The sequence below is a fragment of the Gymnodraco acuticeps genome, unplaced genomic scaffold (genome assembly GCF_902827175.1).
Source record: "Gymnodraco acuticeps unplaced genomic scaffold, fGymAcu1.1, whole genome shotgun sequence".
NCBI classification, from domain to species: domain Eukaryota; kingdom Metazoa; phylum Chordata; class Actinopteri; order Perciformes; family Bathydraconidae; genus Gymnodraco; species Gymnodraco acuticeps.
The window spans coordinates 3,207,713-3,279,801 of NW_022991219.1; the positions used below are offsets into that span (position 1 = coordinate 3,207,713).

General features: G+C 40.8%; 3 protein-coding genes and 2 long non-coding RNA genes across 5 annotated transcripts in view; 2 read left to right on the forward strand and 3 right to left on the reverse strand.

Annotated features, from left to right (window-relative positions):
- Positions 1 to 9,435: 9,435 nt before the first annotated feature.
- On the reverse strand, positions 9,436 to 13,370 carry krt98 (keratin 98). Its single transcript, XM_034239245.1, has 8 exons — positions 12,949 to 13,370; positions 12,266 to 12,348; positions 12,017 to 12,173; positions 10,884 to 11,045; positions 10,628 to 10,753; positions 9,848 to 10,068; positions 9,704 to 9,714; positions 9,436 to 9,580 (listed from the first exon to the last, which is right to left on the reverse strand). The coding sequence occupies exons 1-8, from the start codon at positions 13,291 to 13,293 to the stop codon at positions 9,483 to 9,485; spliced, it is 1,203 nt and encodes a 400-aa protein (XP_034095136.1). The 5' UTR covers positions 13,294 to 13,370; the 3' UTR covers positions 9,436 to 9,482.
- Positions 13,371 to 16,582: 3,212 nt separating this feature from the next.
- LOC117561574 lies at positions 16,583 to 39,208 on the forward strand. Its single transcript, XR_004571402.1, has 2 exons — positions 16,583 to 16,641; positions 37,508 to 39,208. It is a non-coding gene; the product is annotated as an uncharacterized LOC117561574 (long non-coding RNA).
- Positions 39,209 to 42,304: 3,096 nt separating this feature from the next.
- On the reverse strand, positions 42,305 to 45,395 carry LOC117561660. Its single transcript, XR_004571416.1, has 2 exons — positions 43,504 to 45,395; positions 42,305 to 43,420 (listed from the first exon to the last, which is right to left on the reverse strand). It is a non-coding gene; the product is annotated as an uncharacterized LOC117561660 (long non-coding RNA).
- An 833-nt stretch (positions 45,396 to 46,228) lies between these two features.
- LOC117561659 (keratin, type I cytoskeletal 13-like) lies at positions 46,229 to 49,399 on the forward strand. Its single transcript, XM_034239197.1, has 8 exons — positions 46,229 to 46,772; positions 47,141 to 47,223; positions 47,310 to 47,466; positions 47,589 to 47,750; positions 47,918 to 48,043; positions 48,676 to 48,896; positions 49,017 to 49,030; positions 49,125 to 49,399. Exons 1-8 carry the CDS (start codon positions 46,314 to 46,316, stop codon positions 49,172 to 49,174), a joined length of 1,272 nt encoding a protein of 423 aa, XP_034095088.1. The 5' UTR covers positions 46,229 to 46,313; the 3' UTR covers positions 49,175 to 49,399.
- Positions 49,400 to 63,752: 14,353 nt separating this feature from the next.
- The window catches only part of LOC117561742 (stromal membrane-associated protein 1-like), a 9,304-nt gene continuing 967 nt past the window's right edge, over positions 63,753 to 72,089 (reverse strand). The window contains exons 3-10 of the mRNA XM_034239324.1: positions 70,496 to 70,581; positions 70,308 to 70,383; positions 70,126 to 70,188; positions 69,956 to 70,031; positions 68,144 to 68,274; positions 66,577 to 66,787; positions 65,621 to 65,934; positions 63,753 to 64,429 (exon numbers count right to left, since the gene is read on the reverse strand). Coding sequence (XP_034095215.1) covers positions 64,295 to 64,429; positions 65,621 to 65,934; positions 66,577 to 66,787; positions 68,144 to 68,274; positions 69,956 to 70,031; positions 70,126 to 70,188; positions 70,308 to 70,383; positions 70,496 to 70,581 — 1,092 coding nt within the window. The 3' untranslated portion in view covers positions 63,753 to 64,294. The remainder of the gene's footprint in view (positions 64,430 to 65,620; positions 65,935 to 66,576; positions 66,788 to 68,143; positions 68,275 to 69,955; positions 70,032 to 70,125; positions 70,189 to 70,307; positions 70,384 to 70,495; positions 70,582 to 72,089) is intronic.

The following is a 72,089-nucleotide window of genomic DNA, read 5'->3' on the forward strand; positions in this document are numbered from 1 at the left end:
CTTTTCTTCAAAGTGGTTAACAAAGTCGCATGACAGAAGGGAGGAGGTGGAAGGGTCCAAGAGGGTGGAGAAGATGGAAAATGTTTTTTTGGGATTGGAATAGGAAGATTGGATCTTATCTTGAAACAAAGTGCTTTTTGCCTGAGAGATCGAAGCAGAGAAAGAGGGGAGGAGAGCCTGATAGGTTAGGAGGTCGTCATGGTGTTTGGATTTCCACCGTTTCCGCTCTGCTGCCCGAAGGACGGTTCTATTAGCACGCAGTGCGTCATTTAGCCAGGGAGCAGGAGGGGACTGACGAGCCTGCAGAGATGTGAGAGGACAGAGAGAGTCCAGAGAGGATGAGAGAGTAGAGATGAGAGTTTCTGCAGCAGAGTTTGGAGGCAGGAGTTGGAACGAGTCAGAGGAAGGGAGGGCTGAGAGAACCTATGAGGCAAGGGTAGAGGGGGAGAGAGAACGAAGGTTACGGCGGACAGGTGCAGGATGAGAAGAGATTAGTTTGTTATGTTTGGAAAGGGGTAGAGAGAATGAAATGAAGAAGTGATCGGATGTGTGGAGCGGGTTTACAGAGAGGTTAGAAGTAGAGCAGTTCCTTGAGAATATGAGATCAAGGACATTGCCAGCTTTATGAGTTGGTGGGGATGGAGACAGTGAGAAAGCAAAGGCGGTTAAAAGAGATGTTAGTTCAGCTATCTTCCCTGTCTGGAGGTTGAAGTATCCGAGAAGTACAGCGGGAGGGCCAGTTTCAGGGATGTGTGAATTCCTCCAAGAAGTCCCCCAAGGCGCCTGGTGGACGGTAGAGAACAACAATGGTTAATTGTATAGGATGGGTTACTGTGACGGCATGGAATTCAAAGGTGGAAGGAGTGAAGTTAGGTAGCTTGAAGAGGGAAAAGCTCCATTTAGGAGAGAGCAGGAGACCAGTGCCACCTCCTCTGCCAGTGGGTCAGGGTGTATGGGAGAAGGAATATGCTGTGGAGAGAGCTGCTGGGGATGTCAACGTCTTGGAAAATGCCTCTTGCTTGTGGATTGAGCTTAGCCACACGTGTGGCTATGTCTTGTACCGTGTGACAGGGAGAATCACTAATGACATCTCCAAGCATCTTAAGCTGGAGGTCCAGTAACGGTCCACATCAGAGATTAGCTGTGGAAGATGAAGAGACTCTAGCTCCAGGGTTTGTTGTTGGCCCCTACTGCCTCAATGAGCACGTTCTCTCTGAGAGCTGCTATCTTCATGCCATCTTGATCGAATCTTCTTTTTAGCTCAGCCGTGAGCAAATCCACAGCCTCGAAAAACTCTTGTCGCCATGTACTCATTGCATGCGCTTCTGGCTCTGTTGTGTGACGGTAACGGGCTGGGGTTTTGCTTGCCCTGTGTTGACGAGCATCTGGCATTTTCAGTTCCGCTGCAGACACTTTGGATTCTATGCCCTGGACCACGGTGTCATTACGAAGGGCTACGCTCCCTCAGCAGATTTGTGCATTCCAGAGCACCCCGTGCACTAGCGTTGTTGCTCTGCAAATTCTTAGCCACTGCTTCACATGGCTCAAACAGTGCCTCACAGCACAGTAGGCCAAATAATGTTCTCCCTTTTAAAGACTGTTTATAAAGGCCTCCGATCTTTGCTCTTGCATCTCCCCTCACACTTTTGTCATCTTTGAGTATTTTCAGAGTCTTCTGGAGTTCTGTGTAAGAGCTGCAGACACGCTTGATGGCTATTGTCCGCACACACCATTTTGTCGGACATATGGCCAATATGTTAACCACATCATCACAGCCAAACATGGACACATACAGCTCCTTGCGTTTGGATGACTCGCGGATGACTGTGGCTATGCCCTGAACAAAGTTCAATGTCTCAGCAACAAGACTGACCTCACGACCGACCTCTTGAAGAACCAAGTCCATCGAATGGTTGGCACAGTGCACAAAAAGAGAGTAAGGGCACACTTCTTTGAGTCGAGCCTGAACTCCCGAAAATCGTCCCGACATATTACTTGCCCCATCAAAGCAGTATCCTTTTAGACGTTCAATTGGGATGTTCAGCCTAAGAAACACATCGGTGATGCACTTGAACAGTGTTTCTCCAGTGCTGTCGGGAGCATTGTAAAATCCAAGAAAATCTGTGTGGATCTCCATGAAAATGGTTCCATGGCACTTACATCCGTTGTACCATCCGCGGTTATTCCATAGTAGGGGCTTTTTACAGCGCGAGACACAATGTCAGCCTGGATAGCATATGCGCACTGTTTAATGATTTCATTCTGTATCGTATCCGAGAGCCAATTATCTCTCCTAAGCACCCATTCTCTCTCTTTAGGGAGGTTGTATGTCCGCTTGAGCATAAGTTCATACAGAACACCATCGACTGTTGTCACCCCGAAAAGCTATTCCTTTTTTTACCAAGAAAGATAACTCACCTGAACATCAATTCAAGCACATTCCTTGCGGTGTTCTGTGTTTTCCGGGCAGCGTCAGACAGAAGGGCATTAATTGGTGTGCTACTTAAAGCAGCAATACGTTGGCTTGAATCACTATGAAGTTTTGATTTCTCATGTTCATTGAATTTTTCTGTTGCCTTCCGCCAGTTAGAGAATCCCCCCTTTACAAAGCTGCTAACATCCATCCTCACGCTGTCTTCATTAATTAGCCATTTCTGAACTTCTTTGACACATGTGAAACACATGATATGGTCACTTTCCTCAACATAATGGAGCCACTTCCATCTGTCAAACCAACTTGCATTAAATGACTGACAGAAGGTTTCTTTGCCAAACTTTCTACCGGGAAAATTGAAGTCAGTTGGCTGGTGTGGCTTCTCCATTGATTAGACGCTAGCTTCTTCTCCTTCCACATTTTCTCGATCGCTGGTGGTAATGGGAAAAGTTCTCCTAGTTCCTGACTCCGGTGGCTCACAAGTAGACGGAGGAATTGTAGAGGTGGTGGGCTGAGGAGTAGCTGGTGGTCCACTCTTTTTATTGGGTTGGGAGAAAAAAATCCAAAATCCTTTTTTGCGCCATTCTAGAAAGTCACTGTCACTCTCTCTGCAGTGTGTGTGTGTGTGTCGCGTCAATTACGTCACTATCCCACGACCTATGACCTAGATGACTTGGATTTTATTTATTTGGAAAATAAATTCAAGCCACCTGACTGATACAAATATATACTATGACTATTATATGCTACTGTATACAGCTAAATTTATTTGAAGTAAAATCATAACTGTTTTATGTAGTTTAATCATTTTTATTTAGGTGGTCACTCAGTTTTTCAAATGTACACCACTCGCCAACAGGGGGTGCTGTAGCACCCCCAGCACCCCTACTTCCCACGGCTATGTGGAGGACAGGCTGATTAATTTAATTCTTAGTTAAAGAATAATAACTCGTCTTTTATTTGCACTTTGGTTCGCATAAATAATTCCACAGAGGTCTTTTTTAAATGGTGGTACTTGGGGAAAATGCTATTTGTGTCAAGGGATTATTTTGGTTGAACTACCACAGTCGGCCACTGACACAAATAGGTAGAAGAAAACAAATGTTTTAAGCTACCTTAAAAGTGTATTTTTGCATCTTTACTGTACACAAAAATCATAACTTGAAAAGGAACTGATAACATCAACTATGCACTGCTAGTATAATGAAAAACACAAAATAGGGCAGCAATGTAAAGACCAGTCAGTTTTGCCTGAAGGTTTTAAACTGAATGTAAAGCAGAGAATGTGCTTTCAGAGTAAATGCATTGAATAGTTTTTTTTTTCTCTTACCAAGGTACTGTAGGTGTAATACACTTTTATGTATGCAGAACTTTAAAACTGAATAAGAATATGAAATAATTTGTCTAAATAGATTTTTCTTTAAGAATGTTACTGAGGCCGTTTGTGATTTTGAAGCTATTTTGGTGAAAATACTGCAGTTTTGATACGTTTATTAATACTTGAAAATTTGCAACCAAACAGAAACAGATACACAAACAATATAACCCTATAGAAGCCACAAAGGTACATCATTATTGAAAGATAATTACTATTGGCCTTTTAGCTCTGATTCAGTCCCTTGCAACCTTGAACAAATGTTTTGGGTTTGCTGTTCTCAAATAAGCTAGTGGCTAAATATTTTGCAAAATAAAAACAGCTTGTTTAAGGCGGTGAAGGTAAATGTGGCTCAAAACAAGCTTAAGCTAAACAACGAGCTAAATAAGGCAAACATGTGTATCCCTTTAAAGATGCAGAATTTTTCAATAACTCTCTGTGCACTGTAAAAAAACAAACAGAAATGTACTGTATTATTTTACAGACCTTTCTTGTTTTTCTATATTAAGCATAAATACCATAAAAATACAGTAAATTACTTTTATTTAAAAAATAAAGGTTTTATTCTGTAAATTGGTTTGATGAGAAATTATATCGTTTTTTTACAGGATAATTCCATTGTTTAATTGTCTTTAATGTTAAATTACATTGAATTCTATGTAAAAGCACATAAAATACACATCATTTTACTGCATGTAAAATGAAGGCAACTTTCTTTTTTTTGTTGCAGTAAAACCTTAAATTTAATGTAACAAAATATAAAAAAAACTAAAAATACCTGTATTCTGTACTGTTGTAGAATAAAAAGAAATCTTATTATAAAACATCTCTAAAATGTTAAATAAATGTATAAATCTTCACAAAAAATGTAATATATTGCAGAAATACCAAAAAATGATTTTGTATAAAGTAGTTTTCATAGTATACTAGTATAGTGAACTGTAAAAATAAATCTTATTATAAAACATCTCTAAAATGTTAAATAAATGTATAAATCTTCACAAAAAATGTAATATATTGCAGAAATACCCAAAAATGATTTTGTATAAAGTAGTTTTCATAGTTAACTGTAAAAAAAAAAGTTTCAAAAAAAAAAAAAAGCTATGGCACTTGAAATGGAATCCAGCCATACAACGGCAGACAAAACAAGCAGGATTGGAATGAGTCCACAACACTCCTGATTGGTTAATCGCAAAAACCTGCCAATGAGCACTGTCCGCGCCTGTCAATCCAATTTGAAACTACCAGTCAGTTTGAGCGGCTCTCCTGCGGAGCTACAGCTGTCTGTATGTCTGCTCACGAGTTTATGGACTAATATCGGGATAGTTTTACATCTACACGTTAAATATGAGCATCGGGACGTCAACAGAGAACAGAAGACTTGAGATCTGGTGAGTCCTGCAACTGTAATGGAGTTAAACATGTATTTAGATAATCCTTAGTTTGTGAATGTTTAATTGTGTATTTAAGGTTACGTTTCTTCTTCTAGTTCAGTGAGTTTTGAGTGATGAGACATATATTTTAAGGGAATCTGTGGAATCTCAGCTTTCATATGATACGTTTGTGCAGATAGCATGAAGTAAAAAAGATCGCTTTTGCCAGTTATGTGCTAAAGTAGCGTTAGCCCCGTTAGCTGTTTTCGCTAAGTGCCGATTTGCTTGGTGTTAGACTTGTGTTTCGTTTAGTTAAAAATTGTTAATATCGTCAGTTAGCTGTGTTTCTTCCCGTTAAGTGGTAAGCATCATTAATAGGTTGTTACATTTTTAAGAATTCCTGAGATGCTGTTTCTTGCAAGATGTCCCACCGGCGGGACAATCGGGCTTTACGGGTTAACAAGGTGGCTGCTAACGTTAGTTTACTTTACAGTTTATTGCAGTGCTGTCCCGCCACCCTCTCGTCTCCAACGCGGGACGATTACACATAAACGTGCAGCAGGGTGTCACAGTGTTGTCGCCAATCTTATTGTAAAGTTTCACAGCTTTTTTACAGCGGAATCCAGTTTGTTAATGTTCAGTAGCCAACAGCTGTCATAGCATAAACTGCTACCCACTAACGTTTGGCTAACTTGCTAGTTAGCTCTGCTCTATATATTACAAGCTAACATGACTAGCTAATGTAACAGTGTGTGAACTAAAATAGTTGTTGTATTACTACATCATACATGCTTGGTCCACATCTCTGCTAAAATTATTATTTTTAACAAAATTATTATTAAATTATCTTTATTTTTTTGCATTTGTATCACACTTGGCATACACGATTTTAGTTCATCAATTAGAACGGGAGAATTAAAATGATTTGTGGTAGTCAAAAACAATGTATTTAAAGAAACACAACATAGGAAAAATAATACGGGTAATTTTTTACCCATGTTGTGCCTTAGAAGTGTAGATACAACCATGATTTTTATTTTAAAAAGTAAGAAAGGAAAAATGAAAATTGGTGTTGATCAAAAACAGCTTAATTGAGGAATACCTGGAAGTAATTTATTGCAAAGATATTTACAATTTAAACTAATTCGGGTGACTTTTGATGCATGTTGGTTGTATGTTGTGTAACAAAGGGTTACCATGACAGCTGTGATGTTCACTCTTTTTGACAGGGCACCAGTGGACAGTGAAGACTATGGAAGAGAAGATGTGATGGCTTTGTGTGGAAAGCTGCTGAAGCCAGCCGATGACTCCTCTCATCAGTCTCTCCAGGCAGCACCCAGCTATTCTTCCATCTTGCAGATGAAAAGACTTTGATATGTGAGTAATAACTAACTTGTGTCTAACATAATCTTGAATGTCAGTGTTTCCCCTAGGTTTACTGCTGATATATTTTTTAAATCCTCTGGAGCAGAGAGAGGAGCTGTGGATTATTGTTATTGATTAATGCATCAGTGTTTCTTAGGGTCAAAACACTAAACTCAACTTAAAATGAAAGCGTTTAGTTTATTTAATAAAAGAGCTCATGTTCAATGTGAAAAGTGACCGTAGATATAGATGAGTTGCAATTTGGTGCTATATATATATTTAAAAAAAAAAAATATATATATAATTTTTTAAACACCTTGAATTTCAGGGGGAGGTGCGGGGCTCCGTTGGCGGGGCGCAGCTCCCCTCCAAGACAATGGTCGGGGAAGCACTGAATGTGGTTTAGTAAAAAATACCCCACATTGTACAGGACAATCAGACCTTGTTCAACAAAGATCATCAGACAATTGTTTTGTCTTTTGAGTTACAGCCGCAGCAGAGTCTGAGTTTGAAGAAAACCCTACAATTTAGTGTTGTTTAATCAATCAATATTTACTGGTCTTGAATTTCCTCACTGGATTACAAAATGCTCGAATCTTATTGTACAGGGACATTATGCAGATTTCATCACCTGAAGATGAAAATATAGATTCAGCGATATGTACCATTTTAAGGAAATAAACTGTTAGTGGTATTGACCGAAGCTCTGCAGCTGTAGCTAGGCGCTGCAAATGAAAACTCAAGTGCTCAATTTGTTGGTTTTTCTTTTTTATTAAGAATTGACCAAGCATATCTTCCTCTTCGAAATCCCAGTTGTACTTCGCTAACACGCAGTGCCTGGGAGGGTGCGTTTAATGGTTCCCACCCTTAACACATTTATGGACTAGGTCATGTTAGACAAGCAATCCAGTGTTAGTTTTAGGGTAAGCTCCACTGTTTTTTTATTTTATGTATTCACTTTGAGAGAAAAGCATTTCAGAAACAAGTCGCACAAGTTTGGCTCGAGGTAAAATTAACAAAAGGTAACTGTTGTTACCCCTTCTAAACTTATGAAATAATGAGAAAAATATGAACGACTCTTCATAGAGCCACGTCCACACACACAATGCCCTTGGGATGCTCTCAATAACTGTTTTACAATTTTGTGTGTGTGCGTTTTGTGTAACCCTGCTTCAAAGGTCCATCATACAAGATGTAGGGGATCTATTGGCAGCTGCTGATAATAACATCCATCATTATGGTTTACTAATAGTTATCACTTCACTTCCTCCTCCAGCACCTGGACACAGCAGGAACCTACGCCAGGATCCTGTTTGGGGACTTCAGCTCCGCCTTCAACACCATCATCCCGGCTCTGCTGCAGGACAAGTTCTCCCAGCTGCACGTGCCCGACTCCACCTGCAGGTGGATCACGGACTTCCTGTCTGACAGGAAGCAGCACGTGAGGCTGGGGAAACACGTCTCTGACCCCTGGACCATCAGCATCGGTTCCCCTCAAGGCTGCGTTCTTTCCCCTCTGCTCTTCTCCCTGTACACCAACAGCTGCACCTCCAGTCACCAGTCTGTCAAGCTCCTGAAGTTCAGACGACACCACACTCATTAGACTCATCTCTGGTGGGGACGAGTCTGCCTACAGGTGGGAGATGGACCATCTGGTGACCTGGTGTGGGGAAAACCACCTGGAGCTCAACGCTCTCAAGACAGTGGAGATGGTTGTGGACTTCAGGAAGAACGCAGCCCCACCCGCCCCCAGTAACTGCTGTGGAGTTTTTCCGCTTCCTGGGCACCATCATCGCCCAGGACCTCAAACGGGAGCAGAACATCTGCTCCCTCATCAAAAAAGTTTTCAGAGTGATTGTTTCCTACAGAACATTTTGTGATGTCATTTTATTGAACGTGTTTGATTGGAAAATGTTAGAAAAAAGCTGTAAAATAACAGTATTCTCCCTATAGAACTTTAGGTTCTGTATTTATTTTAGTGTTTGATCATACAAATCTAATAAAAAAAAATGTAAAAAACTGTTTTTCCTCATCAGAACTTTATTTAAGGTATTTGAATGTAACATTTTAAGACAATGGATTTTGGACTTTAAGGACAGTTCCTGTATATTAATTGCTTTTGCACTTTATTTCAGTTAAAATATTTTTACTTTAATTTTATGTTTTTTGTTTGGCACCTGCTGCCAGTCATTTGACCGTTTTTTTTACGGGTTTTTTGCCCGTAGAAGTATTAGTGCTGTCCTTTTATTAAAGGTCTGTAAAAAGACTGTAAAAAGAGCAGATAAACCTGTAAAATAACAGTGTTTCACTGCTGAACTTTTAAGTTCTGTCACTTTATTGAAGATGTTTGACCGTAATAATTTAGGATAAAACTGTAAAATAACAGTGTTTCACTGCTGAACTTTAAGTTCTGTCACTTTATTGAAGGTGTTTGATCGTAATAATTTAGGATAAAACTGTAAAATAACAGTATTTACATGCTTAACTCTAAATTATGTCCGTAATAAATAAGGGAAGATACCTGTAAAATAACAGTGTTTCTCTGTAAAGGAAATTAATTATATTTACTGTGAATTTACGGTATTTTCAAATTATTGTAATTGGGGTATTTCACTGTAATTTGACGGTACGTTTTTGGAATCACAGCTGCCAGACTTTTTACCGTTTTTTTTTTACAGTGTGGGTTTGTAATGAGCGATCCATTTCTGACAACATATATTTTATCCACTGTTAATTAAAAGCATTGATTAATGCAGGTTTGAGAGCACATGAAGGAAGTAAGTCCAAACTATTAGCAACTGTATCTGTCCCTGCTGTACAAAAACATTCAGTATAATAGCCATGGGAAGTTTTCTGTTCATTTTAAAATGTAAAAACATGAAAGAGTATTTAATTCAACTGCATGATCTTTATTTATGCCAATGCTTCTGATTTATCACTCAATCTCATCCACGTCCACATCAATGGTCTTGGTGCTTTCGATCACCTTTCCATCCACAACTGTCTGCACCACTGTGATGACCTTTGTGACCACTGAGGAACAAAGAAGATACGAAAATCATTAGCAAATCACATCACATTTCATAAATACAGTTCCAACTTGAATGGCACTGTAATGAACAAATATGAATTATATGCATGTGAAAAATTGCTTACCTTGTCTTGAACTGATTATGGAGAGAAAAAGAGAGAAGAAAAAAATGAGTCTAGAACCACTGTCTATTGTCATGAAATGTTTGATATTTTTTCTCGACATTTCCCCTGTCCAGTTAGTGTTTCTCCCTCTTTATCGGGCCTCACCTTTCATCCTCCCCATCCAGCAGCCTCCTGTACTCTGCGATTTCCAGCTCCAGCCGGGTCTTGAGGTCCAGCAGCATGTCGTACTCCTGCTTGTTGTTGGCGATGCTGGCGTAGAGTTGGGACAGCTGAGCCTCCAGACCTGTGACCCTGTTCTGGAGGCCTGAAAGCTGTGCGGAGTAGCGTTCCTGGGTCTCTGCTAGCGTGCCTTCCAGAGAGGTTTTCTGTTTTGGTCGGAGGAAGACATTTTGAGGTTAGTAATCCGGAATCATGCTTATCATGTAAGTGTAACATTTGTGGACTCATGGTAGTTACTGTCTTTATGCTAACTACTTAGCTATCAAGCTAACCTGCTTTTGGCTGCATGGATGTACAATTAGGCTTAAATACAGTGTCACTTTGCCTTGCTTCCATTTTTGCTAGTGGCCACATGCTGTATTACAGCAAAAAATCCCCCCTTTCCCAAAACGTATTTTCCCCATGAACCATCATTGTAAAATAGACATCTATAAAGCTGTTGAAAGGACACCTTGGCCTTGAAAGTCAGTTAAGACTTTTTCTATTATGCATGTTTTATCTATTCATTCTAATAGGTGTGAATCAGCAACATCTTTGGGTCAGGCTGTTATAAAACATTGAATACTGGCTGTAACTATATATTTAACAGACAGTATGAGAGTGCTATCAGTCTCATCCTATAACTCTAGAACATGTTTAGTGTTAACATGCATCATGTTGTATCCAGTGGATCACAATCTCAAATGTTAATATATGTTAACATACCATGCTCAAATGGGACTGCAGTTCAATCTGAAGCCTCTGCAGGCAGCTCTTCAGGTCCTTAATCTCTGTGCGGGTTGTCGTCATAGTCTCTGTGTGTGTGATCACGTCCTGCTCCACCACTGCGATCTGGGCATATCAAAGACACATTTATTGTTTTACCCATCAATTAAAGTAGATCATTGACATACTTTCGAGCTAAATAAGCTAACTCTTCAAAGGCTGCCTTCAAAGTGGCTTTATTCTGAACAGTTCTCACCTTGCTCTGGTACCATGCCTCAAGTTCCTTGCGGTTCTTGCCAATCATGGTCTCGTAGTGTTCCCTGATTTCTGACATGACCAGGTTCAAGTCTTGAGAAGGAGAGGCGTCCACGGCCACGTTGACCTGGCCGCCCATCTGACTCCTCAGCAGCATCAGCTCCTGTAGGCGACAAAAAACAAAGCCCGAGTGAGCTGGTGTAAAAACTGGAATGAATTGATTCAAAGAGCATCCAATTGTTTTCTTTTGCATTCACACGCTATTGGTTATGTGTGTGTGTGTGTGTGTGTGTGTGTGTGTGTGTGTGTGTGTGTGTGTGTGTGTGTGTGTGTGTGTGTGTGTGTGTGTGTGTGTGTGTGTGTGTGTGTGTGTGTGTGTGTGTGTGTGACCCGAACAATAGCTAATTGGGGTGTCAAACTAAATGTCATCGCGGGCTACATTAGCATTATGGTTGCACTCAAAAGGCCGGTGTAACTTTAAGACTATATATATATATATATATATACATATATAAATATATAATATATATGAAATAATGTATTATATTACATGATTGCCTCTGCATTGTATTATTATCGGATAGGGTAATAACTTCATGTTTAACTACGTCTGAAAGCAGAAGTGTACGGCAAATATTTGCAAGTCTCTTCAGTGCGAATGTCATACAATGAGATGCATTGTGGGATATGTAGTTTATGGGCAACATGCTTCTGTAAAGCGGCATGTAACCACAGGCCACATAAAATGAGGTCGCGGGCCTGATTTGGCCTGCGGGCCTTGAATTTGACACCCCTGAGCTAAAGGAAGTGTTCAGAGGGGGAGAGGGGCAGTTCTGGGAAAAAGGAGAAGGCGACGCACCTGTTTATAAAAACATGAACCTAACATTGAATCTAAGGTAGAGCTCATGTGTGCAAACTCTGAGGAAATTAGGCTACAATAGATGGCCATAACAAATGGTGACAAGTTTGTTTTATAGTGAATGGCTGTGAAAAGTTGAATGATGATGATTTTCAGCTTCAGGTTTTGTGCACACACAAAAAGGGTGTTGGCCTGTGTGCAGGAATGTATGAGAAACTGCCATTAACCAACCTTGGATTGGAGGAAATGTAAAGCTAGTTCCTGTACACTCTCACCTCTTCGTGATTCCTCTTGAGCATGATGAGCTCCTCCTTCAGGGCCTCGTACTGACTCTCCAGGTCCATTCTGGCCAGGTTCATCTCATCCAGAACCCTCTTCAGCCCAACGATGTCCGCTTCCACAGCCAGCCTCATGGACAGCTCGTTCTCATACCTTTGGGGGGGGGGGGGGGGGGGGGTTTCAATAGGTGGTCTAGATACATGAGTGCATTTGAACTTTCACTTATCCAAGGTGGGGGCACTCACTTCATTTTGAAATCATCAGCAGCCAGTTTTGCGTTGTCAATGTCCAAGACTGTCTTGGAGTTCAGCCTGGAAGCAAAACGGATCTGAGGAGGAGAAAAACAGGGAATCCCGTCAGAAGAAGTACAATCAGTCACATGTTTTAAAATGTTTTACAACAGTGCGTCATGGGATCCATACATTCACCAATAAAGGATTGACTAATTCCAACATAGGTACCCATAATACCTGATTGATTCATTTATCCATTGGTTGATACTAAACTTCAGTTTTTTGGAAAAGGTTTCCTTAAAAAATGTAAGAGATGGAAAATGTGACAAACAACCTAAATATTAACTTGTACATGAAGTAAATCCGATAAACAACTACGTATGTTTAAAGTATGTGTGCAGCCTGTACACAATTATATTGGTTCATAATATCAACTTTCTGCTCATCTTTCACACTGCATCTCTTTGTAATTGTCACTGTAACACTGAAACCTGTCTGCAGGATGTGACGAATGTGTAGGAATGAACTAGGTATGAAAATAACCAACGTGCTGCTTTCTGATTGTGTAATGTGTAACTCCCTGATAAGATAGCATACTTGGAATGTCATTGATGGGTTTCCTGGTTCCGTAACTCTCTCACACTGAAACATAAGAAGATAACAGAAAACACCCACACATGTTTACTTCCTCTCACCTTGTCCTTCAGGTCTTCGATGATGGCGAAGTAGCTGGTGTAGTCGTGGGAGATGTGAACTTTGTTCTGGCAGAACTCTCTGATCTGCTTGTCCAGTTGCTCGTTCTCCTTCTCCAGTTTGCGCACCTTTTCCAGGTAGCTGGACAGACGGTCGTTCAGGTTCTGCATGGTGGCCTTCTCGTTGGCGCCGACGTGGAGGTCCAGGCCATCAGTCAGGTTGAAGCCCCCGGAGGTAGGGGCATAGCTCTGGCAGGCAGAGGAGACGCGGGTGCCGCGGCCTCCTGCTCCACCGTAGACACTCAAGGTCCTTGAAGATTGGATGTAGGATCTGTTGCTGTAAGACATGGTGGGAGGTCTGGATCTGGCTCTGGGTCTGGATCTGGAAGGATGACTAGAGATCGTCAGCAGTTGAAAGCATCACCTTGGTCTCCTTGGTTATATAGGGGCCTAACGCAGCAAAGTGGGATGGGCCAGTAAGGCGAGTTGAAAGGGAAGAATGTGGCTGACAGGCTACCCCCTACTCTTCTGTGCAATCTATTCATCAACAAGGGTGTGGCGACTGGTGGGTCGGGGTTCTTCCGCCTTTTTCAAGTCAAACCCGTGATTCCACATTTCTTTGTAAGATCAATGAAGCGGCATTTCTTGGATACTTTTATTTCCGTCTTGAAACTTCATGCAGTTTTTAATTGCAGCCTTCGTTTTCTCTTTACTTGAATGCAGGTTTTTAGACATACACACCTTGAACGTTATAAAATGTGTTCCAACTGCTATGTTTAGCTATCTTGTAAAATATTCACTCAGCAGTGACAGAAGTGGCATATACCAGCGACAATTTCCCCTCAGTGAAACTTGGGGCCACAGGTTGAGGGAACGGCAGTACTTAGACCAAATGTCCAAAATGGTGTTAATTAAGCTAGGATATTTTCTTTTTGTGTGAAACCTGTATCACAAATATTTATCCAGGCTTGAAAAGTACCTAAGTGTGGCAATTAAGTACAACTTTAATAATATTAAATATAATATGCATTATATATTGAAATGGGCCATTTTGCACAATTTGTATTTTACTTTTGGTATTTTATGTATATTTTGATACTCATACTTTTCAACACAGAAAGGATAATTATCCAGCAAAGGTTAAAAGTAACATATTACATTAAATCAAGAAAATATTTAAGAACTATTTTGATGTACTTTACTTAAGTTGATCATTTGATGGTATTTTATACCTCAAATCTACTACATATCAGAAGCAAATCTTTTTGTTGCTTTAGTACATTTGTAAGCTGCACATTTACCAGCGACAACATTAAAATGATTTATATATATTAATGCAATTTCAATATATATTATCCTGAAGGGGACTATTCTGCATAAGGAGTATTCTTTTTATTTTAAGACATTTTGATGCAACTGCTATTGTACTTTGACTTTAGTATCACTTTTAATGACTACTTGCTTGAATATTTAGAATGTGCTTCTTAAACTAATCCAACTATCTGATTCTAGCATTGCATCATAAAGAGTAGACCACTGAGATGAACTACAACATGTAATAGTTTACTTCAGAGAGTTCACCCTCTGCATATCACGCCTGACCGGTAACTGATTAATACACCTGTTTAAATCTAATGGAACATTAAGCTGCTGGAAACAATCTGTAATTACAACATCCAACTTCCTGTGAAAAAGTCCCTGCTGGTTCCGTTGGGTTAAAACTGTTATCTCACTTGGCAGAAACACATTCTCATGCCAATAGAAAATCGTCACCTTGCTGTTGTTTTTTTAAAGTTATCTCTCAGTCACCTTTCAGCAGACACACAGATAAGCAGGGCGAGGCCTGAACACTGATGACTGACGGTCCTCCTGTAATGTACGTCAGCCTGCTCCTTTAATCTACCGACGACATGAAACATTTGTTTTACAAGAAACGTTTGAATCCATTGATAGATAGCTGTTAGTGAAATGATTTATGTGGAATGGTGCCTGGTAGAAGTACTCAAGTACAAGTTACTTGATTATTTCCATTTTATGTTGTTTTAAACTTCTAATCCACCACATTTCAGAGGCACATATTGTAGTTTGACTCCAATAAATATGTAAGTATAAAATAAGCCACACATTTATCAGCAATAACTTTCAATCAGCGGTGATACACATTATTGTCCTGCCTTTAAAATGTTACATAACCAAAAGTAATAATGTATAAGCATCAAAATATACTCAAAGTAAAAAAGTACGAGTAATCACTATGCACAATGGCCCACTTCAGAATAATAAATATTATATTATTGGATGTTAAAGGTGGAGTTTATTAATTTGTTTATATACTGCCAGGGTGGATCAACAAAGTTTTATCCTAACCGTTAAAATACATGATACATTTTTTGATGATTATATTTTGTATTATATATCTAATGTTTAAAAAGTACTCTTTTTATCTTTGAGATGTAACAGACTAAAAAATTGTTAAAACAAAACAAAAATGTTGGTTGTGCTGATTTGACCACCACTGCATTTAAAGGAGCACTATGACGCTTTTTGGGGTTTTCCCTTCCCTGTAGTGTTATAGGTTTTTGTGGATGTAAATGATCTGCAAAGACTAAAATCCCAAAGTTCCCTCCAGAGGGAGTTTCTCTCCCACACACACCCCTACGAGAAACACCTTGATTGTAGTCGTGTGTTTACTTGCGACATAGTGACATCATTATGTAATCCCTGTACTTCTATTGGCTATTGCTACAACACATTGTACATAGGCTAAGGGGCAGGACATCTTTAGGCGGTTGACCAATCACAACAGAGCCAGCCAGCTAACCAATCAGAGCAGACTGGGCTCTGGTTTCAGACAGAGGGTGAAAAGAGGTGCTGCAGCACAGGCTGTATGAGAAAAACAAAGAGCTGTTTGAACATTAAAGCATGGAGACAGTAGAGACACAAAATACAATGATGAAACCTGAAAATAAGCATAATAGGGCCCCTGTAAGCAGGGGCGGCGCCAGGGGGGAGCTAGGGGGTGCTGAAGCACCCCCCCAGGATTGCCAAAGCACCCCCTAAGCACCCCCAAGAAATATGTGTTTTTTTTTTTTAAAGAAAATTATTATTATTATTTTTATTAAATGAAATTAGAAATATTATTGATTACATCAATGCATATGTGAAACAAACACATTTTTGACCAAAAACATAAAGCCAACACAGGTGATATGATTAGGCCAATGGTCAGCACCCATTCGATTTTTGACCTACCCATAGGCTAAATTACTTTGTGACACTTGATTGACTTCCTGTTAGCTAGAGCGCCAAATGATTTGCTAACAGCAAAGTGAAAAATTGATCGTTTTTTAGTCCTTAAACGACCACGTGTGGACACTCAATCAAAACCAACTGATAGCGAGAGGGATTCTGCACATAATAGGCCTCGTGAGTACAAGTAGCTTACTTCTGGGTCTCTGTGTTTCATTCAAGCCCTGCTCTGTGTGTGTGTGTGTGTGTGTGTGTGTGTGTGTGGCACGAGCCATTTTGTGTGCGTGCGTGCGCGAGCGAGAGAGCTCGCCTCGCGCACCAGTGGGTATCTACCGGAGATCGTTGTGGTTAGCATCTGGTGCTAGCTAGCCAAGCTAATGGATATAAGGAGCTTTTTCAACAACAAGGTGGAGGGAGAACTCTCTCCTGTCAGACGGAGAGTCTCAGGTAACCTCAACTCAGGTGAAGTAAAGGACTCTCTCAGTGTTTAGATAGTTAACTTTAGTCTAGTTATCTCAGTGGGTCTCAAACGGTTTGTTTTAAAAGGGGAGTGATTTGTAAAATATCTATAAAGAAATAGAAAATCTGTTGACAGTTCTGTTTCGTATGGGTGTTGAGATGTATCCATAGATCTCTTAATGTTGCTCTCAAAGTGCACCAGATTGATGCTTTTAACTTAAATATGTAACAACAAATCTTCCCGGGGGAGCTAGCCCCCGGACCCCCCTAGAGGAGGTGAGGACCCTCCTAGAGGAGGTGAGGTCCGCTCCCCACTTGTAAAAATAGCACTTTACCCCTGCCTATATGCCGTGAGCTGATTATCGAGCCTTCATTGTAACAGTCGCGGGTGCACTGTGTGTGTGTGCGTGGGGAGTGTTGCAGTAGAAAATTCAACTGTAGCGCTGGTGCATTAATGGGAAACCCTAAATGTTTGAGCACCCTCTATGAAACGTCAAGCTACCCCACAGCACCCCCTAGAGAAAATCTCTGGCGCCGCCACTGCCTGTAAGTAACATACTATTGCATTTAGTAGAAGAATAAAAGTATATTTTGATGTTCTTTTGTAGCTTCTGCTCGTTCCATAATGAAGACTGTCTGGAGAAACTCCAGATTTGTAATGAATCGACGTTGGCTCCGTTCCAATGCATACTGAGGAATCATTTTACGAGGAAGCTTTTCCTGTAAAATAATCCATCACTTGGGTTGACAAAAGTTCCTTGAGCACCTCAAGCTAAATCTGATTTTATATGAGCAATTTGTTTTTCATGATTATTCTTTTGACTCGTAATTACTTTGAGTTTATTTTTCCCACGATCATAACGTTCCCCTTTCTCCATTTTAATATATTTTCATCCTCTCCAATTTGGAAAGATCTTTTGGTCTCCAAACAACGGAGACAAGTTTATCGCTCCGCCTACATCTCTGTCACACATCGACACCTTTTGTTGTTAATACAAATCTTTCTTTAAGATAATCAAAGTTCATAGTACGTTCAATCGATGAGAGGCATTCAAGTATAGAAACACTCCTTTATGTGCTCATGCTTGTGCAAACAGGGTTTAAATGTGCCAACATTCACTTAACATAAAAGTGACATCGGCAATCACTATAAATATTCAGGACACTAAGTGAAACAGTAGCAGTATAAAAACACGAGGGCGTGTCTGACATAAAATGCACCATAAGTCATCATAATGTGCTTTTCTGTTTTTTTCTTTTATGTTGAACCACAGTTGAAACAATTAGGAGTTTTTACATTGATAAACTGGAAAATACTGAAATGGCAGTTTCAAAACAAATTGACCTTGATGTGACATATTGGAAATAATGCAAGCAATTACTTATCTTTTTTTTAAATTCTGACCTGAAGTGCGGGGCTATTATGTGTTTGTATGATGTGACCAGGCTTACTGTTTGTGTTGTTACTGTTGTAGTTTTAATGTATTGTATGTTCTGTTTTCTATTGCACTGTAATGTGACACTGTCAATCACATCACAAGCTATGTCTTTGCTGTCAATTTATTTTTAAAAAAGCACAAAAAAATGACTAAACACATACTAGTATATACAAAACAAAGTCAGTAGTGTTAGAAGTATTCAGATCCTTTTCTAAATTGAAATACCACACTGCGAAAATACTTACTTATAATTAAATAACCTGACCTTCACCTCAAAAGTGGAAATACTGGCCATCCTGTGTTAAGAGAGGCAGTTAAAGAACAATATATAAAGACATAAAGTCCAACAAAAGTTACAACACTCAGACCTATACTGGAGAAACTGGTCTCCCCCCCTCAGCACCCCACACCCACTTCCTTTCATATTCAGTGGGCCGTGAGATCACAGTCACCACGAACAAGAACCTGCACGACCGCTTTGCCCATACCCTTTTCTTCTCAACCCACCAATCCAGATTCACACACACACACACACACACACACACACACACACACACACACACACACACACACACACACACACACACACACACACACACACACACACACACACACACCCACACACACACTGCTACTGTTTGCTGGCATGTGTTTGCATGCATGTGTGACTATGTGTGCATTGAAGAGCAACATACTTTGTGTCTGTGTGAAAGTGTGCGCCAGCCTTTTCTACGGACAATTAAACATTGTAATTACAGTGGCATTACTGAATCTTAAATAATTGCTTAGCCATAACAGTGTTGTGGTTTGAATCTAATATTTCTCCTTACCCCACATTTCCGGTACAGCAGCAAGTTAGTAGGTACATGTCTCTAGCAATATTTCAGTTAAAAAATATATCTAGAAAAGTACAAACCACTGTTGTCAGTCAATGTATAGGCAATGAATTTGGTACACCTAACATATCTTTTTATAAGGACTTTGTTCTTGCAATTTTTTTTGTGAAATATATTTTGAATTGCTGAAACACAAAAGGGCTATTTAATTCCAGAGTTTCATCAATACTTTATAATTAATAACTGTACCAATAAAGTGAATAGGTGCCAAAACAGGACAGAATGTGTTGACTCCTGATGGAGACAATTCAATTAGAAAAGTTGATCTAAAGGAGAATACATCATTTAATTCAAATGAATGAGTCTCACTGCATTATATTCCATATTTTTTTGTATTAGTTAATAATTTAGTTTTTGGGAGAAGGGGTTGTGTGAATATATATTTTTTTTTGCTGGGATGAAGGAACCCTCCGCTGACAATGCGTCACCCCCAATGTTGAATTACACACCCAGCAGTTTTAAGAGTCTCACAACTCCATTGGGTGTGGCATGCTGACTCCTGCTCTGTGCATTCTGATTTCTTTTTTCAGCCACTACCACTAGATCAGGGATGGGCAAATGGCGGCCCTCTTTTTGCGGCCCTCAGATTAATTTATAAACAACGTAATTCATTTTTTCCCTTTTTTTTAATTACTTGTAGTACTGATACCGTCCACTAGACTCCTAGTTACGTCGCGAGCTGCATACATGATTTCAAATACCGGCGCTGAGGAACAGCAGAGTGCGGTTGACAAGTGTCTGTGTTGACATTCCCCTTATTGTGGAATAAGGGGAATGCAGAGACTGGCTACAAGTGTCTTAGGTTCAAGTTAGACAACTAATGTCTGGGTTAGTGTCTTAGTGTTCATGACTTCATGTGTATGTCATCTTAATGGTTAATCTCAATGCACACACATTTTCTGTGCTTTCCAATAGTTTAAAATACTTTTATTTCACTGTTAAATAACCTGTCCAATACAAACATGCCACTTGTACAAATTAAATAACATTTCTGTGAACTGATATTTGTTTAGTGAGCTTATGTAGCACAGTGGATAGAGCGGGATCAGATGGTCACAGGTTCAAACCCCACTGCAGTCAGCATGTCGTTGTGTCCCTGGGCAAGACACTTCACCCCAAATTGCTCCTGTAGGGATTGCCCACAGTATTGAGTATGTAAGTCGCTTTGTATAAAAGCGTCTAACATGTAACATGTAATGTAATATTAGAGGATGTTCCCTGAAAGATTGTAAAATGTTAATGAAGATGTCAGACTTAGTATATTTGTTAATAATTACATACAATACATGGAATTTGTGTGTGTGTTCCAAGTGAATCTGCGGCCCCCTGGTGGCCAGTACATCAATTATGTGGCCTCCACAGCCCCCACCACCATCAAAGTTGCCCATCCCTGCACTAGATGGTGCCCTTTAGCTGTGATTCTTACCTACGCAGTTTAGAAATCTGCACAGGAAGGGTGTGGCTGTGTGACAATCTGTTCCAGTCAACTGAGAGATATGTGAACCCCTGAAGACCTCATTACATTTTACATTAGATTTATCTGAGTCTGACTTAAGAACTTTATGTGAGCATCATTTTTGATCTCCTTCTCAATATTTGTATTCTCAGAAGTTACAAGGTGGAGACAATACCCACGAACAAACAACACAAATAACCAAACAGCAGCAGCAACAACCCAGTGCAGTACTCATGTGTAATTCTGTTATTTTTACGCCCAGAGTAATAACACTGGACCATTCCTCTTTCATGTAAGGTGCAATTGGAGACCAGTTCCTAACAAACTCATCCAGAGCTCCTCGCATCAGATGACAACCTCTCAAATGGCAACATTTTGTTTTCAAACCATAATATTAGGCAGATCTTCATCTGAACATTTATGGAGTATTGTGACATAGCAAACAAAGCAACTCCTATTGTGAGTCTGGTCTACGCTCATAATTGGAATCTAACCCAAAAACAAAGTTATTTGGATTAAAAGCTATGTCTATCCCAAACACTTTTTTGGTCTCACATTGCACTGACGCCCAAATACATAACATTTTAGGGCAAGACCACATAGTGCCACAGCTAATGTTACATTTCCGGCATAATTAAAAGCACATCATCATATTATATTTACATCGAATAGCTGGGGTCACATGCAGTCTTTTGAATAACCTTGTATTGGGTCTCATAAGATGTGTTATCATTTTTTATCTAATTACTACGGTGGCCCTGAAGTGCAAGTCAAAACAGCGTTTCAGAAAACGAGACAGCATTTCAGAAAACACTTCTGTGGTGTTTTCTCAAATGCTGTGGTGTTTCCTGAAATGCTGTTTTGACTTGCACTTCAGGGCCACCGTAAATTACTTATGATATAACGTATTTTCTTAATGTGACACTTTAGCGAAAGCAACCATTGGCACTTAAAGTAAACAGACTAAGCTTCCTTATAATACATCTTTATTAATTGACTATTGGAATGATCCAAGGTGGGTCTATTGACCCAACAGGCTTTTGTTTAGCGGAGCCACAGTGGAAGAATAAAAGAGTCTATATGCACAGATAATAATTCAATGTGTAAGTGAATGTTTAACTTTGTGTGCAGAAACAGGTCCCGTATTGTATTGAGAGGAGAAACGCACCTCTCAGAACAGTGCAGCGTGGATATCAATGATTCAGTCCAGGACCTTAGTAAGAAATGTTGCATGCTGGGATGTGATTGCGCAGTACATTCTGAACCGCTGAGCAGGATTTGATGCCTGAGAAAGAGAGGGGTGTGGTACATGGAGACCAGGCTCTAAGGGGTGTGTTGCTCCATTACAGGCTCACATCTGTGATTCATACTTTCTCAATCTGCACCGAGCTGCTGCTGCTGTTTGTGCACTGTGAAAAGTGTATTTGTATGCAGGTCAGCACATTTCAAAATAATCAGATAAGACTCTCTCTCTGAGTTATTAAGCAAGAAAGAACTGATTAGCTTTGCTTAATAGTGTTCCAACTAAGAGCCATATAACTTTGTAACTGATTCACAGAAAAGGTGTATTCGGCCAGTAAAATACAGAAGATGATACTGCTAAGGGACATTTTACAGAATGTGGTGCAATGCATGCTTTTCTGTGGTTAACAAATGCAGTCATTAAAAAAAGTTACCATGGAATGTAATTCATGCTAAATGTAAAGTTAGGAAACCTTAGGAAGTTATAGGAAAACAGGTAAAGGAAATGTTTGTGCAAAATAGAAATTAGTGCAACGATTTCTAAGAATAAATAGTAAAACAACAAACAACAACAACAAATAGCAATTTGTGCAAAAGACATAGGCTACTACAACCACCTTTTTTAACAACATTTTTAAGTATTGCAAAATTAGAGATGGCCTTATTCTTGATGTTCAGGGGCCTCATTTATAACGCTGTGCGTAGGATTGACGTGGGAAGGTTGCTTACGTAGTAGAAATCCGAAAAATAGGTAGGCTACATACATTTTCCGCCATTTTCCGATTCACCGAACATTGCGTACCGGCGAGGAAAGTGCGTACGGCACTCCCTACGCTGGTTTCCCTTTATAAATCACAATCAACTCGCAATGCGGTGCAGCTTTTGCGAGCTTCACGTAACGCCCATATTTGCCTATAAATAGTCAAAGAAACGCCCATTCATTCATTCATTAGGGCCTGAGCACGAAGTACAAAGACCTATTGAAATCGTCAGATTTTTAGGGCCCGAGCACGAGAGTGCTAGGACCCAACGGCGTCCTAGCACGAAGTGCAAGGATACCTATTGTTATTCGTGGTATTATTAGGGCCCGAGCACGAGAGTGCTAGGACCCAACGGCGTCCTAGCACGAAGTGCAAGGATACCTATTGTTATTCGTGGTATTATTATTATTATTCCATATTTCAATGCTTATTTTCAGGCCTTTAGGATGCTGAGAAAGTTGTATAATTTTGCACAGATTCCAGAATCGGTGAAAAATTTGATATTCTGGAGTCAATGTGTTCAAATTGTCCAACATGCTCTCTAGCGCCACCTATGGCCATTTCCGTTTTTGGAAAGATGTACAAAGTTGCACCGTAACTCCAAATGACCTGAAATTTTTCACACTTACTCGGGTGGACCTGCTCTACATATAAGGTCCAAGTACCCGTAAGCTCCGCCTACTTTATTTTTTTTTAAATTAGCATAATTTGAAAAACAGTTAAATATTCACTTAAATTTCAAATTTTGGTTTTTCAACACCAAACTCAGTATACAGTATCGCCGGAGGGTCAGACACATTATCGTAGGAAATGAGCATGTTCAGTTGATAAATGTGGTCGTCATTACTCTAAATGTCTTCGCAAAAAGGCGGGGCTTAGATAGAAATGCTCATAACTCATCAACAATGTACCAAAAAAACACACATTTTGGTGGTAAGGTTCAGTCTGTATTGGGGAAGAAGCACAAAAAGTAATTTCCATTTTGGACTATAGGGGGCGCCAAAAACATGACAAATGTCTAACTCATGAACTGATGGACGAAATATTTTTCTTTTTTTGTAGACATACTCTGGGGATGAGTATGGACTTATATTTAAAGTGTCACAACGAATGACAAATGTGGGCGTGGCCTGTACTTTTTTTTTTATGACGATGAGCTAAAAGGGTTTTCGTTACGCAAAAATTGGTACACGAGTCACAGCCCACGACCTTTTCCATAATGTACAAAAAAAACGTACATTTTCAAAAAAACTGCTCACTAGCGCCCCCTATTGTGTGGTAGTCGCATATAGTTTCTCAGAACTTCACGAATGTTGGCACAGATATTCCTCATGGAATTGCGGACATATTTGTACATACATTCCATTAGCCCCGCCCCCCAAAAAGTCGGCCATTTTGAAATATGTGCGTTTTTTATGCATTTTAAGCACATTCGTGCGGATTCCTCCTAGGGGAATGATCGGAAAAATTCCAATCCAGGACACGTTCAGCCCCTATCCAATATGATACTTAATGGAGAAGAACATTTTTGATAGCTCAATCGTGGAGGTCGTAAGCTAACAGCGAATACACCATTGTTGACGATTTACATGTCGCAAATTACTCCAAATTACTCGGATATAGTTAATCCGATATTCACGAAACGCTGTATACATATTGCTATTATGATTGCACACATATTTCAAATTGCCTTCCATTAGCCCCGCCCCCCAGAAAGTGGGCCATCTTTTAAAATGTGCGGTTTTCAGCCATTTTACGCACGTTCTTGCGAACTCCTCCTAGGGGAATGATCGGAAAAAATCCAATCCAGGACAAGTTCAGCCCATTTCCAATGTGATGCTAAATTGCGAAGGAATAGTTGATCGCTCAAACGACGACTTCGTAAGCGAACGGAGAACTTTCCATTTTTGACGATTTACATGTCACAAATTACTCCAAATACTCGCGTATACTTTTTCCAATATTCAGGAAACGCTGTATCCATATTACTATTATGATTGCACACATATTTCAAATTGCCTTCCATTAGCCCCGCCCCCCAGAAAGTCGGCCATTTTGACAAATGTGCGGTTTTCAGCCATTTTACGCACGTTCTTACCAACTCCTCCTAGAGGAATGATCGGAAAAATTCCAATGCAGGACAGGTTCAGCCCCTATCCAATATGATACTTAATTGAGAAGAACATTTTTGAAAAATTACTCGTGGTGGTCGTAAGCTAACAGCGAATACACCATTTCTGACGATTTACATGGCGCAAATTACTCCAAACTACTCGGATATAGTTATTCCGATAATCACGAAACGCTGTATACATATTGCTATTATGATTGCACACATATTTCAAATTGCCTTCCATTAGCCCCGCCCCCCAGAAAGTCGGCCATTTTGAAAAATGTGCGGTTTTCAGCCATTTTACGCACGTTCTTGCCAACTCCTCCTAGGGAAATGATCGGAACAATTCCAATCCAGGACAACTTCAGCGCATATCCAATGTCATGCTACATTGAGAAGGAATAGTCTTTCGCTCAAACGGGGAGCTCGTAGGCTAACGGAGAATGTACCATTTTTGACCCATTATATGTCAGATAAGCTACTGAGCCCTGCTTGTCTGCCTGGCACATCAACTCTCACACACACACACACACACACACACACACACACACACACACACACACACACACCCTCGCTAACCCTAACCCTAACCCTAACCCTAACCCTAATGTTTATTTGTAGATATCTCCTAAAGCCTACAGATAAAGTGTGACATGTAGGCCTGTTACATTTGTTATTGAGCGATATATATTATACACACTGTTCTGCTTTCTGCACTTCCCTCAGCAGCTGTTCTCACTGTAACATCACCTAACATCCAGGGGACATGTGATTAGTGAGTAAACAAACTGTAAAGGGCAGAAAGTCTGATGCACATTTGATCATCTCAAATAACTTATAATCACAACGGGAACAGTTTGCAGAGCTGTGCTTCATTTGACAGAAGTCCAGCCATGCGTCACGCCTCTTTTAAACATCACTGTTGGCTGAAATCGTCTCAGGAGAATACTTCAGTGTACCCTCGGTTATAGCTCCTCCAGAGACACTCCTCTCTCCTCTAAATCAGTGTATCCTCGGTTACGGCTCCTCCAGACAGCCTCCTCGATAATCGATCCTCGACGACCCTTTAGAGAAATTTGTTTTCCTTCGACATCCGTTTCCGGGTCGCTGCCGGAGCACCTTGGAGTCTGGGACGCGAAAATTAGAGAAATGACAAACGGCTCATTTCCCAGGACTCGCGCACGTCTGCTTGACGCCGGGACGACCTGCCGCCCTCCCCGACAGGCGCACGGACGCGAGGGCCCGCTCATCACTGCGCGCACAAGTGCGACCGCAGTTTTAATTATTATTATTCCATATTTCAATGCTTATTTTCAGGCCTTTAGGATGCTGAGAAAGTTGTATAATTTTGCACACATTCCAGAATCGGTGAAAAATTTGATATTCTGGAGTCAATGTGTTCAAATTGTCCAACATGCTCTCTAGCGCCACCTATGGCCATTTCCGTTTTTGGAAAGATGTACAAAGTCGCACCGTAACTCCAAATGACCTGAAATTTTTCACACTTACTCGGGTGGACCTGCTCTACATATAATGTCCAAGTACCCGTAAGCTCCGCCTACTTTATTTTTTTTTAAATTAGCATAATTTGAAAAACAGTTAAATATTCACTTAAATTTCAAATTTTGGTTTTTCAACACCAAACTCAGTATACAGTATCGCCGGAGGGTCAGACACATTATCGTAGGAAATGAGCATGTTCAGTTGATAAATGTGGTCGTCATTACTCTAAATGTCTTCGCAAAAAGGCGGGGCTTAGATAGAAATGCTCATAACTCATCAACAATGTACCAAAAAAACACACATTTTGGTGGTAAGGTTCAGTCTGTATTGGGGAAGAAGCACAACAAGTAATTTCCATTTTGGACTATAGGGGGCGCCAAAAACATGACAAATGTCTAACTCATGAACTGATGGACGAAATATTTTTCTTTTTTTGTAGACATACTCTGGGGATGAGTATGGACTTATATTCAAAGTGTCAGAATGAATGACAAATGTGGGCGTGGCCTGTCCTTTTTTTTTTATGACGATGAGCTAAAATGGTTTTCGTTACACAAAAATTGGTACACGAGTCACAGCCCACGACCTTTTCCATAATGTAAAAAAAAAACGTACATTTTCAAAAAAACTGCTCACTAGCGCCCCCTATTGTGTGGTAGTCGCATATAGTTTCTCAGAACTTCACGAATGTTGGCACAGATATTCCTCATGGAATTGCGGACATATTTGTACATACATTCCATTAGCCCCGCCCCCCAAAAAGTCGGCCATTTTGAAATATGTGCGTTTTTTATGCATTTTAAGCACATTCGTGCGGATTCTTCCTAGGGGAATGATCGGAAAAATTCCAATCCAGGACACGTTCAGCCCCTATCCAATATGATACTTAATGGAGAAGAACATTTTTGATAGCTCAATCGTGGAGGTCGTAAGCTAACAGCGAATACACCATTGTTGACGATTTACATGTCGCAAATTACTCCAAATTACTCGGATATAGTTAATCCGACATTCACGAAACGCTATATACATATTGCTATTATGATTGCACACATATTTCAAATTGCCTTTCATTAGCCCCGCCCCCCAGAAAGTTGGCCATTTTTTAAAATGTGCGGTTTTCAGCCATTTTACGCACGTTCTTGCGAACTCCTCCTAGGGGAATGATCGGAAAAAATCCAATCCAGGACAAGTTCAGCCCATTTCCAATGTGATGCTAAATTGCGAAGGAATAGTTGATCGCTCAAACGACGACTTCGTAAGCGAACGGAGAACTTTCCATTTTTTACCATTTACATGTCCCAAATTACTCCAAATACTCGCGTATACTTTTTCCAATATTCAGGAAACGCTGTATCCATATTACTATTATGATTGCACACATATTTCAAATTGCCTTCCATTAGCCCCGCCCCCCAGAAAGTCGGCCATTTTGAAAAATGTGCGGTTTTCAGCCATTTTACGCACGTTCTTGCCAACTCCTCCTAGGGGAATGATCGGAAAAATTCCAATGCAGGACAGGTTTAGCCCCTATCCAATATGATACTTAATTGAGTAGCACATCTTTGAAAAATTACTCGTGGAGGTCGTAAGCTAACAGCGAATACACCATTTTTTACGATTTACATGTCACAAATTACTCCAAACTACTCGGATATAGTTATTCCGATATTCACGAAACGCTGTATACATATTGCTATTATGATTGCACACATATTTCAAATTGCCTTCCATTAGCCCCGCCCCCCAGGAAGTCGGCCATTTTGAGAAATGTGCATTTTTCATGCATTTTCAGCACATTCTTGCCAACTCCTCCTTGGGGAATGATCGGAAAAATTCCAATCCAGGACAACTTCAGCGCATATCCAATGTCATGCTACAATGACAAGGAATAGTCCTTCGCTCAAACGGGGAGCTCGTAGGCTAACGGAGAATGTACCATTTTTTACCAATTATATGTCAGATAAGCTACTGAGCCCTGCCTGTCTGCCTGGCACATCAACTCTCAAACACACACACACACACGCACACACACACACGCACACACACACACACACACACACACACACACACACACACACTGTTAGTCCAACAACGCCCTTTGCTGGCAGCATATTCATTACAAAAGACACTCGCTAACCCTAACCCTAACCCTAACCCTAACCCTAACCCTAACCCTAATGTTTATTTGTAGATATCTCCTAAAGTCTACAAATGAAGTGTGACATGTAGGCCTGTTACATTTGTTATTGAGCGATATATATGATACACACTGTTCTGCTTTCTGCACTGACCTCAGCAGCTGTTCTCACTGTAACATCACCTAACATCCAGGGCACATGTGATTAGTGAGTAAACAAACGGTAAAGGGCAGAAAGTCTGATGCACATTTGATCATCTCAAATAACTTATAATCACAACGGGAACAGTTTGCAGAGCTGTACTTCGTTTGACAGAAGTCCAGACATGCGTCACGCCTCTTTTAAACATCACTGTTGGCTGAAATCGTCTCAGGAGAATACTTCAGTGTACCCTCGGTTATAGCTCCTCCAGAGACACTCCTCTCTCCTCTAAATCAGTGTATCCTCGGTTACGGCTCCTCCAGACAGCCTCCTCGATAATCGATCCTCGACGACCCTTTAGAGAAATTTGTTTTCCTTCGACATCCGTTTCCGGGTCGCTGCCGGAGCACCTGGGAGTCTGGGACGCGAAAATTAGAGAAATGACAAACGGCTCATTTCCCAAGACTCGCGCACGTCTGCTTGACGCCGGGACGACCTGCCGCCCTCCCCGACAGGCGCACGGACGCGAGGGCCCGCTCATCACTGCGCGCACAAGTGCGACCGCAGTTTTAATTTATTATTATTTTACCGGTTCTGCACTTTCGACCTGTTTTTGAGGGGGTTACGACACTATTCATGTAGCGACATTTGGCAACGCCGGCAGGACGGGTGAAAATGTTAACATTCTGGATTCGATGGGTGAAAAATGTCCAACTTGCTCTCTAGCGCCACCTGTGTAAATGAAGTTTTTCGAAACATTTACAAAGTCGCAGCGTAACTCTGACGGACCTGACATTTTGCACACTTATCCGGGTGCAGCAGCTCTACATATTATCTAAAAATCCCCATGAAATCCCGAAGCTCCGCCTACTTTGATTTTTTTTAAATTAGCATAATGTGAAAAACAGTGAAATATTAACTGAAATTCCAATTTCTTGATTTTCCACACCAAACTTAGTGCACAGCCTCAGTGGAGGGTCAGACACATTACCGTAGAAAATGAGCACGAGGTGTGGACAAATGTGGCCGACATCAATCAAAACGTATTAGCAAAGAGGTGTGGCCTACACATAAATGCTCACAATTCATCCAAAATGTATCCAAATATCACAGATTTCGGTGGATAGGTTCAGTGTGTCTTGGTAAATAGGCACAACAAACAATGTTCATTTCGGACAATAGGGGGCGCCAAAAACACAACTAATTTATATTTCAAGAACCGATGGACTAAAAAAAGATATGTTGTCATAGACATACTGGCAGGGTGAGTATAAACTGAGATTTAAAGGGTCGCAACCAATGAAAAATGTGGGCGTGTCCTATTCAGTTTTTTCTCAAAATCGAAGGGTTAAAAAATGTACCGAGCCATAAGTAGGGGAAAAAATGAGTTACAGCCTTTAAATTTGGAACACATGTCACAGCCCACAACCTTTTCCAGACTGTAGAAAAAAATCGTACGTTTTAGCAAATATGGCTCAGTAGCGCCCCCTATTGTGCGGTAGTCAAATATAGTTTCTTCGAACTACCCGAAACTTGGCACAGAGATTCCTCATGTAAATGCGGACATATTTCAAAATGGCTTCCATTATCCCCGCCCCCTATTAAGTCGGCCATTTTGAAATATGTCCATTTTAAGCGCATTTTCACATACTTCTCCTAGGAAAATGATCGGAAAAATTCCAAACCAGGACAAGATCAGCCCATATCCAATGCGATGCTAAATTGCGAATGAATAATCGACTGCTCAAACGGGGAGCTCGTAAGCTACAGTAACAGAACATGTACCAATTTTGACGATTTAAATGCCACAAAATCGCTAAAATGACTTTCGGATGCATACCTTGGAACACACGTCACAACCCACGTCTTTTTCCAGACTGTACAAAAAAAACGTACATTTTTGTACACCAGCTCAGTAGCGCCCCCTATTGTGCGATAGTCACATATAGTTTCTCCAGACTACCCTAATCTTGCCACAGACATTACTGATGGAATTGCGGACATATTTCAAAATATCTTCCATTAGCCCCGCCCCCCAGAAAGTCGGCCATTTTGAAAAATCGGCGTTATTCATGCATTTTAAGCGCATTTTCGCAAACACCTCCTCGGGAAAAGATCGTAAAAATTCCAGTCCAGGACAAGTTAAGCCCATATCCAATATCATGTTAAATTGCGAATAAAAGAGTTGCTAGCTCAATCGGGGTGAACGTAAGCTAACAGAGAATGTACCATTTTTGACGATTTACATGTCTCAAATGACTCCAAACTACTCGCATATTTTTCCAGATATTCACGAAACGCTGTATACACATTGCTATTATGATGGCACACAAATTTACCAGCAACAGCTCTGCTTATTAATTTCCCACATGAACCATAAACACCCAATACATATAAAAGTCCTAAACAATGTATGGTGAAATGTTTTCCATCTTTGTTTTTCTATCTACGACTACAAACAGTCTTTCCACTGCAAGCAGAACAGTAACACATCTTTCTATGCAATACAATAGAACACATCATTTAAACCAGCAGGATGTAAACGGAGGAGAACAGCCGGTCTGATTTAGTGTCATGTGATTATCCTGTAATGAGTAACATACTTGATCGACTATATCAACAGTTCATTTATTGTCTCGATACATGTGTTGTGTAAGACATTTGAATCAATTTGATACGTCAATATTAAATGTACCTTTATTTTGAAAAACGTTATTGAGAAGGACAAACCGGATGTCACATTTCCGGTATTGCCGGTTTAGGGAGAGACTTAATTCAGGTAGCTTGCCTTGGCTGTGTGTGTGCGCGGAGGTTTTGTCGTCGACAGACTCATTAAAATACCCACTTCTCGGCACATAGAAACCCTGCTCCACTTTGTCAAACGTGAGTAATATCGCAATTGGTGTGTTATACTGAAATGTGTTGACGTTGTATGCTTTTCATTGGAACACGCGGTGGGTGTGTGCATTGCTAATGCTAGTTAAGCTAATGAAGCAGGTCCATGCTACCTCACGCGGATAGCAATGCCTTTGAAAACCAGTTTAGACCAGACAAAGAGCTATGTTAGCCTAGCGCATGTTAGTAGCTAGCGCCACTTGTTTTGATGTACGTTTTTGTTGATAACCTCGCGAGTTTGTATCTTTCAGTGTTGAGATGGGCACCGTTAGATTCTGTGTCTTTACGGTCATATACAATGTGTTGGATGTGGAGCTAGGATAAGTAATAAGGTAGCTAGGAGTGATTTTCGGTGCAGTAATAGGTTAGCATTTTTCGCTCGGGGCTAATTCAGAGGCTCACTGTTAGTATTGTGTTTTTTTTTGAAAAAATAAATGAAAACGATCAGTTAAATGAGTTTTTTTTCCCGTTATATGGATATAAAATATTCATAGTTTATTAAATATTAAGGTTCCTTAGACGTTGTTTCCTGCAAATGACGCGATTTCGGGTCCGTGGGGCCTAAGAGAATAACAGAGTTTTCTCGAAATCGAAGGGTTAATACCCGTATTACTTATCCAAACTGCACATACAATATATCCGATTAAAGCTGAGACTCCACAAATTATTTAAGTATAGTATCTAAGCGATCCGATCTCGCAACAGGGGAAGCAAACACAGACATCACAACACGTACCTTTTACGGGAGATTGTCTCACCGTAGCTGTCAATCTGATCAAAATACGTGTTCAATGGCATTACAACGAGAAAAAAGCGGCTGAATCGGTTGATCCATAGGTTGATAATGTATATGTGGCTTTGAAGCAATTGTTTATAATCCATAATTCCATTTTTATGTAAAAATCGGAGCACAAAAGTTAGCCCATTAGCAGCTTCCGGTTTTGGCTATGCGTCACTCTCACTCCTTATTTGGTAATGTGTGTGTGTGTTACACTGCGCTGGACTGCCGCATAGCCAAGACCGGAAGCAGCAGCCACTCTGGTGGCTACCATTAGCAGCTAACTTTTGCTCTGCGATTTTTACATAAAAATGGAATTATGGCTTATAAATGAAATAATTATTTTATACAGAGACGTTAAAAACCTATGGATTAACCGATTCAGCCGCGTTTTTTCTCGTTTTAATGCCATTGAACACGTCTTTTGATCAGATTGACAGCTACGGTGAGACATCTCCCCTAGAAGCTACGTAAAGGTACGTGTTGTGATGTCTGTGTTTGCTTCCCCTGTCCGAGTTCGGATCACTCAGTGATGATACTATATACCTAAATAATCTGTGGAACCTCAGAGCTTTAATCGGATATCTTGTATGTGCAGCTACGATAACTAGTAATAAGCGTACTTTTATCTTGAGTTCTGTGCCAAAGTGCGTTAGCATTTTCGCTCAGGGGTCATTTAGATGCTTCTTATGAGACTTGTGTTTTGTTTTGGTAAAAATGGTTTGTATCGTCAGTTAGCTGAGATTATTTCCGTTAATCTGGTATAACACATTAATAGATTCTTAAATATTAAGATCCCCTGAGACACAGTGTCATGAAAAAAAAAAGTAAAGGACCCGCCGGGACTTTGGGACTTAACAGGTTAAAAAAAAAACAATATATACCGCAGGGGGGGGGAAAATCACGATGTCAGTTTTTTTTCAATATCGTGCAGCCCTACTAGCTGTGCAATAGGCATGTATCTGTTTAGTATGGGCAACGGCACCATGTAAGCTAAGTCTAGCGTGAATGCTACTGCATTTCCTCATTGAGTTTAAATGTGTCAAAGTCATCACATAAACATCTTACTAATCTTTACAATCTTTATATGTCACAAATACAACTCAATATCTGTCGGAAACCAAAGTCAAGCCAATGTACTTCAGTACTCATGAAGCAGTTCAATGTTTCATACCCAAGCAGTCCTAACCTTCAACAGTTCCATTTCTGTAACTGACAAAGAACACTCACAGTAATTTATTGGTATTGGTGTGATTTGGTTGTGTGTGTGTGTGTGTGTACACAACGGAAGCAGGGACAGGTATACAAAGTGCCTTAATCCCTGCCGAGTCCCACATAACTGTTGTCAGTACCAGAGCGACTTGTTAGGAGTAATGTGTGACTATATATATGTTATGTCTTTATATGCGTACACAAGGAGAGGCACGCCATTGCTTTCAACACTGTCAACTCCATCCACAACAAACACTAACCAACTCTGTGACATCTTGCACCTAACCCTACTTAATTTACAGTCATTTCCACAGGTTGTTCCACAGTCAGCAAAAAGGTCTGACGTTATCAGCACCAATCCACATTCCCACATATTCTATACCTAATCTGCAAACACATCTGACTTCCCAGACAAAAACAATCATTCCGTTTCATTGCATACACTATTTCAAGCCCAAATACATTTTTTTTCCATTTCACATACAAACTGTCTTAATTTCTCTTCTCACCCACACCTTACCTAATCACCTACATGTCTTACTAGAAATGGAATGGAGACCTCTTTCATGCCGAGAACAAACACCACTGCCCTGCTAACATGATCTTTTAAATTACATAGCATGCTATTTACAATTATATCTGATGACTTTCATCCTGTAATACAGTACAATACATATGTTGAGACTACATTTTAAGTCATACGCTAATATTAACCAATACACAGCTTCAATCATTACTTTACTTACCTTGACCACATAACAGCTGTATTGAAGGTTTGCTTTTTGATCAATAAACACAACCACAAAAAGCAAACTCCACTGGTATGGAACATACATGGCCTAATATCCAGAGGAGATGCATTTATCGAGTAAACAAACGGTCAAGGGCAGAACGTCTGCACAACCCACTGCACCGCACGCCACGGTTAAGGCTCCTCCAGACAGCCTCCGCGATAATCGATCGTCGACGAGCCTATACGGAAATGTGTTTTCCTTCGAGGCGGCGAGCCCACATACGTTTCCCGGTCGCTGCCGGAAGACCTGGGAGCCCGGGACCCGAACGTTTGAGAAATGACGAACGGCTCATTTCGGAGGACACGCGCGCGTCTGCTTGACGCCGGGACGACCGGCGACCCTCCCCTACAGGCGCTCGGACGCGAAGGCCCGCCCACAACTGCGTGCACGTCTGTGACCGCAGTTTTAATTCTGACTGACTTTATGAAGAAGATAGCAGGAAATGACGACAGAACAGCTAAAAAAGACATCTCACACCGTGTCAGATTTTGGTTATTTTGGGGAGGTCGAGATAAATCATATTGTTTGGTGGATGCAGTTTGAACCAGAGTAGCAGCATGGAGGTCGGATCGTCACCAAAATAAATAAATAAGTCCGAAAAAGGTTAATGACAAAAAAAATACACATAGCCTTTCTCAGGCAGTGTGTTTGTACCGGGGACAGACACCCTTGATGAGAAACTGTAAGAAATGATCGGGGAATCCCCCCGGAGTGGAGTCATGACGACTGAATCTGAATTATGTTTTTGTATTTGGTGGTTTGCGTCCCCAGCTGTCGATCAGCTGTGCGCAGCGTCTCCACTGAAGCCTGTAGTGCAGCAACTCTATATCCACCAGTCGAAGGAAATACAACTAATGTGTTGTGTTATATTAACTGTACAATTTACCACATATGGTGTTCTTAGCTTCCATACCTCCTGTGTTTTACGAGCGACTTATCAAGTCTTGGCAAACGGCATAAAACACGATTAAACATGATAGTATATAAAACCATGCTCGTATCTACAACCTATAGAAATGCAAAACGGCGTCAGTTTAGACGTAATTCTGTCCTGCTTACCGCATCATTTATGAGAAAACATTTCATAACATTCAGTGTGAGAAAAAGTTTTTAGAGAGTACTTGTCCATGGACAAGTGAGTTTGGCAATTTACTTGTCCGAATACATTTTTCACTTGTCCAGAATGGACAAAAATTGGGGCCACTGGAATCTTCTTCTTCGTCATCGTATTTTACATTTTCCCACGGTTTTTACGACACCGCTAACGTAAGTGAGCGGTAAGATTTTACTGCATCACACATAGGGTTGGATATCGTTTGGATTTTAACGATTCCGGTTCTGCTTTTCGATTCCGGTTATTTTCGGTTCTCGATTCCGGTTCTTTGAGAGGGTCAAAATAAGTCAAACTGGGAGAAAAATATATTTATGAAAACATTAAGTCAAATCTGTATTCCTATTTACAAATCACTTCATACTGTTGAATTTCTTACGGTTATTGAATACAATTTATATAAAAATAATCTCTGCATTGTTTAGTTAGTTCTAAGTGGTGCAGTTTGAGAATGTACAATTGGCCCAGTCTCCTCTGATGTTACACTGCAACCTGCCTGTGAGACAGAGTCCAACCACACATGTCCAACACATAGGACATAACCTAATAATAATAATACATTATATTTATAGCCTATAGGCCTAGCGCTTTTCTACAACTCAAAGACGCTTGCATGCTTACACATGTCCTGCAATACACATGCTGCAGCTGCCCAGCTGCTCACTGTTTGTAAAAGTAAATAAATAATATTTTCATTTCAATAATGTACTTTCTATACCCTGCTTCATAAACAATACTGACATCCCTGTGCTCCTCCGAGTCTGGGGGTCCGTGGATGTGAGGACAGCGCGAGGACACAGACAGGGAGGCTGCTTTACTTCATAAAGGAAATGGCGGTCCATATTAACAACACAGGAGCTAAAACGCTTAATAACCTTCATTACGTGTTAGAGAAAGAACATAAGAAAGTTTGACAAAGATGAGAGAGAGAGACGCTGAGCTGCACCATGCAGCGATCAGCTGATACGGAGCATAGAGAGAGAGAGAGAGCTGCAGTCCGCTGGGGCTCGGCCTCGCCTCCTGTCCTCACAACTCTTATTAATCCCGGTACCGGACAATTGTTATTTGTTCCTACTCGGAACCGAGTTTTGCTTCCCAACCCTGCCACTGTGCTACACGTCCCGCCGCGCCCCGCCCCGTCTAACTGTACAGAAAGCGTCGAGATGCATTTCCTTAGGAATCGACAAGCAGAACCGAAACTAACATTTCTAAACGAACAATGGCGGACACGGACAATTTGCGAATGAGTTCTGCCTTTTGTAAACTGAATGTATCAATAAATCGGGGCGAAAAACGTCACTTGTCCACCGGACAAGTCAATTGAAAGATCTACTTGTCCGATATTGTAAATAACACGTCCCGGACGGTGGGACGTGTACTTTTTCGCACACTGACATTAACACAACATATTCGAGGTGGTTTTAAATAACATATCCGTATTTATTTATTTCTCCAAGTTATGTTTTTGTGTGCACTGAGGAGTCTCAAACAGGCGTTTGTTAAATCATTTTAAGATTGGCTTTAATCAATTTGTGAAAATAAATTCTTCATATATGATAAATGAGAGGTAACATTTTATTTATGGTATTATTTACACATATTTCTCTCCATTCTTCCTTCTGCCAACGGTGTCGCAGTTTCTCGTCTCTCCCGTTTTTGTGCTTAGTGCGTACGCATGGATTAGAGTTTGCGTGGAGGACCGCACGTTTTCCCGCCAAGTTAGTATTTTATAAATCGCAAACATTGCGTAGAAACTGGCGTACGCCATTTTTTGACCGTATATCCCTTTATAAATGAGGCCCCAGAGGAGTGGAGGGCTACGATGAAAAACCCTGCCCTGCTTCTAATGGCCAACAGGGGGCGACTCCACTGGAAGAAGAGGTCTGATTGTATAGAAGTCTATGAGAAAATTACCTCCTATTTGATTGTTACCTTAATAAACATGTTCCTAATTTCCTTTATGGTTTATATTGCAATTTCAGTATGAGTCCTCTACAGAATAATGTTAATTTTGTAAATGTTATTATATAATAAAGCAATGTATCTTTTATGGTGTGCTATCTTTCTACAGTTACCACCACATTGACCAGTTTGGGCGTGTCTTACAATTTTGATTCTTTTAAGTTTGTTTTCAGCTCATGTTAATTGTAAAATGTCCTTGTTCATCGATAAATTGTACTTAGCTACATGCTATCGAGTTGCTTTTGGTAAAATACAAGGTGTTGCTTTGAAGTAAAATGTCAACTAGTAAATTGGTCATGCAAAGGCACTTATACAAACCACAGTGACAACCCTAAATGTAGTAAAACAAGAGAACAAAGGTTGTTGGATGTGCCATGACATGATATGATAAGTTTTTTTTTTCTTTAAAGGAAGTGAGAAGTTTGTGAATAACATGGGAAGGCATGCCAACTCCCACACCGACTGCAGGAAGGCGCGGGCGCTGTAGTCGTCTGCGCTCAGGTGCAGGAATCCAATCCATCCGGACCTCAAGACAATACACCAGTTGTGACACATACACACTGTTGCTATGCTGCAAACAAATAGTGGATTTTTGTAATGCTGTTTTAGGTTATACAGTATGTCAAAGTAAAATGCAGAGCAGGGAACTTCCCTTTATGTCTTCTTGAGTCTAGACTCCCTTTGTTTTTTAATTGTATAGTCACTGTGTTCTTACAGCTGACAGATGGAAACTCAATCACAGCATAAATTAAGTATTGAACTGTTTTTGCCAGAAGTAACCTCCCTGTTTTAGTTCATTGTGACTCTACTTACTACAATAAAAGGCGATTTTGACCAGGATATTTATATATTAATAAGTCAAATAACTCATTATTTTTTTTAATGTTCTATCCTTAAAAACAGAGTCCCCACATATTATATAATCATCATACACATCACAAAATAATTAACAAGCTGCACCATAAATCGGAATTTAAATGCAATATCTGATTTTTTATCGTGGAAATCTTATCTTCAGTTTTACATGCATGTATCAGTTAGCAGTAGCATTCAAAGGAGGAGTAGTTGGAATAGTATTGTATGAGTCACAGTTTATTACTTGCTATGCATAAATAACTCCCACAAAGGACATGTGGAGACATCTTACGATTTAGATGAATAAGTTAGAAGGAAAGCATAATAGCATTCAACTCAATAATCAGTGATTAAATATAAGATTATGTCTGTTTATTTTAAGCTTCAATTTTCCTGCAGGCTTGTAAGCTCCCTCTGTTTTGTGTAAATATTCATCACAGACTTTGTACTCAATCCTGCTGAGTTTAATACAAAAAAATACCTTAATCTGGGGCTGAGAGCTCAAATGAGGTGCTGTAAAAATACAGACTTTACACGTCACACAATCATTCAACATTGTAATTACGGAATAACTGAAAATGGTTGCATGAATGCTTAAATTAAAATACATAAAAAACACAAAGTGGCACTGTTTCATGTAAGATTGTAGAGTGAAGTTGAGTCAACCATTGAATCAAGCGGTTGCTTTTAGTGAAAACCTCCATCAAGCCCATAGAACTCATCATTTATCTTCCTCCTACTGTACACAGAGACAACCAAACCAGCAACCAAACCAGCAAGATATGTGCCTGTCCCTTCCCGTTTCTCACAACTTGTGCCAACATAGCCAATGATTAACTGTGATGAATTAACATGGCATGGACACTTGTAACAGTGAACGGCAGTTACAAGTGGGTTTCACCTGTAAACATTGCACAAGCCTGCAGAGACTTTGCCCCTTCCCCCACCCACGAGACAGCTAGCAGCACCACCCAGGTTTTAATGTATTTTCCCCCTTATCTAGTTCTCAACATGGGTCTTAGTTTGGAGTTGTTTTTCTCTGATGTTTTCATTACGTGGGTGCTGACAGGCCCACTGAGATTATGCATAACAGCCATTAAGGTCTGCACAAATATACTTGCCTTGACTTGTTTTTGATTCCAATGAAGGCAAGATCACCCAGGGACACACATATTGAACATTTTGGGCCTCGACCCATGTTATATTTTTAGTCTGTTTCAACTCCCCCATTCCATAAAAATCCTTCTGTTAAATGATTAAGTTCATGTTATAAAAGTTATTTCCCAAGTTCAGAATTATTCAAGATTTTTAGAACTAGAGACCACCTTGCTTATGATCCAATTGCGTTGACATAATCTGTCAGCGGGGGACACAAATATAAACTCCTGGTAAAGTACTCAAAAGCAAAATGTTGTGCTTGGTCCTGCTAGGATTGGTGCCTCCAGGAGCACTTTTTTCCATGATGACACACACAGGCTGAAAAGGGGAAAACCTGACCAACCACTGTCGTGGATATTTGAGAAAATAATTAGTCTGGAGTAAGATGTTGCGTTGTGTGGATCACTAAAGGTATATTTAAACATTTTGGGAAACTTACCTATGAGCGATTTGATTACCATTAATTTATAAAGTTGACATTATTCTTGCATGAGGCGCATTCACACTGCAGGACTTTCCCTGGTACTTTGGTTCTTTAGTTCCGTTAGTACCAATAATGTCGCGTTCACACCGCCGGGACTACTCAGTGCCGGGAACTCTTTTGGCCATTTTCAGTCCCTGCTAGAGAGGTGGTACGAACCTGGTGATAAAAGAGTGCCAATTTCTATTCTATTTCTATTGGCTGGGCGAATTGCAAACCACGCCCCGTTAGACTCTGAATTTGTTTTGTTAGGCAGCCATTTTTTTCCTCGCTACAAAACCACATCCACACCTGAGCGAATAGATTGTTTGTACTTTAAAGCATGACTACACGTACAACACCGGAGCGGTGGAATGATGAGGAAGTGTCGGCGCTTCTGGCAATTTACTCCGAGGACGGGATGCAGCAGCTTCTACAGAAAGCAGTTCCCAACTCTAAATATTTTGAGCGATGTTCGCAAAAGCTACTTGAGCTGGGAATCGTGCACAGTGCACACTGATGCCGGGTAAAAATAAAGAAACTCAGGCAGGACTATAAAAAAATTAAAGATCACAATAATAAAAGTGGTAACGATAGAAAGACCAGTAAATGGTACGAGCGCTTGGATGATCTGCTCGGCCAGAGACCCTCGTTCTCCGGGACAACGGCGACCATCGACTCAGGTACGCTGCTGTGGGAGCTCGCTGAAATGGCGGATTCAGTCGGCTGTGAAGTGAGCAACGACGACAACGACGAAGGTAAAATAAACTACTTGTACTGGGGTTTTTAATATGCACATTACTGGTCTCAGATGTACTTTTATTTGCTCAGTAGATCGAGGTAGCCATGAGCAGGCTGAACTGGCTAACACTGTTAACCGGCCCTGAGCTGGCTAATAACATAACATCTAACTAGCTATTCTCGGCCGCCATGAAAACGTTTTGACTTGTGAATAAGTGGGCAGTGTTTTCTGTAATGTGCTTCACTAACTCATGGCACTACATTTGTTTGTTTCAGGCGAGGCGGGACAACTCGCAGGATTGGAAACTGGACTTTCCTTTCCCGATCGCAACGGCAGCCGTTGCTCGTCTCCCTTTCCATCAACCAAACGCAAAAGTACGTTCACACACACTGTAGCTTCACAATCACGTTTACTTCCTTCATGGTACAATTATGAATTATGAAACACCGTGGAAAACGTGTTTGCCTAGGCAGGCGTTTACACTTTTCGCACCCATTTTACGCTCACAAAATTGCAAACATCCGGGCTAGGTCACATGACTTCCGGTAAGAAAACGTAACGTGTGTGTCTCTCTCTCTGTGTGTGTGTTTATGTCTTTGTCTTTGTGTGTGTCTGTGAGTGTGTGTGTGTATGTGTGTGTGTGTGTGTGTGTCTGTGTGCCTAACCCTATCAGACAGAATAGCCCTAACAGCCTGACCGTGTCCCTTCTGCCTGTAAAACTACATGGTGATTAAATAATGTTTCCTCTTAGGAAAGCGCGCACGGGACACACATGATGAGAACTTCTTTGCCACCGTCGAGACTATGGAGGACAGGCGTGCCATGGCCAGCAAGGCGATGCACGAGGACCAGATGATGCTTTTACACAAGGCCCAGGAAACAGAGGACAGGGTGATTGCGATGATGGAGCGCCAGGATGAACGGGACGCAGTCTTGGCACAGCAAATGGGGCAGCAAATGGAGCAACAAAAGGCTTTTCAGCAGGGGTTTCTGGGAGTGCTTTCAGAGCTAGTGAAATCCAACAGGCCTTCCTCCCTGTAGTATTGTTTTAAATATTGACACACAGCGGTGTTTCCTGGACCTGGAAACATTCAGGGCTTAGCCCACAGTTCAACTCTTACAGTGCTATTTTTATATATTTTTTACAAGTGTATTTTTTTTTGGGTACATTTTATTTAAGTTGATTTTCTATTATTATTATATATATATATATTGCCACTGTTTTTTTATACTGACACCTAACTTGCACTAAGGTGTGTCTGCTGCTATATATATTGCCACTGTTACATTGTTTTGAACTTCATCTTGGTGAAGTTGATGCTGAATTCACTATTTAGTAGATAATCATGTGACACTTTATCTTTGCACTACGGTCTGTCTGCTGAGCCTACCTATTATATATATATTGCCACTGTTATATTTTGATACTGACACTTATTGATCTGCTGCTGATAAATAAAAGATAACCTACATGGCGATTTAACAGATAATGTATCTTGCTTATTTCTCCTCTGACACTATCTTTACAGTGACCTGTGTAGCATCCTATACATCACATTTAAGTGATTATTCTGATACCATGTTTCATCGGTTATAAACTGGCGAAGCTTTAGTTATTGTGTCCCACCCACAATATGTGGCTTTGAAATAGATAATTTCATTGTATTTCAAAATGGCGTCCATCAACACAAGCACTATTTATTGAAAGAGAAATAGTTAAGTTTGTAATTACCAGTGTTGTGAGTTCAATATTTTAATTAATTATAGTAAGGGAACATCTTAGGAGTTAGTGTACCGAGTTCCTCTCAGGAGGATATATAATAAAGGTGTGTTAACTGCTGAGCCTATTTACTGTGCATACGACACCTGGCAGTTTGTTATTATATTGCCACACTGTTTTGATACTGACATATTATCTTTGCACAAAGGTGTGTCTGCACTATTGTAATTGTGCCCGTCTTGAATGTGGTAAATAAAAGAGAGAACCAAATGCACTGTACAAAAGATCAAAAGATTTTATTGTCAATTTACAATATACAATTTAATCGATGTTGAGATGCCTCATAAGGGCTGTGCGCATTTCTTTCCCCCCAGCCTCGCCAATATTGGCTGGCACATCAAGCTGGGTCGCCGCTGGTAAGGCAGTCCATTCATCCCTGTATTCATCACCATTACTCTCACACAGGTTATGTAATATGCAACATGCTACCACCTGGGTTCTGATCTTGTCAATGTTGCAGTCGTTTCTTTTCATCAAGCAGCGCCACCTTCCCTTCAGTCTGCCAAAAGCATTCTCCACCACCACTCGTGCTCGGCTTGTTTTGAAGTTGTACACACGTTGCTCGGGTGTGAGCCTTCCATTGTCCTGGAAAGGTTTCATCAGCCATCTTTGCAGGGTGTAGGCTGAGTCACCAAGGATATAGTAACCCACATCATGTCCCCCAATATTCCTCGTTACATGAGGAAGTAGACCACCCCTATCCACAAAACTAACCAGTGCTGAACACTCTGCTATCATGCATGCTACCTGGTAAGCCAACAAAAACACTCCAAAAGAGGCCCCTAGCATCCACAACACCCTGCAGGACGAGCGAGTGCCAGCCTTTGCGGTTGAAATACTCGTTATGGTATTCCTCTGGTCTCATAATGGGGATGTGTGATCCATCTACTGCACTAACACACTGTGGCACACCCCATTTGCACTCGAAAGTTAACACCATCTCCTCTAACTTCTCAGAGTTCGGCCATGGCATAAACTCAGGAAGAAGTAGGCTCACAACAGAGGAGCAGAACTCCTGCACACAGCAACACACCGTAGAGATGCCGACTCCAAACAAATGAGAGATGGTCCTGTACTCTGAGTTGGTTGCAAGTTTCCAAGGCGATTTTTTTAGGGACAGGGACACACTCCCGGAAGTTGGTGTCGCTTCTCCCCAACGTTGCTCCCAGGCAACAAATTAGGTATTTGAAAGATTGCTTGGACATTCGGAAATCTTTCATCCACTGCTCATCGGTGTACGTTGGCACCACCGTCTCCCACCAGGCCGATGTTCTATTGTTCACCCAGAGAGAGCGTGGGACACGACGCGCTCCGTAGTATTGGCATATCTGGAACACATACAAAGGCACAAATTAGCTCTACATATCTCCACAAATCCTACGTAGTATTCATGTGATTTTACTGAACTTACCATCGCTGTTCTTAGGGCGTGAAAACGCTGATCGTCATCAGCCATCCTACGGCGAAACATGGCTATAGTGTGTGCCTTTCGTCGTCCAATCCTTTTCCGAAAGCTTTTTAACCGCCTTCGATTCCGAACCAGCATTGCACTTACAGCATCCGACGAGTGGGTCAAATCCCTAGTTGGCTGCAATAACCCAGTTACAAAGCTGTATAACATGAGCACAAAGACAACAAGCTCATTGAACTCCATCATGTCTGAGGTCGGAAAGTAAACAAACGCCTCATACAGCGGGTGGGCTTTATACCCCCTCCCCCGTGTAGTTCTTCTTCTCTCGTTTTTTGTTGTACTCGCCGTGAAGTGGTTTTGCGGCCTGCCAGTAAACCCAGAGAAGAAGAAGACGAAGTGACGTCAGCGTAATCTTGCCTCAGGGAAAGTCCTGCGGTGTGAATGCGGCTATGGCACTAGCCCCCTGGCGGATTCAGTGCCGTGGTACTTTAGTGCCGGCACTAAAGTACCGCAAGTCCTGCGGTGTGAAAGCGGCTATGGAAGCTAGAGTCAGTAACTGGTTAGCTTAGCTTAGCATAAGGGCACAGTCACACATGGACGATTGCAGGCCAAGGCAATATCTGCCTTAAAAATAACAACGTTTTTCAAAGGTAGATCGAAAAAGGTAAAGGTACAAAACCAAAAGTTTTTCGCTCCATCCCTTACAGTATATTGGGAGACTCTTGACCAACCCTTACAATCTACAGCAAAAAAGTCAAGTGATAAATAGCCTAGGCAATAAAGTTCTATTGCGATAAAAAATCATTTACCACTGAAATATATTACCTGGAACAATGTTTACATAAAAAAGTCATTAAAAAAACATTGTATAACTGATAGCCAGTGATGTCTGTGAGTTACATCGTAACAGATCCCACAGCCAATCGCGATCAGAAGAAAGTAAGCATGCTAATTTAGATACTCCCGTTGTTCATGTGACTCTCGCAGCAAAGGTTTAAAGCTACGTCTATAGCGAGTCTCCCCTTCATATTTAAGGTACTGAAATAAAATCGAAATATTGTATTTGCCAAATTGTACAACTGTTCTTTCAAAATGTAGGCTACAGCTAAAGGAACCTGTCGCCTGCAGTAGACCTATTGTTATCCAAGTTATTATGTACTCACATATTCAGAGAGGTTACTGATTATCATTTTAACAAAGGGATAGTTTGTGTTGTTTGAGGTGGGGTTGTATGAATCATCCACAGTCTGTCCATTTTTACAGTAGACAACATTTGGCACGCCTTTAGTTTGGAGAAACAGGAGTACCAGCAGGGAAGCTGTGCTACAGTATGTGCTCCTTCGGACAGAGCAGAAGCTAAATATACCTCAAACAATTAAATATCGCTTTAAGTGTACTCTTTATTTAGAATATTTTCACCACTTTACCTTGCCATGAGACACCCCTCCTGACTGTATGGTTACAATGACAATGGATAAGTACTTCAAACAAACTAACCCTTTAAAGTAGAGTAAGTGGAGGTTGAGAACATGCGCTTGTGGTTTACATGTAAATGTTCAGGCGAAAAACTCAACGTTTTCCACAAGTATCTGTGATCAAGAGCCCCATTTGTTTGGTAAATGATGTAATGCGGTTGAGTATACACAGCATGATTCACTTCTTCCCCTCACTGAGAGGTGAACCCATGTGCCTCCCTAACCTCCCCCCAGCTGACACCAGATGTTACATTACAAGAGTATGGATGTTGGCCAGAGCCCAACTCTGAGATAAGCAGAGTGCAGAGTACACACACACACACACACACACACACACCACACACACACACACACACACACACACACACACACACACACACACACACACACACACACCACACACACACACACACACACACACACACACACACACAAACACACACACACACACACACACACACACACACACACACACACACACACACACACACACACACACACACACAACACACACACACAGGATACAGGACAGAGGGGGGGGTGTTGTGTGTTCTATGGTGAACAATGGGTTCTCTCAAATTCCCTTAGATGGGTTTGACTGAAAACATGGAAAACAACTCAGCATGGTTTGTGGTTCAAGGCTACCAAGTTTCAATAAGGAATTACCTCTTTTATGCCACTCAAAGAGTAATGCATAAAGCTGAATGCATAATGCATTTGCAAACAAGTACTTCATGAAATCCGTTTGGAAGTACATTATAATGAAGGTGCACATATTGACTGTGAAATCAAATGTTTCATCTGGACTAACTCGACTGTAACTTATCGTAAAGGGCAACACTTAATGTTGACTCATGGCGGGACGCTTAACAAACCGCACAACTTTACTGTTTATTTTAGGATACAAATGACTGGTAAGATCGAGAGTAGAAGTATTTATGAAAGCATACTAAAATCATACATGCAGATGGAGACAGAAACACTTAGACAGATCCCGACTGACCCTTACGGACCCTCACACACAGAAGAAGAAAAACACACATTCCATACCAGTTTCCTCACAGGGAGGGAAAGAAACCTAACCCTGGTCTTCAGAGGAAAACAAATGGAGATTCTGCCAAGACCGTGGCTGAACAGTGAAGGAAAACTCCCTCCCACCCTCTCCACCTCCCTCCTACCCTCTCCACCTCCCTCCCTTCCTCCCAGCCGGGCCCGCCCCAGGTCCAGCTCTATATCAAGGCCTCCCTCCATCACACTCCACAGTCCTGCTTCCGTCTACAGCTGTATAACGGTCCTCTCTCCTCGAGTTCTCTCTTCACCAGCAGATCAGCCATCATGTTCCACAGCCATAGCACCATGGGCGGGCCTCAGATGATCAGGCAGAGCCGCAGCTACACATCAAGCAGCGCTCCCCGCAAGGCTCACAGTGTGTCGGGGATGAACTTTCGAAGCAGCCCACGCATCTCCTCTACCAACATGCGCACCGTTTCCTCCGGGTATGGAGGTGGCATGGGGGGCGGCATGGGGAGTGGCATGGGGGGCGGCATGGGCTTCGGCAGCGGTGGGTTCGACCTGAACAGCGCCCTGGACCAGAGCTCTGTGCACCTGAACGAGAAGGCCACCATGCAGAACCTGAACGACCGTCTGGCCAGCTACCTGGACAAGGTCCGCTCTCTGGAGGCAGCCAACTCCAAGCTGGAAGTGCAGATCAAAGAGTACTATGAGAAGAAGGGACCCGCAGCAGAGAGGGACCACAGCAACTACTGGGCCATCATCAATGACCTGAAGGACAAGGTATGTGCCAGCCTCGAGCCCTAAACACCAGACAAGTCAAATGTTTGCTTTGCTGTTAATGATTATCAAGGTGGGAATGTAAAAAGGTTAGTTAGGCTAGGCTGCATGATTCCTTATGCTGCTGAATACTTGGTCTTTTGATGGACGATTAATGATTGTGTATGATTTGTAAAAGCTCAAAATGAAGTGTGGAATAATGTGCATGGGAATATGACTATGTTGTAACCATGGGACTTAGAAGGTTGATGCGGCATGGGACATTACCTGATATATTATTGTGTAATTCAGAACAAACCTGCACAATGAAGTGTTCAAATTGTACTTTTGCCATGTGACCAACTACTATTTCCTGTTCTGCATCCCTTTAGATTGGAGCTTCCACCATCGACAATGCAAGCATCCTGCTCCAGATTGACAACTCCAAACTGGCTGCTGATGACTTCCAAACCAAGTAAGCAGGACATTCTCAAACATCTGTGGAACTGTTTACATTGTGTTAATGTCCAATGCTGATCTCATATCGGTGTTCTTTTTTAGATTCGATCATGAGCAGATGATGCGCCAATCAGTTGAGGCTGACATCGCCAACCTGCGCCGCCTGCTGGACCAGACCACCCTGACCAAGTCTGACCTGGAGATGCAGATCGAAGGCCTGCAGGATGAGCTGGCCTTCCTTAAGAAGAACCACGCAGAGGTGACTGTTGCTTCAGTAAAAATCGTTACTTGCTCTGATAACAGAAGCATGCTTCCTCACATCTGTAGAGCTATTTAAAATACTGCATCAACATCTTCACTTCTTCACCCCTGGTTCTTTAGGAGCTGGCAGCAATGCACTCTCAGCTTACCGGCACAATCAACGTGGAGGTGGATGCCGCACCCCAGCAAGACCTCAACAAAGTCCTGGATGAGATCCGCTCCCAGTACGAAGGAATCACTGACAAACACCGTCGTGACCAGGAGGCCTGGTTTAATGATAAGGTGAGAAGACTTTTCCATAAACAATCATATCCCACACGTTACAAATGACTGGGTTAACGCCCTCAACACTCTAACCTGTAATTAAACAAAATCTCCTGGGAGAGTAAGACGAGCATCACCAAGGCTTCTTCTTCTTCTTCTCAACTGTGTTTTGTACTTTTCTCTAGTCTACAACGTTGTCCAAGGAAGTGGCCGTCAGCACAGAGACACTCCAGACGACCAAGACAGAGATTAACGACCTGCGGCGCACAATGCAGGGCCTGGAGATCGAGCTGCAGTCTCAGCTCAGCATGGTGAGGAAAAAAAGAAAACCCTGAACTCAAAACATCTGTTCTGATCTTGCCTTATATGAGCACAAATCCTGGATCGCTGTCTTGTCAGAGGGAATAGAGAAACAGTTACAGAGGTTCAAAGAGCAAAAGGGAGGGTAAAAGAGGGAGGCTTTTTCTGAAGAATGAAGGGAGGGAGAGAAAGATAAGAGTGTTAGGAGCTGTGGAGAAGGGAGTGAAGGGTGCTGAGGAAAACATTTCACAGTCATCTGCTCAAATTCTGAGAGACATAAAAGAGCTTAAAAAACTCTGAAGGAATGCTGAACTGGATGACCCAAAAAGCAACACTCCCATGGATTATCTGTGCCAAGCTGGAGTAAATCCTGAACACTCCCTGCAAGACAGCCCACTACTGCAGTTAAAACACACAAGCATGCAAACCCCTACACACCTAACCCTATATGCCTTCCATCACAGAAAAGGGAATACAAATAAGCTTTAGTGTCTGTTTGACATCCAAGGCGGGGTTTGTGTTCACAGACTATAGCTTTTAAATATCCCAAAGATACACTAAAGTAAACTGTTACAAATATGAATCAATCTATGAGTCACATTTAATGTACTTGAATTGAGCTCCTTTTCCCCTCTCCTAACAGAAAGGGGCTCTGGAGCACACGTTGGCCGAGACAGACGGTCGCTACAGCGCCATGCTCTCCGGCTACCAGAACACAATCAACATGCTTGAAAACGAACTAGGCAACGTGCGCCAGAGCATCGACACGCAGGGCCAGGATTACAGAATGCTGCTGGACATCAAGACCAGGCTGGAGCAGGAGATCGCAACCTACAGGAGCCTGCTGGACACAGAGGATTCCAGGTACATGAAATGACACAGGGGCATGGACTTGTAAGAGCATTTAGGCCAACATGTAATGATTTATGCAGAAAAGAATGCCCACTTTACTCATTTTCTTTTTTTTCTTCCCTCTCATTCTAGACCAATGGCTACAGGTAAGAGATATCTCTGTTAGGACTACATTACAGAACAACTGTACAGTCAGCGTGAAGCAATGCCATCATGACCTTTTTCCTTTTTTTTTCACAGGGGGCTCAAAATCCACAGTCACAACCACCACTGTGCGCAGTTCCAGCTAGGAGGTCCAACTGGCAGGACAAGCTGTTCCCAGACACACACACACTGCAATACACACACATTCCTGCTAATAAAAGCTGTTACATGAGATGAGTGAAACTGTACTGAAAGGAAACTGAGATATGATACAAATTGAAGCTACTGTTAAAGTTTGCAACTTTTGCCATTTAGAATTGTGTGTGTTTGTGTGTGACATGTCTGAAAAATAAATCTGCTGGTGAATACAAGTTGTGTTGTTTGGTGACTTTACTGGGCTTTTAGAACAATTGACATCTTTTACAATAACAGCACTCTGTTTATGCAGTGGTCATGGTAACTGGATTCACATTCTGGGAAGTGGGATGTGGATTTACGGAAATCTGTGTTACGTAACGGGGTTGTCAGGGAAGGGTGAACAATGGTTAACAGCTCCAGTGTGGAAAGCATTAGGGCTTGGAGAAAAAAACGCTCGGAGTGAGGCTAGTCGACCAGAACTCAAACAAAGCCCGACAACTTGAAGAAAAGTGCAAGTTATTTGACCAGATCAAATGTATGACCCTGGGCTTGCCCTGAGAGGTTATTTTTCAACATGACACACCCAATAGGTTGACTAATCTTTGCCCTGGAGGCTTTCAACATAGTGTTACACAAAGTCTGTCTCACTCCTGTCGCCTAGTAACAAGAACACAAACGGCAGAGGATAGAAATACTGAGTGGGAAGGCAAACAGTGACAAACTGAACAAAGAGAGTCATTGTGAAAACAGGTGCTATCAGTGCTGCACTTTGGCCTCTTTATGAACAATGATAGATTGCAAATAACCAATGAGCTGTTAAGATTAAGTTATCCCATAAGGTGATTCGCCCTGGGAATTGGTGACTTAATATATATCTGTTATTTTTATGTATGTGTGAAGGAAAGGCAGGAAATGTTTGTGTTTGAGCTAGAGAGAGAGAGAGAGAGAGAGAGAGAGAGAGAGAGAGAGAGAGAGAGAGAGAGAGAGAGAGAGAGAGAGAGAGAGAGAGAGAGAGAGAGAGAGAGAGAGAGAGAGAGAAGCATTTGATCCTTTGCACTCTGTACAGGTCAGCAGTTACAGCCTCTGAAATTAAAGTGAAATCCTCTGAATAGTTCATAATTCTCGGATGATGGTGTAATGTTGGTTTTGGACGAGTGAGATATTATAGAGAGGATCAAATTGCAAATTTGAGGAGCCTCACTTCACCCTTATTTGGACCCATTTTGGTGCACATCAGCATCTCCACCAGACTGTTATAATGATAGATGATGGCGAAGCCCTTTCAGTAATGCTTGTAATTTGACATTAAATCCAAAGCATGGGTCATTAAAAATATGTTTCACCAACATCAGACCATTTCCCTCATATCAGTATTTAACACAGCAGGCCTGTTCAAAGCTATAGTGGAACATCTGTTTACAAGCAAACTAATGCCACATTTTATGAGTTCTTTAATAGAGTAAGTTTCTGACATTAAAGATGTATGGCTATAATATATTTTCAAGGCTTTTCCTATGATTAAATTGTGGCATGATAGTATTTGTTTCAGATCCTTCTGTAGGAGGTACAATAGTAAAAGCAATATGATATGCATTAAATTGTGCACAATTACAGTCCAAATATTTTGTTATATTTTGAGCCATTTACACATTTTAGGTTATATTAAATGTTTTCTGAAAATGCAGACAAAATGTGAATATCAAAAAGATATGAACTTATCTTTGTTGTTGAGGAGAGTTCGATAACAAGATTAGCCTAGCTCACCAGAAAGGCCAAATACAGGGAAAATAAATCTATATATATTAACATAACAGTATCTTGTATACAAACTACAACTAGAGCACAGGAAATAGTCCTGCACCACCTGTAAACTGTCAACAACCTACAGAGCTTCAAAGTAGTTACTGTAATTACAGTTCAATAATTTCAATCTATTCGCCCTAAATGCTAATGAAGTATGTTCATTTAGAAATAACCAGGGCTGCATTGTCATATTTGTCCTATTCTGGAAAGTATACTTTTTTCTGTCAGCTTTGTGAATGATTGCTGAACCACCAACAACCTCCGGGCGTAATATTGAGCTGTCACCGTAAAGAAATTAAGTATGTATAAATTAGGTTTAATGATGGGTTTAATAGGTGATCAAATGGGAAAAAGCAAGAAGCCGACGCTGAGTGTAGTTATGTTGTGATTGACAACATGAATAGCCAGACTGTCTGCAAGTGAGGGACTGCAACAAGGATTATAATAGGAAGCTGTGCCAAGATGGCAACAGTCGTTTCTGTATTTTCTCTATGTCATGGCTGTCTGCCATCCAAGGCTAGCCTGAGGCTAGCAGAGAGCGAGATCAGAGAGACAAATAAACAGCTACTTGATGTCATGAAATTCTTGATAGTACTGTTCAGTTCAATGAATTGTTAAAAGGTTGGATTCTTTTTTATTAAAACTTTTAAAGCAACAAGGGCTTTCCTACAATGTTTGTAAACCTTGCCTTGTCCTGCAACTCAATACCAAGCCTGTCAATTAATTTAGTGCAAAAGGCTTTAGAATTAATTTATTGCAAAGATTAGCACCACTTTCATCTGTGTGCTAAATATGGAGCTACTAGCAGCTGGTTTTCACTTAGCTTAGCACTAAGACTGTAACAATCAGTTACTCTGCTAGTCACAAGCCCTTCAGGTTCACTTAAAGTCAAGAGTTGTTTTTGAATGGATTTTGGTTAGATGCATTACAACTACAGCGGTTGCTAACTAGTGGCTCAATGAGACTACTAAAGTTCAATATGCTGAAGACTAGTCCACCTTTAGCTTAGCGAAGGTGATGTGAAGTCATGCAACCGTGGGATAGTTGGGTCAGCTAGCTACAGTGGCGGTTCTAGACCAATTTGACAGGGGGTGCCAGGCTGGGGCCAGTTATTTTCTGAGGGGGGCACAATAAATGCAGGACGAAAAAGACAAAGGCAGTACAGTGCATGACATTAAGGATTTTGGGAGATGGCCCTATGGGCCATCTAAGCTAATTTACAGATGGCCCTGAGCCCAATAGAGATTGCCCTGAAAAATGCGCGCTGACGAAATGACGCACGAAGGGTTTGGGGGGCCTCCCCCTAGAACATTTAGATTTGTGCAGGTCTTAGATGCTGTCTGGTGCATTCTCTAGACTGAATTATAAGATGAACCACCACAATATTATATTGTACAATTTCAATTGTATTCTTCATTTCACTTGTTTGTTTGTTCTTGTTTGTGTTTGCTCGCTTGCATGCCCTGCATAGCTATAAGAAATACTTAAGTTGTTGGTCAAGACACTTTCCATCTGATGAAGGCAAATGCCTTCCCAGATGTAAAAAAGTAGAAAACATTACATTCAGTTATAACTGCCAAAACAAACATTATTTACACTATTATGGCCCCTGTTAAAAATGTTTGTAATGTTATCTACTGTAAATTGGTCGAACGAATGCCTCCTCATCCGGAAGCTGACCGAGCAGCAGTCGAGAGGAGCCGAGCGCATCCGCGAAGCACACAAAATGGCGACGTCAGAGTTCCCGTTAGCCGGCAAATCTAAATCTCTTCGGTCAAAATGTCCGGTCAAAATAATTTCCCTTTAGCCCAATACCGCTTCAGTTGCGCCACTTATGTGACAGACAAGAAGAGTATGTGACAGACATGAATAGTCAATTCTAATGTCTAACACTTAATGTGGAGAAAGATGTCCTGTGTGGGTTGATTGTGCGTTGATCTGTTGGTAATGCCTCGGGGTTCCGGTGGGCATGTAAACAAATGCATAATGCTGCGCTATACTTTGTGGCCTCACCCAGTTGCATAGCGACACTTATTGTTTAGGTGTCTTTTAATAAGCAGGTAGTCATATCATTAGCTAGAACTAGCTGGATCTGATCGATATGGACATAAACGCGAGTGAAGTCTAATCTGACGGGAGAGAGAGAGATCAGCTGCTGCTGACGAGTCGACATGCAGCGGTGAGCGGACAAAACACACACTTCAGGTTAGAATATCACACATAGCTATTTTAATTACCTCTCAAACTACCTAAACTAGTTATAGATATGTTTAGTTTTACTGTCGGGTCACTCATTACTGGATCCGCGAGCTGCATGATACTGGCATAATAGATTGCCCGATCGGGCAACCAGCAGGTGAGGCTTCATTGCCCGAGCTAAATACTAGATGGCCCCGGGCCATCGGGCAGTCCTTAATGTCGAGCCCTGGCAGTATGAAGTAATTGCGCATGCACCTAAGAAAACAATGCAATACAGTTATTGGTATTTGTTTCATTACACATTATTATATGCTTATCTTTGTGTGCTGTTTGGGTCTGTGGGACCCGTTTTCAGTGTTTACTAAAATAAAATCTATGCAATTTAGTTATTTGAACCTGCTTTATTTGGGGGTGGACCTAACCTTCTCTAGGGGGGTCCGGGGGCATGCAGCCCCGGGAAGATTATTTTTGAAATGTTGAAGTTAAATGCATCAATCTGGTGCACTTTGAGCACAACATTAATTTATAGATACAGCTCTCAACACTCATATGAAAGGGACCTGTATACTTTTCAATAATCAAAACATCTTTAGAATATGATCACAACCAATAACAAATCATTCAAACTAGTTTATTCTTATCTTATGTTACCTATAGTTAGTATTCTTTCTTTTTATTTATGCATATTTTACTAATCTCTCCCCTTTCAAACAGTTTTTTTTTACTGTCCTGTCCTGTACACATTGGAATGACTTCTTGATTTTTTACAACACATTAAATAGATAAAGGTTTGCTCTCTCTAGCTCTCTCGCTCGCTCACAGAGGCTGTGTGCTCCTCCGTGGCGATGACGGCTTGCGTAAAAAAAAAAAAACATATTTGTAAAGTGGGAGCTATTGAGGGCTTGCGAGATACCTGTAGCTCGTGATCGATGTGTTGGAGACCCCTGCTCTAATGGGTCCGACTAGAATGACAAATATCGTTACTTCCGCCTATTCCGTCAGCCAAGAAATCGTTTAATCATAAACCTTTTTCTTTTTTTTCATGTTTAGGGGGGCCACAGGGGGGTCCAAAGTCAGTAATAGGGGAGCACTGGCCCCCTCTGCCCCCCCTAGAACTGCCCCTGTCTAGCTAGTTAGCTATTCACTTCTGGCGATTATTGGAATAATCTCATTGTCTTTTTGTCAGCAGACCAGGGTGACTTCCGGATCAGCCTACAAAAGTATTTAATTCCGGCTCTATCCTAAAGGGGGATATATAGACTCTTATTGTGAACACAGCAAACACAATCCCATTTAAAGGGAGCAATATTTAGATTGCTAACATCAAAGTGGGATCGATCTTGGAATCAAAATTCTTGCCAGAAAGTGAACTACAGTTTTTCTTTACATTATTGATTGAATTAAAGAATGTAAAAAGTAGATTTAGAAAAATGAATTTGAAGGTGGGCCTGCAGCCTTTCAATGTGAACTTTTACCATATCACATTAAGCTTTCATATCAGTGTAGGGTTTGGTTAAGTATTAGTCACGTCTGCAGCGGTTAAACCCTAGGCTATTGTCCGTATCAGGAGAATGTTGATGTCTCAGGGTCAAAAAGCCCATTAGGGCCTGCGAGGTGAGGGGACATTCTTCACTTGACTGGTGGACTCTATTCTGGAGCAGTGTTAGGTTTGACACACACGCTGAGAGGAATGCCTCACCTATTTGCTAAAGGTCTGAGATGCAGTATGGCATCAGACCTTGCTGTGAAAGTTTTCAAACCGTGCCCGAGCTGCACCCAAGCAAAGGAACAGTTGAGAGGCAGAGAGCGGAACAAGACCAAATACACTTTAGGGGCTTTGAGGCCCTGCCAATCATGAGATAGCTGTAATTTTTTTTATCCATTTGCATTTCTTCCTGTAGTCCATTCCCACCATATAACACAGTTTCTGACATTCAGTATCGTCTCCTGTTTCAAAAAGAAAATGAGGCTCTGACTGAAGTGAGTTTAACAGGTAGCACTGGTTTGGTGAATCATACCCATACGATTGCATAATCATTCAGACCAGAACGGACCTACTTGGGCAATTATAAAGTGCTTATAACAGGTTAGTAGATTTCTATGAACAATGCATGACATTATGAAAAAACAAGTTAATACAAAGAATAGGGTTGTTCCTGTTGAATTGTTCTGTGGTGACAGATACAGTGATCACAATCACTTCAAAAGCATCCCATGTGGGGGGTGGGTGTGTACTAGAGATATCGCAGGATGCATTGGGTGGAGGAACCCAAATGGATATGAGTTTAAAGAAACACATTGTTGAAATCACTATTAAGATACACACAAAAAAAGTTGAAGTGAAGTCCAGTGAAAAGAACGACTGATGAAAAAAACGCTCAGAGGAAGAGTGATGTAGATTTTCCCTTCTAAACTGCTACTAGCTGTAAACACCTACTGCAGCCTGACTGTGATTTTCCAAACGCTGTGTAAGTGTGCCCGAAAGGCTCACAATAAACTTAAACAGAAGTGCATTCATTGCAGCAGCTGTAAAAAAAAAAGAAAGGCAGAAGTAATAATAAACGTAATGCTCTGCATGTGGCATTTTATAACCAAGGTTAAGAAGGGTAAAAAAGCCCAACAAGTGAGATGTGATTACATATAATCCCGTCATCTACAATTTTAATCGAAATAAATGAGGCAGAAATTAAAAATACAATGTGCATTTAACAGTAAGCAGACAGCTTATTTGGGTTTAGTTCATTTTGCACAGGGCAATTCCCTTTTCTTGTAAAAGTTAAAGCACTGCTGCCACCAAGTGCTGGGTTCCTGCACATAAAAAATGAGCGTGGCACAGTCAAGACTGATGCAAAAAAATTTCCAAACCCAAACAAAAGACATCTATTTGTCATTTATTAAGTCAGCAAAAAAAAAAACAGGTGCTCACCGAAATGGTCATAAATCAGCACTCACTTTCCAAGAATTGTGGAAATTCATTGAAGACTTGTTTGTCTGGAAGTTATGGAAACCCCCAGCAAATATGTGTGTTGACACTTTAAGGATAGCTAAATGATGTGTATGGGATAATCATTGATTAGATTAAATCAACAAAGGAGTTCTGCGTTATTATCAGTGCAATGACATAATTAATAAACTTTTCACATGATAAGCACTATGTAGATGTTGCTAGTCGGTCAATATTTAAATTGAACTGTGTCTTGCAAAAATGTCAAACATAGGTGGGATAGAGCTAATGATTTTGACCTTGACATTGGGGGCAACAATGGTGGTAGACTTTTTAACTCAACTAGAGTGCAAAAGACAGATCCAAGCAACTCAAGTAATTTTTTCCCAGTCTCTTCTCTACAAGCCCACAAGTGTGACTCAGCAGAAAAACGCCTCAGCTGGCTACAGTGACTATCTGTGCTGACCATGATATGGCGTGTAGTATTGTTATCTCTCTAAACATTTGAAAAGTTCTGCAAATTGTGAGGCTTTTCTACCCCAGACTTTCCACATGGGACAATACTGCCACCTGGAGGGCAGTAATGGACTCGCCTCTTAGAAGCTACATTATATACACTCACCGGCCATTTTATTAGGTACACATTGCTAGTACCGGGTTGGACCCCATTTTGCCTTCAGAACTGCTTTAATTATTTGTGGCATTGACTCAACAAGGTGCTGGAGATTTTGGTCCATATTAACATGATAGCATCACGCTGTTGCTGCAGATTTGTCGGCTGCACATGATATCCATAACACATCTCTCGTTCCACCCTTTATATATACAGTCTATGGTTGCACTACATCCCAATATTACAGCCTGTCCTCAAACAAAAAACGACCAAATAGGTCGATTGTTCAGCAGCTTATTACGACCTATGATTACGACCCATAGTCACGTTTTAAAGAGTAGCACCTCTAGTGGTCGTGTAAGAAACAACATGCTCCCGTTGATTGCAAACGCTCCGGTGGGTCGTTTATTCACAAATAACCCTCTCTGGAAAATCCTAAATTGTGGAATAGTTTGGCCATTAAAATGCTTTTTGATTAGATTTCTAGCGAGAAGTGTATATTGTACTTTTAGAATCTACGTCCAGTGGATGTGTAGGATCTATAGTTTGATAGATATTACGAAGATGATTTGAGGTCTCGCCAGGAGAACGTGTACTACGTTTTTACGCAGCGTCCATGTAAAGTTGGCGTCAACCCTCACGGTGTGAAAACAGTATTTCCGGTCTCGAAGTTTTCATAATAAAACCGGAAGTATTCCCCTCACTGTCAAATTATTTTACAGTGATATCTGCCTTACTCATCCACTAAAAAACATCAGTTTATCCTTGTTAATTACACAATATTGATTGGTTTAAATTGTGTACAATGCTTTTGGGTTTTTAACCTTTGATTCGGAGAAACAAATAGTTTTTTCGGAGTTTAGACACTACAGAGTTTCCGAAGACACTACACTACCCATAATCCTCAGCTATCGTTTGGGACTACAACATCAGCTTTGCTTTACAAACCCTGTGATTAGTCCTCAAGCTCTGTGATTGGATGTTGAACTACACATGCTGGCTATTGTGTTTCGCAACATGTTCTATGGCACGTCTCTACTGGGAATTGTAGTTTTAAAAGACGTTTTCGTTTTTCCCATAATTAGAAGTTGCCAGTATTAAACTGGGTGAATACCCAGAGGCCACACCCTCTAGCAACATTTCACGAAACAAAGCTTCACAAACTTTCAGCAATTCATGCCGGATATGTACAGCGTAGGGCACTGAAGAACGATGATGTTCCTACTTTGTTTGGACCAGCGGGAGATTCGGGTACACAACCTGTAAGTATTCATTGTTGTTTGTGTATTTATGATGTTTAAAACAAACAAGGTATCTACCACGACTGTTTAAATTGGTAAACGTTTTTTTTTTTTCGGACTGGAGCCTGTCCGCTGCTCGCAGCAACGAGCCTCTCAACGTCCCGACCAATCAGAGCACACTGGGCTCACAGGGGGGGGGGGGGGGCAGGAGCTCCAACAAGCCGTTTGGGGCAGAGCAGGGCCGGCCCTAGACTTTTGGGGGCCCTAAGCGAGCTTTGGCTTGGGGGCCACCCTCACTCTAGCGCGTTCTCACTACACACAACACGGAGCCAACTTTGAAGATTTGTTTTAAAATATTGAAGTTAAAAGCATCAATCTGGTGCACTTTGACAGCAAAATTAAGAGATCTATGGTTACATCTCTCAACACACATATGAAACAGAACTGTAAACAGATTTTTCTTTATGGATATTTTACAAATCACTTAAAGGGCCCATTGCATGGTCCTTTCTACTGATCATAATACCATTGTTGAGGGATATTACAATAGAAAAATACTGTGCAATTTTCCAAACTCAGATTGGTTTCTCATACATTATCTCTGTATAGTATGAGTTTTCACTCCCTGTGCTAAACGGCTCGATGGAGTTCCTGCCCCCACCCTCCTGTGCGTCCAGTGTGCTCCGAGTGGTCAGCTCTGCCACTCTGTTCTGATTAGTCAACCACCAGAGAGGCTCTGCCCCTGTTGACATCTGCCGTAAAGTGGTTTAGCGGGTACTTAGCAACATAGCAATACTAGATTTGAGAATCGATAGATAGATAGATAGAGAGTTATATAAATAGATAGCTTACATATAGCATACAATGGCGTATGGAGCATACCATTTCGAACCTCCGTTCGATCCTAGAATAGACCAAATCGCGAGTCTTGCCTCGCCGTTCACTAGAGCAGACCAAACAGTGTCATTGTGGTACGTTTTTATCTAGTATATGTCTTACATTTCAGATGTCATCAGATGTACCTACAACTGTTGTTATTTAGGTGCCGTTGTGGAAACTGCGCTTTGATGCCAAGTGACGGAGAAAACGTGTGCTGCAATAGCATAAGAAAGGTAGCCTAGCTTAGTTACATTATGTCGGCAGCTAGCTGAAAACACCAACAGTAGCACACATATACCAAGATATACAGCATACATATTTTTCAAGTCAATAGACTATTATATGCACTTTTATTACTTCCATAGTAATTGAATGTTTATTTTGTAAACCTTTCCCATAGTTGGTTTAATTGCTAAACGTGTTTTGTAACACATCTTACCTTCATAGGTTGTAACAGCATGCTGCAAGTTCCAGAACCCATTAACTGCATGGTTGACCACCCAGGACTAGAGCCTAACTGCTTGAACCCATACACCCTGCAGAATCTCCACAATATTTATAACTACAGTTTCGGACCTTTGACAAATACAACGGAAGAAGAGTAAGTTATTGTTACCTGTAATAAACTACTACCGTTTGATGAAAAATCAAATCATGGTTTGCTATATATGAATGATATGTTATAGGAGCAAATAATTCAGGAAAGAAAGGCGACTAAGTATTTCCATCAAACTTTATTTTTACCAATGTACAAAATATGTGAATGTATATTTATACACTGTACATCATCCAATCCTCTCCTGATAGGCGTTTTCGATATCTTGCGTAAATACATTCTTTGTACAGTATGAAAAAAGAGTCTTTGTACCTGTGCTGAAGTTCACTGCTGTGAGGAGTCCAGTTATGTCTCTCACTCTCTGGTCCAGCCTGTCTGCATCACCTGGACACTTGAAACAAACAGATATATATGTAAAGTACCATGTGTACAAACAATATAACTGATTCTCTTCTGTTGAACATGTTGAATTGTGTATTGTCCGAGTCAGGGGCCTTTTTATTTTACTGTAACTTTGGAAGTTGTGCTACCAATGCTTACTGTTTATTTGATACCCATTTGGTAATGCAATTAATAAAAACAACAAGGTTTGGGTTCGTTCTTCAGATGACTGTGACGTTAACGTGTAAGCTCAATAATGAACTCCAGCTCAACCAACCATATTGTAATATCTAAGTAATCATCTTGAAATATGACATTAATAATTGTAATATACATACATCTTATTGTGAGTTTGATTTCACATACACTACTTCGACATTAGCTTGTCTACATACTTGAGCATAGCTACTTTAAATTAACCTTAGCGATGCATACAGTATACCTACATAATAAAATATCTCTCTAAGTTGCAAGGATGACCTTATTTTATCAACCTTAAACAGAAGCCGTTTGTTCTACAGTATTATCCCACTTAACGCTTAACACTTGTCTATTTCGTTTTAACCTTTATATATACAGTCTATTATTTTAACTTGGAGGCTACGATTAGCATCGTTAGCACCGATGTAGCTACCACTAGCTTACACGCTAACCCAAGCCTTAACATTCATTACGTAGCTGATTAAAATCATTAACACATAAATAAAGTACTCGAATTTCACTTACCGCAAAACCGCATTCATGCACCGTCTGTTTTAACCGCAGAGCGAGTCACAATAGTCCGATATATAAGCATGAAGAACAAACAAACACGGCCGGGGTCAAGTTGTGTTCCCTGGATGAACTGAGCAGGCAGAGTCCCTGTAGCTTCACGGAGCAGGTAGCAGAGAGACAAGAAGCTAGCAGCAGCAGTCACTTGACAGAGCTGTCACTCAATGTGACCACGCTCTAATTTATGCAAACACTTTAAGACCTAATATAAATAAAAGGGTCGTGTTAAAAAACAATTCACTCACAGATTCATAATCATGAAGGTGGAATCTAACTATATCCATAATAATATTTATTGCAGCCAGGGGTAGAAACATGTTTTTTTCTGCTGTAAAGTTGGGCATTTTAACATGGGGGTCTATGGAAATTGCTCCTATCTGCAGTCATCGCCTATTGGCCAATATATGAACTGCAGTGTGTGGCACTTCCGTATTGGCGTCCCGGCTCTTCCCCAGAGTTTGCCGCTTGATTAATACCTTAATACCAGGATAGAAATGCAATTTTTGGTAATTAGTGGTCAATAAAGGTTTTGATTTGCAATATTTATACAACATATCGATATGTGTATGTAGTTACATCAATGTTTTTTTTTTTTAAGTAACATTTGCTAATATTTGAGGATTAAGATAAAATAAGAAGTACTTTATTGATACCAATTGGGGGAATGTTTACGCTGCAGCAGCAAAAGACAAGGCATTGTACATTAGACAGTTAAAAGACTAGAATTAAACAATCGAAAATGTAAACATCTTAAATAGAAATGAAATAGCATTACAAAAAGTAGAAAATATAGGCCTATAGTGTGAACAGCTATCTTACCTGTTAACATATACATGTTAGGCTAACATTGCCTTGGTTAAAGAGCCTGTTGTTTATAGCTTTGAATTCTTTAAAACAAATATTATCTTCCTAAACGTGTATGGTAGTCAGGAGCATGACATCCTAATGTTTATTAATATATTTAGAGGGAGGGGATGGGAAGGAAGGTTTCAAAATTCTGATTAGATTAATTTCTACAATTTCTTTAATTCATGGTGGTTTCAGTAATCACATGGTAATTGAGGAGATAAGTAATCTACATGACTAATGCCATTTTTATGACTTTCAGAAAGGACAGGAGACCGACAGGTGCCTATCAATGATTGTCAACTGAGAGCACAATGAGTCAAAGGACTAGCAGCAGCATGATGATGAGATGATGATGTTAAATGTGTTGTTTTAGGAACATCCATTGTAAATAAATGGAATTCAATAAACATTGAATAGCATGCATGCAGTTTGTCTGTGCCTTTTCCTCTGTGTTGTCCTGGCATAGTCTCCATGGTTTGCTGTGCTGCCTGGGGATGTTCCAATCGCTCAGAGAAAGGAGTACAAATGTTTGTTTGAAATTAATCGAAGCATCAGACTAAGAAAGCTTTTGAAAATAATATTATATTTTGATTTAGGTCAAAATATAATATTTGTAAACCTGAAGAGTCAGTGCCAGTGCCGACCATGAACCTCACTGCAGAAGCTTATATATAAACGTCTACGTTTTTTTGTGCCCCACCACTTTTGTACATATACCGTGGTTGTAAAGAACAGTTATGTGAATAACTGTTGCTTTCTATCACACTGAACCAGTCTGGCAATTCTTCTCTGACATCTGGCATCAACAAGACATTTTGGATATTTTCCCTTTTCCGTGCGTGAAAATCCAGTAGATCAGCAGTTTCTGAAATACTCAGACCAGCCGGCCTGGCACCAACAACCATTCCACGTTCAAAGTACCTTAAATCACCTTTCTTCCATCTTGATGCTCTGTTTGAACTTCACCAGGTCACCTTGACCATGCTTAAATGCATTGATTGCTGCCATGATAAGGCTGAAGGCTGATAAGATATTTGTGATATTACGAGCAGTTGAACAGGAGTACCTGATAAAGTTGCCAGAGTGTACACTTAACACTGAGATGGATGGATCTTCAGAAGCTGCATTACACCTTCATCTCCATCGTCAAAACACCATGTTGAAGTATTTTATTTTGAAGTTTTCAAAAAGGCTCTTTTAGTTTTGCACAATGTGTAGAATGTTGTTTTAAAGTTTTGGTTAGTTATTGCAATTATCTTTTGTCTATACATCTTATTTGTTTTTAAAAAGGTACGTAGTTTTTAACCCAATGTACAGTAAACCACTGTGATAGTTAGTTTCAGTGCCTCTGTTGAAACATGGATCAAATTTTGGGCAAGTATTATTCATGATAATAAATGTGATTGTGTATCTTTTTTTCTATCCCTGAATTTACAGTGCAGCCAATTACATTAATGCAGTACTTGAACTAGCAACACACTGACTGGACCATCACTTGTTGGTTAAGTCGGCAAAGGTTAAGCATTATATTATACTTGCATTCAAAATAAACCATAATAATACTATTCATTGGCACTGCTAAGGTTGAAGTAGTTAACATAAACATGGAAATAACTTGCTGTACATTAGAACATAAAACCCCCTGACTGCCAACAAGTTTGAGATTTAGAAGATCCTTGTATATCAGTGTTTCTCAAACTTTTTCATACCAAGGACCACTTAACCAATAAAAAAACACTCGCGGACCACCTAACTCCACAAATGTCCAAAAACACATCGGTTTTTACAAATTGCCTGAAAATGGTACAAACAAGTGGCAACATGTGTGATGAAGGTGTTTATCTGGGCTATATTATGCAATCGAAAGTGAAACTTAAGCTCGCTCCATTGCGGAGATATTCCTGCGAGAGTGCGAAAAACTTTTATTTATTTATTTATTTCAAATGTGAAATTTTACCAATATACTCACGGACCACTAGGGGGCGCTCACGGACCACCAGTGGTCCGCGGACCACACTTTGAGAAGCACTGTAATATGAACTGCTCACACTGTATTACCTTGAATTTGTGAATAAACATCCACTTGGAACAAAAATAATCAGCAGATATAAGATTTACTTTAGTTAAACATGGGATCAAATGACCTCTAATTGTAAAGAATGTTGTCTGTTTTTTGATTATTCATTCACTGTGGAGCCATGAAAGGAAAAAAAATGTTCAGGCTTACACGGGTGAGTTTTTGTTATACAAATTATTACTTTGGGTACAGTGCTCCTTTTACACCAAACCACAAAAATAATTATATTTCAAGCCAATAAAAACGTGTTACATATTAATTATAGAAGACGCATCAAAGCAAGTCATTTATTATCACTTTAATTTGATAGGGGAACCACAAGTACTTTAAAAGAAGGTTATACATCGCTGTACATTTGGGAGCTGTTCTGACAGACTTGATAGTCATGTCTTCTCCCGTTAAATACTATTCATTTAAATGTTCTATATTCTTATAATGATACAGTGATACAATAAAAGCTTGTGTAACTGGTCCTGCAGCTTTTCCGATATGTCGATATCATTTTTGTTGGGACTGTTATTTCCTTGTCATTTTTTTTTTCTTCCAAAAAAGGAAAATAAAAGTTATGATCAAAAACCATACGACAGGCAGAAGCTGCCAGGCTGTACTCCTGTAGGACTCCCAATCCACTCACACAATAGAGAGAAAGAGAGACAGAGAAAGGGAGAAGGGAAAAAAAGGAGATACAATTTTCATGTTCTGAAGGCTGGAAATGGGCATCAGTTCACTGTGAGGAGCAGAGAAGCACAAGATATATTTTGCACTTTCTGAAACCTCGACTCTTACTCTGCCCGACTGACGGCTCTCTCAAAGGCTCACTTCCATAGCTGTGTGCTCAGGGTCTGGCCAGATCCGTTGGCGGCCCACCCACTCATAGCTGAGGGAGGCTGAGCGAAAGCCATCTGGCCCCCCGCACCGTTCAGGGCCAACCCGGACATCTGCTGATTCACCTGAGGATGTGAGACAGATCTGTATTAACACTAGATGGGCAGGAAGTGCTGGAAACCTGTAATATTCAATTCTAACCTGTCCTGAGTCTACTTAGTAGTGTTCAGGAGTTTAATAATAAAGAGTTAAAAGGATGTTTCTCAAATTGTTCAGTCAAAGTTGAGCTCCACTGAATTTAGATTGTGAGATAGGGCATGTGGGACCGGAATGATCAGAAAAACAAGTTCCTGACTGGAAACATGAACAATTGGAAAACTAGTCTGATATTTTGTAAACATTTCATTGCTTACTTGTTTGGTTTCTTTTTCTCTTTGTTTGTCATGCAAATACAAGAAATGCAAAACATCTTCTCTGTAGCATCCATGTTGTTCTACATGAACACACCAAGGTCAAACATTACTTTCAATCTCTTTCTATGAGGTTTCTCAGGCTGTTTCCCCTAAAATGTAATCTTCATTGCACATTTCCCCTCTGTGGGACGAATAAAGGTATTCTGATTTAAAAAAAATTATAGCAGTGTGTGCAGCCATTTCATTTATTTTGTGAATTACATTGTGGGTGCTAAGTGTCTTCTAACTGCAGACTTTAAACTGAGTTTTCTCTCTATGAATAAGCCTTTTTGACAGTACTTATTTAGCTTTAAAGCCCTGCTTGTGCTGCCCCCTTGTGGCTGCTGTATGCTCTGTCCACATCCTGTATAGTAAAGCGCTTCACAATGCACTACTAATGTGTACAATGCATTATCGTAGCTGGATGTGGTCACATGTGAAACTAATCACTCCTGACAGACACGCATGAAGTTCAGGATGTAGGATTGAGGGGACTATTAGCATAATGGGAATAGAATAGTATTCATAGCTATGTTATTATTGTAAAGTCAACTGCAACTAAAAAAACATTTATTTTCTTTACCTTAGAGTAAACCCTATATATGTGCATACGGAGCAGGTCCTCTACACGGCATTAACCATTTTTTATAAAGTAGCCTAAAACTGAAGAAACCAAACTCTACCTCTAGCAGGGCTGTTTAATGTTCTTTGTTAGCCGAATGCTGTCGTAGTTCTAATACATGCTTGGAAGTGGATTGCAATTTGCAACCTCACCACTAGATGCCACTAAACCCCACATACTTCCCTCTCAAAGAACCCTTTACGAAGCATCAGTAACCAACAAAGCTCGAGGACTTCTCCTACCTGACCCATGTTCCACTGCCCCTGCTGCCCGGGCTGGATGGCGTACATGCCCTGAGCCGGCACCATGCCTGCAGGCATCGCCCCGCCCTGTGGTCCCATCATCCTCGGCGCCATGCCCATCACTCCGCCAGCCTGCGCATTCCCCATGAAGCCATTAGGCATTGTCATCCCGACCATCATGCCTGGACTGGGCCCCATCATGGCGCCCATGACGGTTGTAGGCGGCATGGCCGTGCCCATGCCAGGGAAGGCCTGATAACCTCCAGCAGCCTGCACAGGAAACTGCATCTGGGAGGGGCCCATGAACATGCCGGCTGAGGGAAGATATGCAAAACAGAGAGAGGAGTATTATGCAAACAAACATGTGTTTGTTAAAGGAGCCTCTTAACCAGGAGAGGAAGTTGGGAAGATCAGTGGGACATACAAGGAAGTATCTACTTGCTCCTTGTGGAACAAACACAGATCCCAGCCATTTCTAGGTAAGGAACATTTCTGGCGCATAAGTTTACCATGTCTGACCCTCTGGAACACCCATTCGACAAAACTGGGACCCTACGTTTTGGAACAACAGTTTCTATTACTTAGAGGCTTTAAAATATGTAAACGGGAAGTATAATGTTGCCATGAAGGCAGTAAGTTGGGCCACATGTTATTTTTATTTCCTATATTTGTTTATAGGAAAAGAAGGAGCATCTTATCTAGGATTTCTCGGCAAAACTGCTGCCATTTTTCTGCAAGGTTCTTGTTTGGATGCGTGCAAAACAATATTTTAAGAGGAAAACCGTGAACTCTTATGTTCCAATAGTCTTGTGCAAAAGGCATTTACAGTTCTAAAAAGGTATTGAGAAATGTAGAGTAATTATAACATTACAATAACAAAATGATTACATCTGGAAACTGCAAAGAAATGAGTCAGCTGTTATGCGACATCATTATAAAAAGGTGTGTGTCCTCACCAGCGGGCGCCTGTTGGGACATGCTGTTGGTTCCATACAGGGACAGGATGGAGTCCTTGGACAGCGGCTTCTTGGCCCCGTCTTCAGTCTTAGTGGAGCTGCTGCTGTCGCTGAACAGGTCCAGGTCCCCCTGCCCTGACCCCGAGCTGGCCCCGCCCCCCGCCGCCGCTGGGGTTTGTGTGGGAGGGCTGGCCGCGTTACTGGAGCTCACCTGACGGGAGGAAAAGATTGTGAAAGACTTTGTGATTAAAGTATGGAACAACAGTGATGTACTCGGCATCTGCAGTTTAAAGAAAATAGTCAACGGTTCCCTCCCAGGGCTGTTCTGACAGAGCAGGTTTCAAATCATCAATATATTAAATTGAATTACATTTCATTAAAGTTTACGATATCTTTAATGTATGCCATACATCAATCAGCTGTTTGTTTAATTTGATAGAATGCTGTCCATGTTTTTTACATTAATTAGTATAGTGATAATGGCCTGCCCTGCATAATAATGCTCCAGATTTCAGATGTGGCCTGTAGGTAAACTGTTAGGAGCTGGTACAGCCATAATCAAAACACAGATCTAATAAATCATGTTTTTAATGCTAACTGTGTTGTGACAGAGCAATAACAAAGGGATATCATGAATACATGTTTAATAACAGTACAGCTATAGACTAGGATCTCAACATTACATCACTCTGTCCGTCCCCTCAGTACGCACGGTGCTTGGGAAAAAAGCCATATCGTACTCTGCCCCCTCGACCTGGAACACACTTCAGCAGGAACTTAAGCTGACCACTTTGATACCCATCACGGATTTTAAACTCATTTTAAAAAAGCTGGAGAAATCATCTGTGGGTGTTTGCACCTGCTATATCTGACTGCTGTATATGGATTTCAATGACTACTTTTTCACGATGTTGTATTTGAGTGTTGCCTCTGTGTTTAGTGTCCTGTCTGTCTGTAACTTTGTGTGGTGGTGTTACCACTGACAGGTCTCTCTTGAAAATGAGACCTTGTGTCTCAATGAGATCTACACCTGTATAAATAAAGGCTAAATAAAAAATGCAATGACCAACTTATCATCTAAGATCATCTAGTTGATCAACAGAAATATAATTAAAACTAATCCAAAATGGCAAAATATGTTGTTTCTTATCCTCTGAAATGTGAAGATTAGCTGCATTTCTTTTTTTTCCATCAATAAATATCTGATTTATGGACTGACATTAAAAACCTCACCTCGGAGTTCAGCCACCCAGATTACGTTTTCATAAATCATTAATCAAAATAGTATGAACAAATTAATCAATATATTAATTGATTGCAGCCTTATTTAAATGTTTAGCCAAATGATTGCTCCATTAGTTTTATGCCCGGCCGTCTCTCCTGTCTCTCTGAATCGGTGTTGCCGTCTTGTGGGCTGTTTATGCTGTTAGTTATCATTTGACTTTTTATTTTCCACTGCACACTTCATTCAAGTTTTACAACCGCACGCCTATTACAAGCGCTCATAAGAAATATTCAGAAATGAATAATTAGCAATCTGGACGGAAGAACTCTTCATGGACTTTACCTGAGGAAACTGAGCTACGGATGAGGAGGCGGGGAGAGGGTTTGAGACCATCGGGCCGAATATATCCAGGTCATTGTTGTTCTGGCTTGTGCTTATGCTACCATTGTTAGTTGCTGCAGCTGTTGGTATGTCTGCGACAGAAAGGTGAAAAGAAAACAGGTTTTACCGGAAACACACAGCAGGTTGAGAAAAACAACAGAGTCTGTTGTCACTCAACGCAGCGTTACTCACCTCCCAATGATATTCACTGAGAACTTATGAAAGATCATTTGTTGTTGTGTAATAGCTGTGCAAAGGTGTGTAAAACAAACAGAGCTTATGTTTGCTAAAGTGAGGTTATGTTTTGTATTTATTTAACTGCACCGCCCTCCCACTGCTGCAGAGCACAGTAAGCATGACGGTTAGTACAATACAATGAACCAGCTTATTGGCCACAAAACTAAAATAACAGTAAACATCCAAATAATGCTATGACCCTCAAAGTCTATTAGTAGCATTAATTCCTCATCCTACTTAAAACTATGAATGGAATTGCTATATTGAAGTAATTATGCACAATACCCTGAAGTATCAAGATAAAGTCATTGATATCCGAGTCATTTAATTGAAAGGATAAATAGACAAGTACACAGCCATAACACACATACAATAACCTGTAGTAACAACCCACTGTTTCACCATGAGTGGCAACACACTCTGAAATATCCTAATAACTGCCACTTGAACACTGAAAGCAATATTTTGCATATGTTTAGCATACATCTGCGGTGAGTGGCTGTGATCAGGTTATGCCTCTTTCATGATGAGTCAAACTGTTCCTCTTCATCTACCCTTTGCAGCACAATCATTTACGGTTAATCCATGATGTGATAAACTGTGGTTGCTCTACAATACACCTATTTATTAAATAATTGCTGGAAAACACCCTGGAATAAGGCACCTTTCCTAAAAGAAATCTATTTGACAGCATTGAAAAGTCAGCAAGTTAGCCGTTGCAGACCACTTCCATGCACCAACACCTATATAACACACTACAGGAAAGGGGAAACCAAAGCAACCAATGTTATGAACCATTTATTCCTTTGTTCCTCAAAAGTGAAAAGCTCAAAAACTAGAACAAGAAGTCAGTCGTCTGTGACTGAGTCAGCAGTTTTAGCACTTCCTCTGACTCCCTGGTTAAAGAGTCTTGCAGTATTTCACTGGTGCAAAGTTTTAATGTACAGCAAAAGGAGAAGTGCTTTAAAATCAACTTTAAAAAATAAGTACAGTTCTGATTCTGAGATCAGAGCAGCTCCGAGATGGTTAGTCTACTACTGCCTGTCACAGTACACAGCTGCTCAAATCTGAATGAGCAGCTGTGACATTTTCTCTATTATTACACATCCAGCCTACAGAGACAACAGACAGTCATGGTCGAAGTCTCTGCCTTAAACAACCACAATATCTTGGTTGAGTGCCGTTATGCCCTGCTGCGAGGTTGAATGGAAAGTTATATGTCCACAGCAATAACCTGCCGCAGCGTCAGCCTGGCACACCAAGAAAAACAGGCAACTCAACATATATACAGTCAAATTAAGTACATGGTTAATATCCTTCATCTAAAATTACACAGCACCTTGAGCCTGTATAGCATCTAAATCCCGGCTCAATGAGTTTACAGTGATTCATTTATTTATTAGATCTGCCAAACTGGCAATAAAAGGAAAACAATTACAAGCTGAAGCCCCGTTTAGCCTTATCCCATACATATCTCACTCAGCCGGCACCTTTCAGACGGTTTTTATTTTCCAGTAACACAAGTGAGATACTCACCAAGGCCTAGTAGGTTCACAGATGGTTCTGAAGTCTTAGCGGGGCTGATTTTGGGGACTGGCCTGGGCTCTTCACTCTTTAGAAGGAATGGAGTAGTAAGGCAAACTCAATTTGGGACAATGCTGAATATCGTGTTTCCACACATGTCAAATAATGTGTGATAAACTTACCTTAGTGTAAGATGACACCTTGCTTCCTCGGTCCGGCTCCTTCTCTTTCTTAGCACCTTTTGGCTGGAAAACAAAATTAACTCAAAATTAACAACAGAAAATACAAATAGTCTGTTAAAGTGTTTTCACTATTTTTAAAAAGGCAGGCGTATAAAGCTGAAAAAGTAACCCATAATACATACACTGCTTCCATTGGTCACATTCTTGCTGTAGTATTTCTTCTTCTCATATTTATCCCTGATGAAGAATTCCACTGCTCTAAGGTCAGAGTTAAGGGGAAATAGGCAACAAGCAAGACAAATATGAATAGCTTCGGTATAAGCAGTATGGCATGTTTAAGTTAAGGGTGTCTGCTCATAGTGAAGGATACTGGTCTGTTTGAGGTCTTCTGAAGCTTTCTGGAAGGTTGGCCTCATAAAGCCGCCTGCCATTGGTGTTGCCCATATCCTGTATACTCTGAAAAAAGGAATGACAGATTGGTAAATAGAAAGCAAATTCTGTTCATATATGCATGCTGGATATTTCAACATCGATTTTACACATGATGATTAGTTTGCTCATCAGAGAGAGTACGATTCAGCCTGTGAAAACATCCTTCTCACATAAAAGTGCTGATTCTCTGTCTGTTACTTTAGATCAGTACTTCTCAAAGTGTGGTCCGCGGACCACTGGTGGTCCGTGAGCGCCCCCTAGTGGTCCGTGAGTATATTGGTAACATTTCATATTTGAAATAAATAAATATATTTAAGTTTTCCGCACCCTCGTGGGAATATCTCCGCAATGGAGCGAGCTTAAGTTTCACAACACCTTCATCACACATGTTGCCACTTGTTTGTACCATTTTCAGGCGATTTGTAATCTGTTCTAGAAAAACAATGTGTTTTTTTATATTTGTGGAGTTAGGTGGTCCGCGAGTGTTTTTTTATTGGTTAAGTGGTCCTTGGTATGAAAAAGTTTGAGAAACACTGCTTTAGATGGAAATAAGGAGCCACGCCCCTCTGAGAGATATTTGGTATAAAAGAACACAATGGTGCTCTAGGAGGAGATTCAGGTGATAAATTGGGCGGGACAAAAAGAGAGCAAATGTTTTTTCCTGAAACTTTCAGAATCTCTCAACGCAGACGGGATACATGTTTATGTATAAAAGACATGAAAAAGTGGATTTTGCGTAATAGGTGACCTTTAAACTTGGGCTGTGGAGTTGGACAAAGCCACAATGAGGCGCATCAGGCTTTGACGCAAATGCCCAGAAAAGTGTCTGGGAGGTTTAAGTAAAACTCTAGTGCGCTTGCTTGCTCTAAGGGCCCTACGAAAGCGGAAGGCCTGGGTAATTTTATATTGGTAAGTGGAGCCATTTTGGCTTCATGCACCACTGAACAGGTTTCCAATGCTGTATCCAGTTCTCTTTGTACATCCATGAGTAAGACAGGCGGACATACACTGAGCAGGCTGAGAGGAAGACTGGGGTACAGGTGGAAAGTCTCAAATCTGGATTTAATTTCCTTGGAAAACAGTGCATGTCAGATTTCTGTAATTAGTTAAAACAGTTAACTACATGTTGTAATGAGAAGTGGCATGAATTGGAAACTTTTTAAATATTACAAATTACATGAATAAGGCTTAATGACAATTTCTATCAATGTTGATTATGGGAAGTCTATGATCCAGTACATTTGAATCTAGATGCTAGAGACTAAAAGCTAAGATCTCTCACACATTGACTATTATTTTTCTAATCTGTGTCCCGCAAGTCGTCAACATTATTCAGAGAGCCTCGTAATAATGGAAATGTACAGTATTGTAACAGATCTGAGGCACTGAAATGGAAAGTCTGGCTGTCAATAGAGAACAGATGTGCCAAGATAAAGCGTTACTGAAATCCCTCCTTACTTCCTATACAACAAAGATGTTGCAATAATGTCTTACTTAGAGACTTTGCGTGAGTGATTAGTTATTCATATAAT

Excerpts from the sequence above, each read along its gene's own strand:
- krt98 (XM_034239245.1), bottom strand. The coding sequence starts at position 13,293 with ATGTCTTACAGCAACAGATCCTACATCCAATCTTCAAGGACCTTGAGT. Across the intron at positions 11,046-12,016 it reads TCAAGAGGAATCACGAAGAG|GAGCTGATGCTGCTGAGGAG; the intron begins GTGAGAGTGTAC and ends TGTCGCCTACAG. Across the intron at positions 10,069-10,627 it reads TGCAGTCCCATTTGAGCATG|AAAACCTCTCTGGAAGGCAC; the intron begins GTATGTTAACAT and ends CGACCAAAACAG.
- LOC117561659 (XM_034239197.1), top strand. The coding sequence starts at position 46,314 with ATGTTCCACAGCCATAGCACCATGGGCGGGCCTCAGATGATCAGGCAG. Across the intron at positions 46,773-47,140 it reads TCAATGACCTGAAGGACAAG|ATTGGAGCTTCCACCATCGA; the intron begins GTATGTGCCAGC and ends GCATCCCTTTAG. Across the intron at positions 47,224-47,309 it reads GCTGATGACTTCCAAACCAA|ATTCGATCATGAGCAGATGA; the intron begins GTAAGCAGGACA and ends GTTCTTTTTTAG.